At 34.8% G+C, this 72,089-nt stretch overlaps 5 protein-coding genes and 2 pseudogenes across 6 annotated transcripts; 1 reads left to right on the forward strand and 6 right to left on the reverse strand.

Annotated features, from left to right (window-relative positions):
* Window positions 1-5,135: 5,135 nt before the first annotated feature.
* LOC110577425 lies at window positions 5,136-6,087 on the reverse strand (annotated as a pseudogene).
* A 12,557-nt stretch (window positions 6,088-18,644) lies between these two features.
* Window positions 18,645-19,580, reverse strand: LOC110577483 (olfactory receptor 6C76-like). Its single transcript, XM_021686814.1, has one exon. The coding sequence runs from the start codon at window positions 19,578-19,580 to the stop codon at window positions 18,645-18,647; it is 936 nt and encodes a 311-aa protein (XP_021542489.1).
* A 14,020-nt stretch (window positions 19,581-33,600) lies between these two features.
* On the reverse strand, window positions 33,601-34,539 carry LOC110577482 (olfactory receptor 6C75). Its single transcript, XM_021686813.1, has one exon. It carries the CDS (start codon window positions 34,537-34,539, stop codon window positions 33,601-33,603), a length of 939 nt encoding a protein of 312 aa, XP_021542488.1.
* A 7,787-nt stretch (window positions 34,540-42,326) lies between these two features.
* On the forward strand, window positions 42,327-48,495 carry LOC110577424 (annotated as a pseudogene).
* A 2,715-nt stretch (window positions 48,496-51,210) lies between these two features.
* Window positions 51,211-52,149, reverse strand: LOC110577481 (olfactory receptor 6C3-like). Its single transcript, XM_021686812.1, has one exon. The coding sequence runs from the start codon at window positions 52,147-52,149 to the stop codon at window positions 51,211-51,213; it is 939 nt and encodes a 312-aa protein (XP_021542487.1).
* Window positions 52,150-57,703: 5,554 nt separating this feature from the next.
* On the reverse strand, window positions 57,704-58,644 carry LOC110577480 (olfactory receptor 6C1). Its single transcript, XM_021686811.2, is given in 2 exon segments — window positions 57,704-58,348; window positions 58,351-58,644. Coding segments are annotated over 2 exon segments (939 nt in total).
* A 9,112-nt stretch (window positions 58,645-67,756) lies between these two features.
* On the reverse strand, window positions 67,757-70,655 carry LOC110577479 (olfactory receptor 6C3). 2 transcript variants are annotated; one of them, XM_021686809.1, is made up of 2 exons: window positions 70,637-70,655; window positions 67,757-68,679 (listed from the first exon to the last, which is right to left on the reverse strand). In XM_021686809.1, the coding sequence occupies exons 1-2, from the start codon at window positions 70,653-70,655 to the stop codon at window positions 67,757-67,759; spliced, it is 942 nt and encodes a 313-aa protein (XP_021542484.1). The 2 variants fall into 2 exon arrangements, with proteins under 2 accessions (XP_021542484.1, XP_021542485.1); XM_021686810.1 differs by lacking the exon at window positions 70,637-70,655 and having other exon boundaries at window positions 67,757-68,692.
* Window positions 70,656-72,089: the final 1,434 nt, after the last annotated feature.

Here is a 72,089-nt window from a genome sequence, read left to right on the forward strand (position 1 = left end):
AGAAAAGTATGCCATGTTTCACATATTTCAGTTAACTGGTAAAAATTACCATTTAAAATACTTTTACATTTCAATTTATTGCACTCTTGAATATATATATATAAGGTAGTATATTATATATATTGAGATACAGAAACACACCAAAGGGTAATCACTGGTATATAATGAATAGAATAGAAGCTGAAACATCAGATAAATATAAACTGAGAATACTTACATATTATCAAAAGATTGATGGTTAGTGTGGAATATTGAATGCAAACTGATGTACTTAATTATGTTAAATCAAAAGACAAGTGGTAGGCTAATGCTTCATGGAAAAATACCTTTTTTCCCTGTCTTCCCACAAAGCTGTATATTTCCTCACAAAAACCTTGATGTTTCATCTCAAAATATTTAAAGGAATAATTTTCTCATGTTTTTCCCCACCATTGTCCCAAATCTGGAATCCTGAAATATCCCACCTGACATCTTACTAGCAAATCTTTAGATAAAAGTCATAAAAGAAAAACAGCCTAGAATTATTTTTTGATAAGTTATTCTGATATTTCACAGATGACCATTTCCATTTATTTTCCTGAGGAAAAAAGTAAACCTAGCACTTTTAATGTGTTTTGCTACAGAAATATTTGGAAAACATTCTTCGAGATAAATTCTTAATGACTTCTGGGAAAATAGTAATAGGGTACTGATGAATCATGCACAAGATCAACTTTGGTGAGTATATTTTAATTGGCTTATTATAGGACCTGTGTCCCAGGAGAAGTCTAAGGAAATTATCCAGCAGGATGATGACCAGGTATTTGGGGAAGGAGGGAACCTTCACAAAAAGCCCAACATTTTCTAATGTTCATATTCCTATGACCTGTTGTCATTGATAACAAAAATGTTATCATCTTTAACACTGTGGGGAATCAGTTTACAGTATGAAAGGCAAACTGGTAGAGACTATTGAGGAAAAAACACTTAGTTCCACTGCTTAAAAAATAATTTTAGAATTATTGAAGACTTTTGAGATATCATTCCAACTAAAATTTCCTTAGGGAATATTTCTTTTAGTTGAGCTAAATAAGTAGTTTACATATAGGGGCATCTGGGTGGCTCAGTTGGTTAAGGGTCCGACTCTTGATATCATTTCAGGTCTTGATCTCAGGGTCGTGAGTTTAAGCCCTTTGTTGGGGTCCATGCTGGGTGTGGAGCTTACTTAAAATAAAATAAAAATAAATAAATAACTAGTTTACATATAAAATTAGAAGCAACTCAAATTTCACATTTATGCTTCTATGTTATTTTCAACATGTTAGTATAAAACCCAAGATATATTTTATTATATAACGTGCACCAAAGCTATTCTTTGTTAATGAGCAAATTAGGCACAGTTCATTCCACTGTGAATAAATATAACACTAAAAAAAACTTCTTTGAAATAGTATCTTCTTGTTAAAACGTACTATGTAAACGAAAACTAGGATATTTAAATTACTTTTGTATAACCAATAATAGTACTTCACAGAGATTTAGTTAATAATTGAATTATTAGAGACTTTATTATTATTGTAGAGACAAGTATAATTTAAGAAAAATCACAACATGGATATTTTCAATTTAAAGGAGTTGTTTTCAGGTGATATATATAATTTTAAGCATTTTATACCTAATTAGGAAATCTTATTTTAAGCAATAGTTAACCATTTGATATTAGCATAAACATTTCCAGTGTCAATTTTAATGGCTGAATATGGTTTCAGTTTATGGATATGCCATGAGGAATCCTTCTTTGCTGAGCAATTAAAATTTTCCCAGGGGGCGCCTGGGTGGCTCATTCAATTGAGCGTTGGACTCTTGGCTTCCACTCAAGTCATAATCTCATGGGTCATGGGATTGAGCCCCGTGTCAGGCTCCATAGTCAGCAGGGAGTCTGCTTGAAGATTCTCTCCCTCTACCACTTCCCCTGCTCTCTCTCTCTCTCTCTCAAAATAAATAAATAAAATCTTTGAAAAATTTTTTTTACCAGTATAAGTAATATTAGAAGGCATAGACACACATATACAGTTCAGCGTGTTGTCCTATTACCTTTTGAGAGTTGTTTCCACAAGAGGAAACATTTAAAAATTTAAGAGAGTAGATCTCATGTTAAGTGTTCTTACCACAGTTTTGAAAAGGGGGCCCTTTTGCATTTTCCTCTGGGAAGCTCTACAAACAACTGTACTACAGGGGAGAGGGAGGAAGCACCAAAGTATTTGGAACCCAGGCTGCGCACCCTCAAGCAGCCCCAGGATTTATCTGGGAAACCTTGAGGTATAAGCAGCAGTAAGCAGGAGTGTCAGGGGCCTGAAGACTTTCAGCAAAAGTCATTTCTGGATGTCTGCCAAGGAGTGCATATCAGGGGATTGAGAACAAGGATGAGACCCAAGAGAAAGGATGTGTGTGATTAGTTTAGGATGAGGATTGGCTGTCAGAAAATATTTTATGGTGATAGGGAGAGGGATTTCTCAACTTGGGGGAATATACATACCAAGAATCTCCTTGCTGGGTTTGATATTGTATGTGCTCCCATAAAGTGCTCCTAGTTTTTGGCATGCATGCTTTGTTTGGAGAGCATAAATTAGTTTAGGAACCATGACCAGGAAAGGACAGGCAGGTAGGCAGCATGGTGTATGGAAAGTTAACCGAATTGGGATGTAGATCTCAATTTGTTTCAATCCACTGAGTCACCTTGGAGAATTCCCTTCCCTTTCTGGGTTTCACTTTTTTCATCTCACAAGTGAGAAAGTTTACTATATCAGGGGTACAAATAAATCTCATCCCATAGGTCAACTCTTATGGTATTGGCACCAAGTTGAGAAGCATTCTGAAGTCATATCCTCACTCTTTGAGAAATAATTATGCAACTTATTTGCAGTGATTTGCTGTAGCCATGGGAAAGGGAGGTTAGTGGCATGTCTCTTTCATTTGCTACCCTCGCAGAATACATCTGTAGTCCCCTCTACGTGGAAAATTCTATTATTCTAAACATTTTAATAGTTACTTGAGGTTGCTTGAGGTTAGAAAATTATTTTTAACCCTTCTCAATCATTTTATGTGATACCCCATACCAATCTTTTACAGAAATAGAGAACTACAGAATCTGTTTTTAGGTATCAAAACTAAAAACATGTATAAAGCACCGAGCCTAGTCATTCAATTTATTAAGGTTTTCAGTTCCTTCCACTGTGTGCTCTGGTAAGTAAACTTGGCCATACACTAATAAAGTACACACACACACACACACACACTTTACATGAATGGCTTATTCATCTAAGGTTCATGCACCTAACGATATTAATAAAATGTTGGGAATTTTTGAAAGCACAGCACTTAGAACTTTGTATGTTTTTTCAGCAATTCCCTCCATAGTTAAAATACATTTTCAGATTATCTGTTGCTTTATGAATATTTGCTAATTAATACTATATTCTACCAATTTAAAAATAGGAGGTTTTTTTTTATAATTGCTCATAGTACCATAAATGCATTAGTATCATATAAGTATACAGTTTTACTCTTTTGTCAATACTTGGAGTATTACAATCTTAAAATATTTATGTTTGTTTCACGTTTTTATATTAGAATTGCAGAAGATTTTTTTTAGTAATTTTAATTTGTATCAACCTTACAGTTTATTTTTATTAAGTTCCTTATCTTTATTTTCTTTGTTTTTCCACATATTGAATTTTTATTTTTTTTTATTTTTCAGGATCCTGAATTTCATGTAATTCCAATATTTTTTTCCTACTAATTAAATAACATGAGACTTAGAATGATTGTTCGAAAACAGCAAAGGCAAGTGTTTGTCTTTGAACTCCCCTTATTTATCAGAGTACCAATAAAATTGTTTTCTCTGATCTTTATGGCATGTTAAATAGGTGTGTACAAATCCTGGACTGATTTTCAGTAACTTCATGGACTGGTTTTTATGATTTCCCACCTCTGTTTTCTGATTATATGATATATCAAATAATTGATTAAGGTCACTGCATGTGGTGTAAAAACAGGCATTCCTAATATCTCAGTTTATAGCACTCATGGGAGAAATCACCCTCCCCATCAGCTGCAGCCTCTCAAAATTCCAGTTTGTTGTTTAACCGGAGCTGTATAATCTGAAAAGACATAGACAAATATTTCCGATGGAGCAGATTTGGTGGAAAAGTAACCTGACAGCTTGAAATAAATCATTTTCACAGTAGAAGATAACTGTTTATCAGCTATGTTTTCCCTATGCAGATTTTGAATATCTGATTCAATAGCATAAGGGAAGAAGAGTGGGCAGGAGACAGAGTTCATTGCTAGAAGTAATCATAAAGCACAGTTTTCTAATCCCTGAATTTAGGTTCCATTCCATCCATTAACTGTGGATTGCTGTGCATTGTATTTCTGATCATTTCTTTTCAAGTAGAATTTGGATTGGTTATCTAGATCTTGCTACTTTTGAAAGGGAAAAACAATGTCTATTTAGAGTCATATCTCATGGTCTCCCTATGTTTGACATGTGTGACACAGATGACTGTATGGACCTGGGAAAGCTACAGAAAAGACAAAAAGTAGAGAATATAGAAAAATACATTTGAATGAAGAAAAATGAAATAAAAAAGGGCTCTAAAATGACTGAAATCTTTGACCACTTGTTATTTATTTATTTATTCATTCATTCATTTATTCATTAACTAATTTATTTAGAGAGCCTATGTGCAATTGGGCGGGGGGGGAGGTAGGAAGAGCAGAGGGGGAGAGATAATGTTAAGTAGGCTCCACACCTGCGTGCAGCCTGATGCAGGGCTCGATTTCATGACCCTAAGATCATGACTTGAACTGAAATCAAAAGTCGATTTCTTAACCCCTGAGACACCCAGACGCCCATTGACCACTCTATTGAATTTGGATTCTCCTCTCCTTTCCTTGAAGTATTTCAGTTTTCTGCCCACAGCATTCGTCATTTACTAAAGTACTAAGAAATTTACTTTTCTATTATGTTGCTTGTTTAATGTGTGTGTCCCTTCACTAGAAATAAGTGCTGCAATGACAGGAACTTTTGTATCTGTGTGTATACCTACTACCCAGAACAACAATTTGTATTTATGTATGGTTTATTTGTGATTTTAGCTACAGAGTTCATAATTATTAGTGCTTGTTTGATAACATTTTTTTTTGGTGAAGTCCTTAAGGGCCTGTTTCACCTGCTGGTTCCTTAAAGTGTAAATAAAGGGATTCAGCATGGGAGCAACAGAGGTATTAAGTACTGCTACACCTTTGCTCAAAGCCACACCTTCTTTCGCGGATGTTTTTACATACATGAAAATGCAACTCCCACAAGAAATGGAAACTACAATGATATGGGAGGAACAAGTGGAAAAGGCCTTTTTCCTCTGCTGGGCAGAAGGATATTCAGAATTGTTCTAAGGATGAGTGTATAAGAGAGAATCACCAAGGCCAAAGTTACCGTGAGTGTGAATTCTGCTAACAAAAATGCCATGAGCTCTAGAAATGTGTTTGTGCAAGCAATGAATAGCATAGGAGAAGAGTCACAAGTAAAGTGGTCAATAACATTGGAGTCACAGAAATCCAGTTGGAGCCCCATCATCACAGGGGGAAAGATAATAAGGAACCCAGCCAGCCAGGAACAGATTACAAGCTAGTTGCAGACTTTGTTACTCATGATAGTTGTGTAATGTAGAGGTTTGCAGATAGCCACATAGCGATCATAGGACATTACAGCCAGAAGAAAAAACTGTTGATCCGAGAAGGATTAAAAAAAACACTTGTGTCATGCAAGCATTATAAGAAATGGTTGTGTCTCCTGTAGCAATGCTGATCAGAAATCTAGGAATACAGACTGTTGTGAATGAAATTTCTAAGAAAGAAATTCCTGAGGAAGAAATACATGGGAGTCTTCAAACGAACATTTGCTAGTGTTAACATGATGATGGTCATGTTTCCACTTACACTAAATAAGTAGGTGATCAACATAAAAAAGAATATCACAGTTTGTAACTCTGGGTCATCTGTAAGTCCCAGAAGAATGAATTCTCTAATTGATGTCTTATTTGGCATGACTAAACTGGATTCTGTAGCTCTGTAGATAAAAATAAGAGTGGAAGTCAGCTCTTGATAATTTCAAATATATTTGTAGTGCTCTTATTCTGCACAAAGAACAATAAAGCATGCATTATCAAGAAGTGAAAAAATAATTCATTAGAATTGCAAACTTATATCAGAATTTGTTTAGTAGAGAAAAATTAATCTGTTTTATTTTAAAAAACTTAGATTTTAATCTGTTTAGATAATTTCCAGCTATATATATGGCCCTCCTTCTGACCTGTCATCAGAAGGTCATTAGTAGGGGCACCTGGGTGGCTCAGTCGGTTAAGCATCTGCCTTCAGCTTGGGTCATGATCCCGGGGTCCTGAGATCAAGCCCCCATATTGGCTCCCTGCTCATCGGGAAGTCTGCTTCTCCCTCTCCCTCTGCTCCTGCTTGTGCACTCTCTCTCTCTGTCAAATAAATAAATAAAATCTTAAAAAAAAGAAAAAAAGGTTAGTAGTAGCCTAATGCTACATCTCATGGGTATCTTCACCTCACTTCATCTCATCATGTAAGCATTTTATTATTTCACCTCATCCAGAAAAGAAGGGTGAATATAATACAATAAGATATTTTGAGAGAGAGAGACCATACTCACATATTTTTAACAGTACATTGTTATAATTGTTTTATTTTATTTAGGTTATTGATGACTTACGGTGCCTAATTTGTAAATTAAACTTTATCATAGGTGTGTATCTATGTATGGGAAAAAACAGTCTATATAGGGTTCAGTATTATTCATAGTGTCAGGCATCCACTGGAGGTCTTGGAACATATCCCCCACAAATGGGGGGGTTCTGTGCTAGAAAGAGAGAAACCAGATTGGCAATAATGGAGTATACTATGAGGATAGTCTAATTTAATAACAGAATCAAAGTGTGAGGTATTAGGAATGTGCAGATGAGAATAACATGGGGTTATCCTGCAGCTGGTATGACTATAGGTGGTCATACAAGATTAGGTCTGACTAAAAAAAAATGCTACCTGACTTCTTCCTACACAAGTGTGATACATTTATGAGCTCAGCTGTGACAAATTTAGGAAGCTATAGGAAGAAAAAATAATGCAAAAATTAACAAAATACTTTTATGACACATTTCAAAGAGAGTAATTGTTAGAGTTCTATGATTTATAAAGATAAATTAATAATGTCGATTAAGAGGAAACATACTCATTTTATGATAGTCCTTGATGAATCCAAGTCATAGTTTAAATTTAGATATTTTTCTGATTATGTGTAATAAGAGAAGCACAATGTTTTGGATAGAAAAGTGTTCCTTCATTTTTATATTTTATAAACTTAATTCACATTTGTGCACTCACTATTTAAAATTTAAAGATTTTGTTCAGATTTCCTTTTGTTATAAACCATACATGTCTCAATAAAATACCCAATCTGTGAGGATGAGAAAAATCTAATGAGTATACTTTCAAAAATATTTTGTTTTGGAATTTAAATGTCATGTGTTTCATGATTTTTCTGATACTGCTTAGTGATATTGGTTTTCCAGGGAACTTTTCTCCAAAAGAAGCAAGACACATTTTATGTGTTTTTGAATATATACCATTATTGGAGAGTTTGTTTTTGAGGGAAACCTAACAGAAACCTCTCTGGAGACAGAAAAACTAATGCATCTAAAATGTAATTAATTTTGGCAATACTTTTTAATTGGGTTCCCTTGGGAGCCATTATATATTGGAGGAATATAGAATTCTACCTATAATATTAGACTTTGCATGAAGTAAAAGGAAATACTGATGAAAAAATTATCTCTTTCTTGATTATTTCTTAAATTATCCTTCTGATTATTATTTTAAAAGAAAAGATATTCTCATTGATGCTTTTGTAAATTTCAATGAAAAAACATGAATTATGAAGTCTAAACTTAATTGAGTCCTAGAAAAAAAACTCAACATAGGTGATTCTACAGTACAAACAAAGATGAAGTATTTTTTTTAGTACAGTTGAGGTTCTCTTTGGAGAAGGCCATGCATTTTTAGTTGGTGAATTAGCAGATTATTAGACTTCTTAAAATATATTTGATACTTGGATTCCAATGGAATAGATAAAATGTGGGACCCAATATTGGGTATTTTAGTTTAATTTTAAGTCATTAGCAAATGGATTCCAGGCTTTGATTAATGGTGTCATGGGAATGTCAGACCATGTGGTCTGTGCTCTACTCTGAAACAATAGTTGTTACTTTGCATAATAGGGAGCATTTGTAAAACTGGAAGTAATGATTATGGTAAACAGTGTCTCATATCAATAATGGTAAAGACAATATAAAACTTAAAAGGCTATCTTGAGATTTTATCTCACTTTTACGCCAATATCAACCAGGAGAACCCTGACCTTTGAGGAGTGGATATACTCAGTCATACTCAACTGAATTTGAATTTTTTTTTGCTTTCTTTTTTTTTTTTTTAATTGAGTTACATCTAAAAAAACAGGGCACAAAACTGAATGTCTTAAAAAAATCCACTTGGAAAGAATACTTTTGTCCATTATCTTAAAGTCTTCATGAATTATTCATACAAGAAAAACACAAAAACATAGGGAAAAAATCCTTGACATTGGTCTTGACAATGATTTTTTGAATATGACCCCAAAAGCATAAGCAACAAAACCAAACTAAACAAATGGGACTATATCAAATTAAAAAGCTTTTGCACAACAAAAGAAGCAATCATCAAAATGAAAAGGCAACCTGTGGAATAGGAGAAAATATTTGCAAACCATATATCTGATAAGGAGTTAATATCCAAAATAAATAAAGAACACCTACAACTCTATAGCAAACAAACAATCCAATTAAAAATAGGAGGAGGAACTGAATAGATATTTTTCAAAAGAACTACAAATAACCAACAGGTACATGAAAAGGTGCTCAACAGTACCAATCACAGGAAAATGCAAATAAAAACTGCAATGAGATAACTTCATATTTGTTAGAATAGCTATTTTCAAAAATACAAGAAATAACATGTGGTGGAGAGGATGTAGAGAAAAGGGAACACTTGTGTACTATTGGTAGGAATGTAAATTGGTACAGCCACTATGGAAAACCATATGGAGGGTCTTCAATAAACTAAAAATAGAGCTACCATATGATCCAGCAATTCTACTTTTTGGTATTTATCTGGAGAAAATAAAAACATTAACTTGAATAGACGTCTGCACTCCCATGTTTATTGCAGCACTATTTATAATAACCAAGACATAGTAACAACCTAAGTGTCCATGGATGGATGAATGGATAAAGAAAATGTGATATATACATGAAATGGAATATTACCCACTATAATAAAGAAATCTTGCCATTTGCAACAATATGAATGGACCTTGAGGACACCGTGCTAAGTAATATGTCAGACAGAGAAAGACAAATACAGTATGATCTCACTTATATGTGGGAATCTAAACTACAAAACAAAACAAAACAAACTCATAGATCTAGAGAGCAGATTGATGATTGCCAGTGACAAGGGATGGAAATGTGGGTAATGGGTGAAGGAGGTGAAAAAGTGCAAACTCCCGGTTATAAGATAAATACGTCCTGGGACTATAATGTATAGCATAGTGACTATGGTGGCTGAGCCACACAACCATTGTAGGGAATGGTTTTATCCTCTGTCACAGTGGTAACAAAGAATCTGAAATGCCAGACTTGAATTATACTTTTAGAAATGAGAAATTCTGAGAGAAGAAATACATTGAAGTTTGCAGAAGATCTGAAAGGGTGAGTGTAATAATGACCAGGTTCCCAGTCACACTTAGCACACTTAGCATGTAGGTAACAAGAAGAAATATGAGAAGTACAATTTGTCACTCTGGGTGATTTGTCACCTCAGGAAGAATAAACTGTTACTTCTGTGTAATTTCTTATTATTTTCCTTCTTTATTAATGTATTCTTTATTTTAGTTATAAATTAGGTGAAGAAATAAGAAAGCTATGACACCAGTAAACAAAATATACACACACTTAAAAAAAATCATTGTTTTTTCCTCTTAGAGAAAAATGATTTTATGGTATATAGAAACTAAATATTTTTTTAAACTATACTATTTATTACATCATATATGAATTCACTATTCCTACATTAATTCATCATATTCTCATATATTTCAGTATAAACCTCTTCTGAAAATTCAATATCTACCCTGAAAAGGAGAAATAATAATATACAATGGAATATTACTCAGCCACAAAAAAATGAAATCTTGCCATTTGTGACAACATGGATGGACCTAGGGGGTATTATGACAAGTGAATTAAATCAGACAAATGAGAAAGACAAATATCATATGTGTGGAAACTCATAAGTGAAATCTAACAACAACAACAACAACAACAACAAGTGAATAAATAAACAAAGAACAGAATCAGATCTATAAGTATGGAGAACAAACTGATGGTTGGCAGAGGGGACGGGGTGGAGAGTTGGGCTAAATGGCTGAAGGGGAGAAGGAGAGACAGGCTTTCAGTTATGGAAGGAATAAGTCATGGGAATAAAAAGCACAGCAGAAGGAATGCAGTTAATGATATTTTAATAGCGATGTAATGGGACAGATTGTAGCTACACTTGTGGTTAACATAGCATAATGTGTAAACTTGTCACATCACTAAGTCGTATAGGTGAAATTAATGTAACATTGTGTGTCAAATATACTCAAATAAAAAATTTGATAAATCAATTATCAAAACAAAAAATATAGAAATAAAAAATACTGGATATAATTTATCTGTAACACATTTAAAAATCTCTTTCTGACTTGTATGTCGTACCTATTTGACTTTTTCTTCTGTAGTAAACAAACAATACACCTTAGCACATGCTAACAGCTTCTTTCACAAACATAATTAGGGTCTTATAAAAATATTTTCCCTTAGGATAGTTCTATTCTCACACACCTCTGCTTTGAAGGATGTGAGTAATGTTAATTCTCTGGTGGAAACAAGTTTTCCAAACACTGTGAAAGGAAATTTTATCATCTATTATCTATATCTATCTATCTATCTATCTATCTATCTATCTATCATCATCATCTATCTATCTATCTATATCTATCTATCATCTATCATCTATCTATATCTATCATCTCTCTCTCTTTCTCTATCATCTATCGATCATCTATTGATCATCTATCTATCATCTATCATCTGTCTATCATCTATCTATCATCATCATCTATCATCTATCTATCATCTATCATCATCTATCTATCATCTATCTATTATGTCTTCTATCTATCATCTATCATCTATCTCTCTCTCTATCATCTATCATCTATCATCTATCATCTATCTATCTATCATCATCATCATCATCTATCATCTATCATCTATCATCATCTATCATCTATTATCTATCTGTCTTCTATCATCTATCATCTATCTCTCTCTATCATCTATCTATCATCTATCTATTATCCATCTATCATCTATCTATCATAATCTATCATCTATCTATCATCTATCATCTATCTATCTATCTATATCTATCATCATCTATCTATCATCTATCTATCGTCTATCATCTACCTATATATGTTATGGGAAAGAAATAATCCTAAGGAGAGAAATGCTCAAAATTTATTCAATAAAACACCAACAAGAAAATTCAAGAGACCATTATTCTATCCAAGTTTTTATTTAGATTCCAGTTAGTTAACATACAGTATAATATTAGTTTCAGGTGTAGAATTTAGTGATTCATCACTTACATATAACACCTGGTGCTCATCACCAGTGCCCTCCCTAATCCCCATCACCTATTTAACCCAACCTCCCACCCACCTCCCCTCCAGTAACCAACAGTTTGTTCTCTATAGTTAAGTCTGTTTCTTGGTTTGCCTCTCTTTCTCTCCCCACCATGTTCACTTGTTTTGTTTCTTAAATTCCACATGGGTGAAATCATATGGTGTCTTTCTCTGACTGAGTTATTTTGCAAAGCATAATACTCCCTAGCTCCATCCACATCATTGCAAATGGCAAGATTTCATTCTTTTTGTTGGCTGAGGAAAATTCCATTGTATATCTATACCACTCTTTATCCATTCATCAGTTGATAGAGATTTCGGCTCTCTCCATAATTTGGCTATTGTTGATAATGCTGCAGTAAACATTGAGGTGCATGTAATCTCTTTGAATTAATATTTTTGTATCCTTAAGTAACCATTATTCTAGATTTATGGAAAAGCTAGAAAAAAGAGTATACATCATATTTATAGATTTTTTCTATAATCTGACTTCTCTGTGCTAGTATATATTAAAAGTAATTATAACCCCAAAAGACAGAATAGTTTAGTAGCTAACACAATGTGGTTTTGAGTCCTGCCTCAGCTACCTGAAAACTGATTCTTTAAGATACGCGTGAGACAGTTTCACTGTTGGCTTCACAATAGAAGTATTCCTCAGGGGCTAACTTGATATAATTATACTTGACTCTATAAGATAGAGAATTATTGAATAGTGCCCTTCAAAATGATGTTAAAACCTGTGAGCTGGTCAGAAATAAAGTAACTATGATGTCCATGTAATTTAAATTCTTTCTCATCAATAAGGCATTAACAGACATATCTGAATTAGAGGAAGATGGTGTAGCCGTAGCATGTATCATTTTATGAGGTTGCTCATGGCTAGTAGGATGGTTTCTTGCATTTAGGAAGATGGGATTAGATATAGGATTTAAAAATATCTTCATTTTGCAATAATTTTAGATTTAGAAAACTTGCAAAAATATTACAAAGTTTGTTTATATATTTTGCTAAGCTTCCTCTAAGTGCAATATCTTATTCAACCATAGAATATTATCAAAACTAAGAAACTAGCTTTGGTACCATACAAATAATTAAAGGACAGACTTTATTTGGGTTCTCATAAATTTTTCTGTCCACGTTCTTTACTTGCTGAGGATCAAATCCTGAATCTTCATTGTATTAGAGATCATGTTCCTTAGTTTTCTCCAATGCGTGAAAGTTCCTAAGTCTTTCCCTGTTTTTCATGACCTTAATGTATTTGAAGAGTAGTGATCAGGTATTTTATAGAATGCCTCCGAATTTTGTTTGTCTACTGTTTTCTCATGATTATATCGAGGTTATACATTTTTGTGGAGAATGTCACAGAGGTGGTATGCCCTTTTCAGTGTATTGTATCAGGGAGTATATGATATCTACATCTTATTACTGATGTTAACTTTGTTAACTTGGTTAATGGGTGTCTTCCAGGTCTCTCCATCATAAAGTTCCCCTTTGAAATTATCAAGTATTTTGGTGGAGATACTTTGTATATATGTTGGTATAGTTGTAAATTGTGGCAGAGGCATAGCATTCTATAATCTTATGATTAAATCTCAGTCTTAGTAAGCCTGTGTTCCTAGGCCTTCATAAGTGTTTCTGGTAAAATCTTTTCCCTTGGAGTGTAGGCATTTGTGTGAAGAATATTCAGGGATTTTTTTCAGAATGGTTACTCTTCCCTGTCCTTGCCTGAGTCAAGAGAAGATCTTTCTTGGTTCTTCAGCTTGAGGAACTAGTGGGACTAGTGGAGGCAAAATCTGGTATTACAACAATCCTCAGCATCTTCTCATTCTCATGGTAAACACTCCGTGTCCAGGAATTTGCAAAAATTACTATTAGTGTTCCCACCTATATATAGTTCCTGTGACTTATGCTCTGTGAAATTAAATATCAACTAGGACTCTGGATTTTCCTGTGTCTCTAGATTTCAGGGTGCCATTTCTCTTCAATTTCACTTCTACCATGGGTTCAAGTAAAGTTATTGACCTGTATAAGGCAGAAGTGATGACTTTCAAACTCTAAAGGATGGAGCTAAAAGATGGAGCTGAAACAGGAAGTCAATAGGATTTTCTATAAAGGTGCTTATGTTGTCTGCCTAAATAAAATCAGTTTTGCTTCTTTTTAGTATGAATGCATTTTCCCTTTTTTTACTTTATTATATAAATTAGAATCTACCATACAATATATATATTTTAAAGATTTACTTACTTATTTTAGAGAGAGAGCATGGGGTGGAGGGGCAGAGGCAGAGAGTGAGAGAATCTCAAGGAGACCCCCGGCTGAGTGTGGAGCCTGATGCAAGGCTTGATCTCACAACCTTGAGATCATGACCTGAGCCAAAACCAAGAGTCTGATGCTTAACTGACTGAGCCACCCAGGCATGCTAGAATCTATTGTACGATATTAAGTAGATGTAGCAAGAGTGACCATCCTGGCCTTAGTCTTTTCCTTAGGATCAGATTGTTCAGACTTTCACAATGAAGTAAGTTGTTAGCTGTAGTTTAATTATTTTTTATTTTTTCTTTCTTTTTCTTTTTTTTTAAACTATATTTTGGATGTCCTTTGGTATTTGCCATTTATTAGATCTACTCACTGAGAGTTTTTTGTTTTTGTTTCTTTTACAGTGTCATATTAGTTTCAGGTGTACAATTTAGTGATCCAACACTTACATACAACACCCAGTGCTCATCACAAGTGCACTCTGAGAGTTTTTATTAGATATGCACGTTGTACATTTTTCTGCAACTATTAAGAAAAACTCCACTTGACCAAAACTAATAAAACTTTTTATATATTTCTAGATTTATTTGCCATTTATTTTAAATATTTGCAGCTTATTCATGAGTGAGATTTGTTACCATATTTTCCTAATAATGTCTATTTCCTGATTTTGCTCTCAGGATAATTCTATTCTCATAGGGTAAGTTGGAAAGTATTCCCTATTCTTCTTTTTTTTTTTTTTTTTTTAAGATTTTTATTTATTTTACAGAGAGAGACACAGCGAGAGAGGGAACACAAGCAGGGGGAGTGGGAGAGGGAGAAGCAGGCTTCCTGCCGAGCAGGGAGCCCGATGCGGGGCTTGATCCCAGGACCCTGGGGTCATGACCTGAGCCGAAGGCAGATTCTTAATGAGTGAGCCACCCAGGCGCCCCAGTATTCCCTATTCTAATATATTCTGGGACAGTTATGTACAATTGTTAGTATTGCTTCCTTAAATATTTTGTAGCAATCACTGGAATGTAGAATTTCCTTTGTGAGGTATTTCTTAATTATAAGTTCAATTTCTACACTAGAAATAGGCCTATCATCTATTCCTTTCTTGAATGGGATTTTATTGTTTCTTTTTTTTTTGAATGAGATTTTGTTGTTTTTCCATTTCATTACATTTTAAATTAATTGACATAAAGTTGTTCAAAAATCTCCATATTATTTGTTCAATAACTGTAGAATATCAGTCATATGACTTTGATCTTCTCTAATAATGGTAATTTGTATCTTCTCTGTATTTTTCCTCATCAATCTGGCTATAAATTTATCAATTTTGATATTTTCAAGAAATCAGATTTGGTTTTATTGGTATTTTCTTATTTTTCTGTTTTCTATTTTACTGATTTCCACATTGGTCTTCATTATTCCCTTTCATCTGGTTACTCTGAGTTAAATTTGCTTTACTATTTTGATAGTTGATTGAGGTGGAAGCTGAGGTCATTGATCTGAGGATTTGCTTCTTTTTTAATTTTAGAGTATCTTAAGTTTCTTTTTAAGTAATGCTTTAGCTGCATCCCACAAATTTTGTTATGTTGTAATTTTATGTTTATTTTGTTCACATGGCATTTTAATTTTTCTTTGGTTTCCTTTCAACCCAGGGATTATATATATGTTAGCTTCCAAATGTTAGTGGATTTTCCAGATATCTTTCCATAATTGATTTCTAATTACATAGTGCTCAGTAAACATATTAGGCATGACTTGAATGTTGTAAACTTATTGAGACTCTTTTGTCACTCAGGTTATGATCTAGTATGATAATGTTTTGTGTAATACTAGAAAGAATGAGTATTCTGTTGCTGTTGGATAGAATGTTCTGAAAATCTCAATTAGGTCAATTTGGTTGATAAGATTGTTCGAGTCTTCCACATCCTTACTGTTTTTTTTTTTTCAACCTTTTATATTAATTATTGAGTGCATTGAAACTTCTGACTATAATTGTGCATTTGAGTGCTGCAGTGTTAAATTCAACTGCATTTCTCAAATTGTGGTTGATATGCAAACAGATTAGTTATGGAGATGAGTTTGGTAAAAATCAGTGAACAATGAATCATGGAACACTACATCAAAAACTAATGATTGCTGTGAATTGTGCAAGACTGTTGAATCACAGATCTGTACCTCTGAAACAAATAATACATTATACGTTAAAAAAAAGAGAAGAAGAAGAAGATAGCAGGAGGGGAAGAATGAAGGGGGGAAATCAGAGCGGGAGATGAACCATGAGAGACTATGGACTCTGAAAAACAAACTGAGGGATCTAGAGGGGAGGGGGGTGGGGGGATGGGTTAGCCTGGTATGGGTATTAAAGAGGGCACGTTCTGCATGGAGCACTGGGTGTTATATGCAAACAATGAATCATGGAACACTACATCAAAAACTAGTGATGTAATGCATGATGGTTAACATAACATAATAAAAAAAAGAAAAAAAACTAATGATGTATAGTGATTAACATAACATAATAAAATAAAATTTAAAAAAATCAGTGAAATTATTCTGTGAAAATCAGTTTGGTACATAGAATTTCCAATTAAGTTTGTTGAATGTTTTATTATTATTTGTAAATTAGTAAAATTTATGTCTGTGTATTGTTTTCTGATAATTGGTTTTAAACAGTAGCACACTAGTTCTGTCTGCCCATGTACTTTGAAGCATCAGGACTTTATTGAACACCACACTGTTTGAGCTGTGCCTGCATCAATAGATGCAAAGCAAGTATTTAGATTTACATAGAATCTCCAAAGCACCAACTGGATAAAAGAAAATCTTTGTAAAAGCAAAGAAAGAAATAAGAACCTAATTCTGCAGTAGGTGGAAAATTCACATCTATGATGCCTAAGAAGAGTGTTCACTGTACTTCCCAATTCTAACTAAAGTTACTATCAAATTGACTAAAGCATTTTTTATAAGCAGATGTAGTAAATATTTTTGCTGAGACACAATTGTAAATATCACAGATGTTTTAGACATTCATGCTCTCAGAATTTAATTTTCACCTGTTTTTGATTATGTGTTACCCTGTTTCTGTAAACACTTATTAGAAGAACTCATTCTTTTTATGGTGAGAAAAGAAAACCAAAGCACTGAGAATTCAAATAAATATTAAGGAAAAATGTTCTGATGGTAAGTTAAATGATTTCATGTGTTCATGCATTGCTTGTGGGAGAAGACAGGAAAGAAGCAAATAGACAAATACTAAATTAAGTTTTATTCTTGTAAGTGTAAAGCAATGATTAAGAACTTGTTATAGGAAAGATTTATGTCAAGTTTTGGATAGTGCAAACATGCTTAAATCCACACCCTCCAATGTCCATAAAAATTCTGAAAGACATATTTTTCATATTTAAGATAATGAAACCATATGAACACTGGAAAACATTTTAGGGTACCATCAATGTGCCAGAAATTTTAAAAACTATCTGGGAGATAGAAAGCATGTGGTTTTAATTTCCAAAATAAAATAAATGAAATAAAAAAAGAGGAAATTGGATCATAGGAAACCAGGTTCTTTCCAGGGGAGCATCAGATAAGCTCCAGGCTCAGCATCAGCAAATGAAAAGAAAGTAATGGGCTACGGAATAATCATCAGTGTAGTTCACTCAAAATGTTTGTGGTGAAAATATTGGGATTTCACAGAAATGGCAATGCCATACTTGTAGTAACTTTGGAATTTAGTCCAAAAAAGACATTAAACAAGATAAGTTATAATATTAAAGGATAAAATTCACAATGAAGATATAATGTCTATGTCCCAAATAGCATAGATCAACATTTATGTATAAAAACCCTAGGAGATACAAGGACGAATAAAAGCACACTAGAGGTAGGAGACTTTACCTCACAGATGAAATTACTTTATTTTTTTTAATTTTTATTTTATTTTATTATTTTTTAAAGATTTTATTTATTTATTTGACAGAGAGAGACACAGCGAGAGAGGGAACACAAGCAGGGGGAATGGGAGAGAGAGAAGCAGGCTTCCCGCAGAGCAGAGAGCCTGATGTGGGGCTCGATCCCAGGACGCTGGGATCATGACCTGAGCCGAAGGCAGACGCTTAACGACTGAGCCACTCAGGTGCCCCTGAAATTACTTTAATACTCAATGCTTATGCACCGGGAGAAATAACTTTTTAGAATTGCTTAGAATTTTATCTAGCTTTTGATTAGTGTGTGAAGAGAAAGTTCTTTCAGTGATTGTTAAAACTAAATTCTGGCATTCTTGTTAAGTGTTCTCCTCATTTACATGACATCACATCACTCATGCTTAGAAAATTTCCAGAGCATATAAATGTAAAAAGATAGTTGAACTAAGTGAGGCCAAAATAGAATAAATGGAGACTAAGAGCTGAAGGAAAGGAAGTTGAGAATCATAGTGGCTGGAGAAATATAACAATGTTAACATTGTTTTAGACATAGGTTCCATTTAAAATTGAGGTTATGAATTTCTTTATGATTACAATTTATTTGAGAAGCATTTGTTGGCTAAGTTCTTAAAGGACTGCTTTACCTGCTGGTTCCTTAGGGAGTAAATAAAAGGATTTAGCATTGGGGCAACAGAGGTATTGAGCACAGCTATACCCTTGGTCAAAGCCACACCTTCTTTTGCTGAAGTTTTGACATACATGAAAATGCAACTTCCATAAGAAATAGAGACAACAATCATGTGTGAAGAACAAGTGGAAAAGGCCTTTTTCTTTTGCTCAGCAGAGGGGATTCTCAGAATTGTTTTAAGGATGAATACATAAGAAAGAACCACTAACATTAAGGTTACCATGAGCGTGAATACTGCCAGGAAGCATCCCATGAGCTCTAGGAATGCTGTGTCTGTGCAGGAGATCAGTAGCATAGGAGAAGAGTCACAAGTGAAGTGGTCAATGATGTTGGAGTCACAGAAATCCAGTTGAAGTCCCATGATCACAGGTGGAAAGATAATGAGAAATCCAGCCAGCCAAGAGCTAATTACAAGCTGGTTGCAGACTCTGCTGTTCATTATTGTTGTGTAATGCAATGGCTTACAGATAGCTACGTACCGATCATAAGACATAGCAGTCAAAAGAAAAAATTCTGTTGAACCAAGGAGTATGAAGAAAAACACCTGTGCAATGCAAGAATTATAGGAAAAGGTCATATCTCCTGTTATAATGCTGACCAGAAATCTAGGAATACAAACTGTTGTGAATGAGATTTCTAGAAAAGAGAAATTCCTAAGGAAGAAATACATGGGAGTTTTAAGGTGAGAATCTATCAGAGTGAGGGTAATAATTGTCAGGTTTCCAGTTATACTCAGTATATATGTGAAAAATAGAAATAGAAAAATCAAAATATTTAGTTCTGGGTCATTTGTTAATCCCAGAAGAATGAACTCTTTCACAGATGTTTGATTTTTCATTTCTTATTGTTGACTTCTTCCAGGTCTATAAATGCAGACAAGAAACAATGATTTTGTGAGTCCAGTATTATTTTTTTTATCACTTCTGCTGGTTTAAAAAATATATAAGACATATAATGGACCAATAAATTAGCCACCAAATTGTACTGAATTCTGAAAATATGTATGAGCCAGGACAAAGAAACTTATACCCAGTATCTTCCTTGTAGACCACTAGCCATTTAACATTGAGTGAGTCACTTGATAGGTCTGATAAACACATCTGTATATGAAAAATATACTTATCAAATGTGTTTTACTTTCTTTTAAAATTGATCATATGTGTATGAAAATTATAAAATGTAAGATATTATTTTATTTCTATTTAAATATTTTACTAATGACCACATGTTCTAATGAGTTTTCTTAAAATAAAACATTTGAAGTTTGCTTTTTAAAATAGTTTCTACAAATTTTCAAGATGTTTCATGTCAGTCTTGCCTAAATAGAGAATTAATAACTTAAAAAAAGAATCAGAGCTATAAAATCTGAAATTTATATAATCCTAAACAAACTAAGAATTAAAACTTTTCCTTTCTGAATCAAATAATAATCTATTACTTTTTGGAAGATATTCAAACAGACAAATTTAAGTGATTTAAGTTACAAATTGATTAGAAAATGGAAAAAAATATATAAGGTAAGAAATTTAAAAATATACTTACAGTTATATATAATCCTATGTGGTAACAATTTGACTTCTCAAATCCAAATGTTCTGTTGCCTTACTTTGAATGAGTGTCAGTGTTTGAGGCTTTACTTTACTTTTGGAGCATTTTATAGACTTCACAATTTGTTTCTGCTTTTAATTTCATTATGCAAGAACATATTTCTGTAGTGTGTAGGTGGAATTTGGCAGGATGATCCTGGTCACATGGAGAAAGATGAAACACACTGAAGAATAAGTTTAGGAGAAAGTTTATTCCAGAAGTTGGGGAGACCCTGATAGAAAGTTGACACAGCCCCAGTTGCTCATAGAAAGTGGCAGCAAAGTATCCAAGAGGTTCTGTAACTGGTGATCCAGGAAAGAGTTGGTGACACAGTGGAAACAGGTTTGTGGATTGTTCCATGTAGTCAATCCATGTTTAGTCTGAAAGGCTGAGACTCAAGTGGTCTTGCAAAAATTTTTCATTGGGTAACAGTATCTCGGGCACTAGCCCATTGTTTAGGAGTAAAGCTAGAAGTGTGGAGAGGGGAGGCCAGAAGCAAAACGGACTTCTGCCCTAAATTTTTACCCGGTAAGACGGCAGAACTAAAGACTGAACTCTCCTGGAATGTGGGTAAGACTCTCAAAATAAATAAAAAGTAAAAGAAAGAGAAAAATGTGGGATCGGGCAGTAGTTACAGCGAAATAGGCAAATAGAGGTGACAAAGTTGTGTATTTTGCTGGTTAATTAAGTGAAGTTCTTAGTTCAAAAGGAGGGGCTCAAGCCATGAGTGAGAATCCAGAAATAATAGCTATAGGAAAGAGGTGAGCTGCATAGGAATGAATAAAAATTTGTGAGAGAGAAAATCCTTGAAATGTAAGGAACCATTCCAAGTTGCACAATCAAAGAGCAGGCATTTAGTATTTCTCATTTTCCAAAATTTCCATAAAAATAACAGTATCCTAACCCTAGATGCTAGGAAGACCTACTAATATAACATTTTACCTGGCTCCCAGTAAATTTTGTAAGATAAAGATGGGTTGTAATTTTTTAAGAAAAAAACTTTTTCTTACCTTCCAGTGGGAAAGTTGGTTTTCTAACTATTGTTATCAAAACAAACAGACGGGTTTTTTTTTTCCCCCTCAAGATAGTCACAGGAGATTCTTGCAGGAAAACAATTAAAATGTCTCTAGAGAGAGATGTTCCTGAGGAGTATATTCTAAAGTTTAGTTGGATAATTTTAATTAGGTAGCCTTGGAAAATGATTTTTTAAAAAAATATTAAATGTCAGAGAGGTGTATAAGTGCAGAGGATAGCAGTGAGGAAAAAGCAGTCTTAGAATTTTCATATTGTCAATGTTATATTATTTTTACCTGAGATAAATATCTGCCGAGGCACTATAATCAAATTACATGTAAACTTGTGAAGCAGAAAACAGCAAGAAGAAAGGACACAAGGATATAAAGTGTGCTATTCAAATATTTTGTTAATAAAAATATGTTGACAATAAACAAATAAACAATCTATTGGGACTACACCAAAATAAAAACCTTTTTCCACAGTGAGGGAAACCATTAACAAAATGAAAAGGCAACTGAATGGGAGAAGATATTTACAAATGATATATCCAATAAGGAGTTAATATCCAAATATATAAAGAAATTATACAACTCAACATCAAAAAAACCAAATAACCTGAATAAAAACTGGGCAGAGAATCTGAATAAGCGATTTTCCCAAAGAAGATTTACAAATGGCCAACAGACACATGAAATGTGCTCAACATCATTAATCATCAGGAAAATACAAATCAAAACCACCATGAGATATCACCTTACAACTGTCAGAATGGCTAGAATCAACAAGGCAAGAAAAAATAAGTGTTGGTAAGAATGTGGAGGAAAAGAGAACCCTCTCATGCTTTTTGGTGGGAATGTAAATTGTGGCAGCCACTGTGGAAAAAAGCATGGAGGTTCCTCAAAGAATTAAAAATAAAAATACCATTTGATTCAGTAGCCTAACTACTGGGTGTTTACCCAAAGAAAAGAGAAACACTAATTCAGAAAGATATATGCATCTCTACACTTACTGCAGCATTATTCACAATAGCTAAGATATGGAAGCAACCCAGTGTCCACTGATAGATGAATGGGTAAAGAAGATGTGATATGTATACAATGGAATACTACTCAGCCAAAAAAAAAAAAAAAAAAAAGGAAAGAAAAAGAAAAAAATGAGATCTTGCCATCTGCAACAACATAGATGGACCTAGAGGGTATTTATGCTAAGTGAAATAAGTCAGAGAAAGACAAATACCACTTACATGTGCAATCTAAAAACAAAACAAAGGAATAAACAAATAAAAAAACAGACTTTTAACTACTGGGAACAAACTAGTGGTTGCCACGGGGGGAGATGGGTGGAGGATGGGTGAAATAGGTAAAGGGGATTAAGAGGCCCAAATTTCCAGTTATAAAATAAATGAGTCATGGAGATGAAAAGCACAGCATAGGGAATATAGTCAATAATGTTGTGATAATATATAGTATAGTACTTATTGTGGTGAACACTGAGTAATGTATAGAATTGTTGGTTCAATATGTTGTACACCTGAAACTAATGTAATATTGTATGTTAATTATGTTTCAATAAAAAAAATAAGTAAACCAATTCTTTGTGATGGAGAATTTAAAAAATCAGCATATAACTAAACAGAAAGTTATGAAATCCTCATATTTTAGAAGGCTCAATATTTTTAAGGTTTCAATATTTAACAAATGTATTGATAGATTCAACAAAATTCTAATCAATATATCACCAAGGTTCTTTTTTGAAAAAATTTTTTATTTAGAACAGTTTTAGAACTATGGAAAAAATGTGAAGGTAGAGTTACTATATGTCCCCAACATAGTTTCTCCTATTATTAACATGTTAATATGGTAGCTTCATTGCACTTAATGAACTGATGACACATTTATTGATACTTCTGACTTATATCCAATACTAATTTATTTTGTTGCTAAATTTTTCTAGCTTTGGCCATTGGGAAGCCTTTCAGTTGGCTACTCTTCCATTTGACATCCAACCATCATAGTGTGTTTTTTAAAAATCACTTCCTTATTTTCTGGTACTATAAGATGCTTCAGGATCATCTTATATATTCCTTACCAGAGCCCTCTAATCAGACATTCCTGCAATAATACCTGGTTACTTTTATTGGAGAATGGTATTAGAAACCAAGATCTGTGGCTCTAGGTGTGTTCATTGCTACCATGGTGTTATTGCTTCTAGACCCTACAACAGGACAGAGCCAGGAAATAAATGTGATCCTAATAATATATAAATACATAAGTATTACTATATGCAACCTTCCTCGCCTTCTTCTCTGTAACCACCCACTCCAAAAGTGAGAATCCTGGCCCCACTGACCACCATCCATTTACTTATTGTTGAAGTTTTATAGTAGGTCTATGATTCATTTTGAGTTAATTTTTGTGAAAGGTCTGTGTCTAGATTTATTTTTTGTATGGATGTCCAATTCTACATTTGTGGAAAAGATTTTCTTTGTTGAATTGCATTGCTCCTTTGTCAAAGATCAACTAACTGTATGTATGTTGTTCTACATATGGGATTTCTATTCTGTTTCATTGATCTTTATGTATACTCTATTGTCAATACCATGCTGTCTTCATTAAATCATCTTTATAGTGAGTGTATTGTATTTTACCTTCAATTATTTCTTCTTCAGTGTTCATCTTTACTTTGTGTAGGTAGAATAAGGTTTCTTTTTTATTTTATTGTATTATGTTATGTTAATCACCATACATTACATCATTGGTTTGTGATGTAGTGTTCCATGATTCATTGTTTGTGTATAACACCCAGTGATCCATTCAGTATGTGCCCTCTTTAATACCCATCACCAGGTTAACCCATCCCCCCACACCCCTCCTCGCTAGAATCCTCAGTTTGTTTCTCAGAGTCCATAGTCTCTCATGGTTCGTCTCCCCTTCCATTTCCCCCCCTTCATTTTTCCCTTCCTACTATCTTCTTTGTCTTCTTTTTTTAAACATATAATGTATTATTTGTTTCAGAGGTACAGGTCTGTGATTCATCAGTCTTACACAATTCACAGCACTCACCATAGCACATACCCTCCCCAATGTCTATCACCCAGCCACCCCAACCCTCCCACTCCCCACCACTCCAGCAACCCTCAGTTTGTTTCCTGAGATTAAGAATTCCTCATATTAGTGAGATCATATGATACTTGTCTTTCTCTGATTGACTTATTTCGCTTAGCATAATACCCTCTAGTTCCATCCATGTCGTTGCAAATGGCAAAATTTCATTTTTTTGATGGCTGCATAATATTCCATTGTTTATATATACCACATCTTCTTTATCCATTCATCTGTCGATGGACATCTTGGCTCTTTCCATAGTTTGGCTCTTGTGGACATTACTGCTATAAACACTGCGGTGCATGTACCCGTTCAGATCACTACATTTGTATCTTTGTGGCAAATACTCAGTAGTGCAATAGCTGGGTCGTAGGGTAGCTCTATTTTCAACTTTTTGAGGAACCTCCATACTGTTTTCCAGAGTGGCTGCACCAGCTTGCATTCCCACCAACAGCATAGGAGGGTTCCCCCTTTCTCCGCAACCTCACCAACATCTGCCATTTCCTGACTTGTTAATTTTAGCCATTCTGACTGGTGTGAGGTGATATCTCATTGAGGTTTTGATTTGGATTTCCCTGATGCCGAGTGATGTTGAGCACATTTTCATGTGTCTGTTGGCCATTTGGATGTCTTCTTTGGAAAAATGTCTGTTCATGTCTTCTGCCCATTTCTTGATTGGATCATTTGTTCTTTGGGTGTTGAGTTTGATAAGTTCTTTATAGATTTTGGATACTAGCCCTTTATCTGATATGTCATTTGCAAATATCTTCTCCCATTCTGTCGGTTGTCTTTTGGTGTTGTGGACTGTTTCTTTTGCTGTGCAAAAGCTTTTTATCTTGATGAAGTCCCAGTAGTTCATTTTTGCCCTTGCTTCCCTTGCCTTTGGCGATGTTTCTAGGAAGAAGTTGCTGTGGCTGAGGTCAAAGAGGTTGCTGCCTGTGTTCTCCTCAAGGATTTTGATGGACTCCTGTGTCACATTTAGGTCTTTCAACCATTTTGAGTCTATTTTTGTGTGTGGTGTAAGGAAATGGTCCAGTTTCATTCTTCTGCATGTGGCTATCCAATTTTCCCAACACCATTTGTTGAAGAGACTGTCTTCCTTCCATTGGACATTCTTTCCTGCTTTGTCAAATATTAATTGACCATATAGTTGAGGGACCATTTCTGGGCTCTCTATTCTGTTCCATTGATCTATGTCTCTCTTTTTGTGCCAGTACCATACTATCTTGATGATAACAGCTTTGTAATAGAGCTTGAAGTCTGGAATTGTGATGCCGCCAGCTTTGCTTTTCTTTTTCAAGATTCCTTTGGCTATTCGGGGTCTTTTCTGGTTCCATACAAATTTCAGGATTATTTGTTCCATTTCTTTGAAAAAAGTGGGTGCTACTTTGATAGGGATTGCATTGAGTGTGTAGATTGCACTAGGTACAATCGACATCTTCACAATATTTGTTCTTCCAATCCATGAGCATGGAATGTTTTTCCATTTCTTTGTGTCTTCCTCAATTTCTTTCATGAGTATTTTATAGTTTTCTGAGTACAGATCCTTTGCCTCTTTGGTTAGATTTATTCCTAGGTATCTTATGGTTTTGGGTGCAATTGTAAATGGGATCGACTCCTTAATTTCTCTTTCTTCTGTCTTGTTGTTGGTGTATAGGAATGCCACTGATTTCTGTGCACTGATTTTATATCCTGCCACTTTACTGAATTCCTGTATGAGTTCTAGCAGTTTTGGGATGGAGTCTTTTGGGTTTTCCACATAAAGTATCATGTCCTCTGCAAAGAGTGAGAGTTTGACTTCTTCTTAGCTGATTCAGATGCCTTTTATTTCTTTTTGTTGTCTGATTGCTGTGCCTGGACTTCTAATACTGTGTTGAAAAGCAGTGGTGATAGTGAACATCCCTGCCGTGTTCCTGACCTTAGGGGGAAAGCTCTCAGTTTTTCCCCATTGAGAATGATATTCGCTGTGGGTTTTTCATAGATGGCTTTTATGATATTGAGGTATGTACCCTCTATGCCTATACTCTGAAGAGTTTTGATCAAGAAAGGATGCTGTACTTTGTCAAAAGCTTTTTCTGCATCTATTGAGAGGATCCTATGGTTCTTGTTCTTTCTTTTATTAATGTATTGTATCACGTTGATTGATTTGCGGCTGTTGAACCAACCTTGCAGCCCAGGGATAAATCCCACTTGGTCATGGTGAATAATCCTCTTAATGTACTGTTGGATCCTCTTGGCTAGTATTTTGGTGAGAATTTTTGCATTCATGTTCATCAGGGATATTGGTCTGTAATTCTCCTTTTTGATGGGGTCTTTGGTTTTGGGATCAAGGTAATGGTGGTCTCATAAAACAAGTTTGGAGGTTTTCCTTCCATTTCTATTTTTTGGAACAGTTTCAGAAGAATAAGTATTAATTCTTCTTGAAATGTTTGGTAGAATTCCCCTGGGAAGCTGTCCGGCCCTGGGCTTTTGTTTTTTGGGAGATTTTTGATGACTGCTTCAATTTCCTTAGTGGTTATAGGTCTGTTCAGGTTTTCTATTTCTTCCTGGTTCGGTTTTGGTAGTGGATACATCTCTAGGAATGCATCCATTTCTTACAGATTATCTAATTTGCTGGCATATAGTTGCTCATAATATGTTCTTATAATTGTTTGTATTTCTTTGGTGTTGGTTGTGATCTCTCCTCTTCCATTCATGATTTTATTTATTTGGGTCCTTTCTCTTTTCTTTTTGATAAGTCTGGCCAGGGGTTTATCAATCTTGTTAATTCTTTCAAAGAACCAGCTCATAGTTTCATTGATCTGTTCTACTGTTCTTTTGGTTTCTATTTCATTGATTTCTGCTCTGATCTTTATTATTTCTCTTCTCCTGCTGGGTTTAGGCTTTATTTGCTGTTCTTTCTCCAGCTCCTTTTGGTGTAGGGTTAGTTTGTGTATTTGAGACCCTTTTTGTTTCTTGAGAAAAGCTTGCTATTTACTTTACTAAAAGTATTGCTATATACTTTCCTCTTAGGACTGCCTTCGCTGCATCCTAAAGACTTTGAACAGTTGTGTTTTCATTTTCATTGGTTTCCATGAAGTTTTAAAATTCTTCTTTAATTTCCTGGTTAACCCATTCATTCTTTAGTAGGATGCACTTTAGCCTCCATGTATTTGAGTTCTTTCTGACTTTCCTCTTGTGATTGAGTTCTAGTTTCAAAGCACTGTGGTCTGAAAATAGGCAGGGAATGATCCCAATCTTTTGGTACTGGTTTGAGACCTGATTTGTGACCTAGGATGTGATCTATTCTGGAGAATGTTCCATGGGCAGTAGAGAAGAATGTGTATTCCGTTGCTTTGGGATGGAATGTTCTGAATATATCTGTGAAGTCCATTTGGTCCAGTGTGTCACTTAAAGTCTATTTCCTTGTTGATCTTTTGCTTAGATGATCTGTCCATTGCAGTGAGTGGGGTGTTAAAGTCCCCCACTATTATTGGTATTGCTGCAAATGTGTTTCTTTGCTTTTGTTATTAATTGGCTTATATAATTGGCTGCTCCCATGTGAGGGGCATAGATATTTACAGTTGTTAGATCTTCTTGTTGGATAGACCCTTTAAGTAGGATATAGTGTCCTTCCTCATGTCTAATTATAGTCTTTGGTTTAAAATCTAATTTGTCTGATATAAGGATTGCCACCCCAGCTTTCTTTTGGTGTCCATTAGCATGGTAAATGGTTTTCCACCCCCTCACTTTCAATCTGGGGGTGTCTTTGGGTCTAAAATGAGTCTCTTGCTGACAGCATATCGATGGGTCTTGTTTTTTTATCCAATCCGATAACCTGTGTCTTTTGATTGGGGCATTTAGCCCATTTACATTCAGGGTAACTATTGAAAGATATGAATTTAGTGCCATTGTATTGCCTGTAAGGTGACTGTTACTGTATATTGTCTGTGTTCCTTTCTGGTCTATGTTGCTTTTAGGCTCTCTCTTTGCTTAGAGGACCCCTTTCAAGATTTCTTGTAAGGCTGGTTTCGTGTTTGCAAATTCTTTTAGTTTTTGTTTGTCCTGGAAGCTTTTTATCTCTCCTTCTATTTTCAGTGACAACCTAGCTTGATATAGTATCCTTGGCTGCAAATTTTTCTCATTTAGTGCTCTGAATATATCATGCCAGTTCTTTCTGGCCTGCCAGGTCTCTGTGGATAGGTCTGTTGTCAATCTAATGTTTCTACCATTGTAGGTTAGAGATCTCTTGTCCTGAGCTCCTTTCAGGATTTTCTCTTTGTCTCTGAGACTCATAAGTTTTATTATTAGATGTCCGGCTGTTGACCTATTTTTATTGATTTTGAGGGGGGTTCTCTGTGCCTCCTGGAGTTTGATGCCTGTTTCCTTCCCCAAATTAGGGAAGTTCTCTGCTATAATTTGCTCCATTATACCTTCTGCCCCTCTCTCTTTCTCCTTCTTCTCGGGTCCCAATTATTCTAATATTGTTTCATCTTATGGTATCACTTATCTTTTGAATTCTGCCCTTGTGATCCAGTAGTTGCTTATCTCTCTTTTTCTCAGCTTCTTTATTTTCCATCATTTGGTCTTCTATATCACTAATTCTCTCTTCTGCCTCATTTATCCTAGCAGTTAGCACCTCCATTTTTTATTGCACCTCATTAATAGTCTTTTTGATTTCAACTTGGTTAGATTTTAGTTCTTTTATTTCTCCAGAAAGGGTTTCTCTAATATATTCCATGCTTTTTTAAAGCCCAGGTAGTATCTTTAAAATTGTCATTCTGAACTCTAGTTCTGACCTCTTACTAATGTCCATATTGATTAGGTCCCTGGCAGTCGGTACTCCCTCTTGTTCTTTTTTTTGAGGTGATTTTTTCCTTGTCATTTTGTCCAGAGAAGAATAGATGAATGAGAGAACAAAATGCTAACGGGGTAACAATGTCCCCAGAAAAATATACACTAAACAAATCAGAAGAGACCTGAAACTGGGGGAAAAGAAAGGGAAAGAAAGAAAAAAGAAAAAAGAAAAATAAAATGATAAAAACAAACAAACAAACAAACAAATACCAGAATATGATCAAATATGATCAGGCTGGTGCATAGATCAGTGCCACACACTAGATTTTGGGTGTATTTTGGTCTGTTAGAAGAAAGTGCCTCCCAAAATTTAAAGAAAGAAAAACTTATATATGTTCAGAAGTAAGGGTAAATACGATGAAGGGATGGAATATGAGTGTAAAGATGAAAATTATAAAAGATTTTACAAAAGGAATTGATAAGAAGTTGGTTGAAAAAAGAAAGAGGATTTAAAAAAAAAAGGGAGAGAATGTGATCAAGCAGGATACTAGAACAAAACCATACACTAGAGATTTAGGGTATATTTTGGTCTGTTATAAGAAAGTGTATCCCAAAATTTTAAAGACAGAACAACTTATATATATCTATACCAAAAATAAGGTTAACTACTATGAAGGGATAGAATATGACTCTAAAATGAAAAATAAAAAAGATTTTTTAGGGCGCCTGGGTGGCTCAGTTGGTTAAGCGACTGCCTTCGGCTCAGGTCATGATCCTGGAGTCCCGGGATCGAGTCCCGCATCGGGCTCCCTGCTCGGCAGGGAGTCTGCTTCTCCCTCTGACCCTCCCCCCTCTCATGTGCTGTCTCTCTCATTCTCTCTGTCTCAAATAAATAAATAAAATCTTTTAAAATAAAAAAAAAAGATTTTTTAGAAAAGGGATTGATAAGATGTTGGTTTAAAAAGGGAAAAAAAATGAAAAAGAAAGTAAAAAAAAATAATTAACTTTGAAAGACTAAAGAATCATGGGAAAAAAGCCATGAATTCTATGTGCAGTATTCCCCTAGCGATGGAGTTCTGCCGTTCTCATTGATCGGTAAACTTGGTCTTGGATGGCTGTTCTTACTGATCTTCTGGGGGAGGGGCCCTTTGCTGTGGTTCCCAAATGTCTTTGCCAGAGGTGGAATTGCCCCACCCTTGCTGGTCCAGGCCAAGTAATCTGCTTGGGTTTGCTCTTGGGAGCTTTTGTTTCCTGCAAGCTTTCCCTACACCTTTGGAGGATGAGAGTGAAAATGGCGGCCTCCCAATCTCCAACCCCGGAGGAGCTGAGAACTCAGGGTTCCACTCCTCAGTGAGCCCCCAGAGAAAAGCAGTCAATCACTCCCGTCTCCTGGCTGCACTCTGTGCTCACCCGGCCTGTGACTGAGCATTTCTATCTCTGGCACATGACCCCGTGTGGAGTCTCCAAACCCAGCAGATCCCTGCGGTGTGCTCCCACACTGCTCCTCCTGGGGGAGGAAGGGGTGTCTCCCTGGATCTGCCGCTTGTTGGGTCCCTGCTGGTTGAGCAGTGGCCTGACTGTGCTGCGGTTCACGGTTTATGGCAACCCCGAGCTGAGAGCCCACTCCTCAGCTCTGTCTCTGCAGCCGGCTTCCCTGCTCTGATACCTGGGAGCTCTGCTGCACTCAGGTGCCCCCAGTCTTTCTGTCACCCCAAAGGTCCTGAGACCACACTGTCCCAGCGAGGGTTCCACCCCCTGCTTAACCACTGGAGCGACATCTGTCAGCGGAGCGGGCTTCTAAAAGTTCCAATTTTGTGTTCCGCTGCTCTATTACTTACCAGTAGTGGCTGACGGAGGCCTCTTCCCCCGCCGTCTATCTTCCCGAATATCACCTCGGATTCACTTCTCTGCATGTCCTACCTTCCAGAAAGTTGTCTCTTTTCTGTTCAGAGAGTTGTTGCTATTCTTTTCTTCGATCTCCTGTTGAGTTTGTAGGTGTTCAGAATGGTTTGATCCCTATCCAGCTGAATTCCTGGGATAAGATGAAATCCAGGTCTCCTACTCCTCCACCATTTTGCTCCTCCCCTGCTATTTGATTTTTAAAAGAATTATGGCACAGGTGTGCTCTGTGTGGTCATTACATACATGTAATTTTCCCTATTGTTAAAGGAAAAGCATTTTAGAAATATTAGTGTGAACAATAATATGAATTTAAATACTTTTGAAAGCCTCCAAAAACATGACCTCCAACATATATCTGATATATTTCTCACCAACCATCACATTTGCAATAAAAATTTCATTATCACAATAGTTTACAATAGTATTTCAACTTATACTTACTAACAAGGTGAATATTAGAAACCACATCTTCAGAGAAGTTTCTGTCAATCAAGAAAATCAACCTTCCCTTATGCCTTATTTTCCTTCCTTTCTCTCTTTACCTCTCTCTCTGTCTACCTATATACCTATCTATTATATATGCCATATATATAGTATATATTCATTTACTTAACATTTTTTTGGTATACCCTCCTAATTTTTACTTTTGCATTTCTGCTTACTTGTTACATTCTTACAAAAGCAAACTTATATAATTTCATTTCTTTACAAATTGCCCAATTAAGAATTTAAATTGCTGGGTGCCTGGGTGGCTCAGTTGGTTAAGCAACTGCCTTTGGCTCAGGTCATGATCCTGGAGTCCTGGGATCAAGTCCTGCATTGGGCTCCCTGCTCAGCGGGGAGTCTGTTTCTCCCTCTGACCCTCCCCCCTCTCATGCTGTCTCTATCTCATTCTCTCTCTCAAATAAATAAATAAAATCTTTAAAAAAAAGAATTTAAATTGAATAAATTGTCATTTAATTTTCATTTTGTGGTAGTATTATGTTAAATCTGTTTACAAAAATGTAACTCATTCCACGAAAGGACAAAGGTAAGAAGGAGTGCTCATGGACACTCTTGTCTGTCTATGAGAAATAAGAAAAGGTTTTCTATTTTGGACTTACAAACTATGTAGAACTCTTTACATTAACCTATGTGTCAGGCCAAGCTGGAAATCAAGAAACCGAAGTCAAATCCACTTACCTGGTATTGAGTTAGATTCATAACTACTGTCGCAAGACCACCAATTTTCTTAGGGATACGTCGGCATCAAGGGGCTCATTAACTATAGGAACCAGGCTTGGGCACATTTTTTACATTCTCAGATACCTGCAAGAGTCGTTTTCTTGGATTTGGGTGCGGGAGGTAGAACCTGCTGTGAAAGAGGCACTGGAAAGATAAAGACTGTATGTAGATTTGCTAATAAAGGAAAACTGAGGCATAAGATACTCATGTATCATCATTTCCAAGATACTCTCTGGAGTCTGCCTCTTACACCATTCTAGATTCCAAATTTGTTGTTTTCATGTCAGTAGGAAAGACCATCTTAGAATTAGTTGAAAGAGTCTGAATATAAATATGAAATCTATCAAGATAGTTTAATTTACTTTTATAGACCATTATCATCCCTCTCAAATATGCTTATCAGAAATAGGGAAATCTTCAGTTAACCTAATTTTTTTAGAACATATTATCAATGGAAGAAAAAGGTAAATTTCATCTTTTCTCTTGCTTGAAACTATTTTTTCTAAGAAACCTAATACAAAATGGATACAACCTCATTCAAATGGCAAAGATAAGTCTGACATCAGATTTTGTCTTAAATTTCTATTTAATTTTTCAACATTTTAATTACATTTTATTGATGAATTCATGGAGACATTTTAATAATGATTTTAATTTTAAATATGTTTTCTTGGAACGCCTGTGTGGCTCAGTCGGTTAAGGGTCTGCCTTCAGCTCAGGTCATGATTCCAGGGTCCTGGGATAGAGTCCCGCATTGGGCTCCTTGCTCAGCGGGGAGCCTGCTTCTCCCTCTGCCTGCCACTCCCCCTGCTTGTGTTCTCTCTCTCTGACAAATAAATAAATAAAATCTGTAAACATATTTTCTTGGTGACACAGAAGAAGAAATTTGAGCAATATTAATTGATACATATTTTTATTTCACATAAAATACATTCCATATTTGCATGTGGTTTTTAGTAGCTTCTTACAGTATAACAACCTGCATCTTTTCTATGAATGTATAAGCTGCTTTGCTTTGATGTGAGAAACAGTGGAGATCATTGACATCTGAGATTTAGTTACACAGGATAAGACTGTTTCCTATATAGAAAACCAGTTAGGGCCTGGTTTTTAGGCTAATAAGGAAAAGAGGCATTGATGATATATATATGTCTATCTGAAAGAATGAATTGGGGTATTTGAAGAATTTACATAAAGAGTTCTTCATTCAACTTTGTTTTTAGGGGTTTACTTTTTTCATAATCACATTCATTTATTTGAAGAAAAGGCCATTCTCTGGACCATGTTTTTGAAGGCTTGCTTCACCTGCTGGTTTCTTAGTGTATATATGAAAGGATTCAAGAGAGGAGCCACTGAGGTATTGAGCACAGCTACTCCTTTGTTTAAAGTCACCCTTTCCCTTGCAGAAGGCTTAATGTACATGAAAATGCAGCTGCCATAAGAGAGGGAGACCACTACCATGTGGGAGGAACAAGTGGAAAAGGCTTTTTTCCTTCGACTCAGGGAAGAAATTCTCAGAATTGTCTGGATGATGTATGTGTAAGAGAGAATAACTAGTGTTAAGGTGACCGTAAGTGTTACCACTGCTAAGAAAAATGCCATGAGTTCTAGGAAGCAAGTGTTTGTGCAAGAAAGCTGTAGAACTGGAGAAGAGTCACAGATAAAATGATCGATTATATTGGAGGCACAGAAATCCAACTGCAGCAGCAGGATTATTGGTGGAAAGATGACCAGGAATCCTGCAAGCCATGAGCTAAAGACAAGAAGGATGCAGTCTCTGCTGCTCATGATGGTCATGTAATGTAAAGGTTTGCAGATGGCCACGTAGCGGTCATAGGACATGGCAGCCAGAAGGTAAAATTCTGTCACCCCCAAGAAGATGAAGAAAAATAGCTGAGTCACACAACCGTTGTAGGTAATGGTTCTGTCCCTCGTCATGATAGTGACAAGGAATCTGGGAATGCAGACAGACGTGAATGATATTTCTAGGAATGAGAAGTTTCGAAGGAAGAAATACATTGGAGTCTGCAGGTGGGGATCTGAAAGGGTGAGGGTGATAATAATCAGGTTCCCAGTCACACTGAGCATGTAGGTAACAAGAAGAAATATGAAAAGTACAACCTGCCACTGTGGGTCATTTGTTAATCCAGGAAGAATAAACTCTCTTACTGCTGTGTGATTTCTCATTATTTTCCTTCTTTGTTTTAGCTGAAAAATAGATGAAAAAATAAGAAAGTTATGACACCAGAAAGAAAAACACACACACACACATAGACAAACTTTAAAAAAATATCATTGCTGCCTTATGTTTTTAGAGAAAAATGATTTTGTGGTATGTAGAAACAAAATACTTATTAAAGCTGACATTTATTATGTAATATATTAATTATTCCTATATTTCTTTCATTGTATTCTCACATATCTCAGTATAAATCCCTGTCTTCTAAATGTTTTGATATGTTCCTGAAAACAAGAAAAAAAAGAGATTAAAACCTCTGAGATGAAAATCTAAAACTCCAAGCTTACTCCCAGCATATTGCAAAATTTTGAAGGTATTTTTTTGTTGCTTTCTTCTTCATATATTTTTTAACATTTCTATTTTGAATAAACATTTCTGTTTCCTTCTCCCATTCAACCTTTTACAATCTACAGAGACCATTTGCCCATCTGGTAGAGTAATGTGTACCTGATAATAGTATGCAGACATATTTATTTATTTATTTAATTCCAATGTCTCTTCCATAATTTTAATTTTAATTACAAATGTCATAATGGTCTTTTCTAAGATTGTGAATACATTTTTCTTGGGGCACCTGAGTGACCCAGTAGTTGAGTGTCTGACTCTTGGTTTTGGCTCAGGTCGTGGTCTCAGGGTTGTGAAGAATGCTCAGTGAGGTGTCTGTTTAAGACTCTCTTCCTCTCCCTCTGACCTTCCGCTCCCCCATGCTCTCTCTCTCTCTAAAATAAATAAACAAATCTTTTTATATATATATATATTCTTCTTAAATATATTTGTATTTACTATCTACCTATCATGAGTCTGCTCTCTGATACATAAAGCAATACTTTTTCTTGAGTCCTAATTTTATTTTTGTAAACTGTAAGTGTTCTTACTTAGTTCTAAAATGATTTAGCACTTTTCCTTAATATTGCCTATTCTTTTCTTGAGGGAGACAAAAGGAATAGTTCAACATTCAAGGTAAGCTTTTGGGAGGCAAAGAGTATTTCTTATTACTCTTCTTTTTAATTTTTGGCTTTAATGCAACTCTTGATGCTTTATAGGATTTGTTTAATTTTTTTCCTGTTTGAAGTTCTTACTTTCCATAAAAACTTTAGAAATGCTGTCCTCTAAGATCATTTTAAGAAATGCTTAACTGTCCAGACAGCCTGGCTAAGCCTGTAATGTCTCACTTGTTTTCTACATCTTTCAGAGGTTTCAGAGCTTTCAAAAGGAATAATATTTACTCATAATTAGCTAATTAACTTAATATATTAATGAACTTACTAATTCTTTACCTACAAAATTGCTGGAAGGGAATTATTCCTACTTTCCATCATCTGTTCTCTTTGTGGTCATAAGATATGCATTTTTTTTTGGCTTCTGCCTTTATATGATGGATACTAACCTTCACTCTCTGAAATTCACATTGGGCAAAATTGAAGCATAAAGTAGATCTGCTCAGTGTTAAGACACATGAAATAAATTATTTTAAGTCTTACGCAAAAATGATTACATGGTCCTAATATTGACTATATTAAAAATAATTATTAAAAGATATTTAGATAAGAACACAAAACCATCATGCGGTCCTAACAATCACAAATATTTATGTTATAATGAACAAAAATGTTGCATGAAACTCTTACTAAATTGTAGCAGTTTAAAAAATGTCTTCATTTATATATTTCATATAAATTGTGTGGCTTAATTTTATTCACATATAGTATTGTGCATAATTGAGGTTACTTGCATGAAGCATAAATTTACTCTATTAAAGCAAAATTATATTCCTGAGACTATTAAAGACATACTTACTTTTATGGTATATATGACTGGCTTAGACAATGTCATTTCTAATGACTTCTTTAATTTGTTTAAACACAAGTGCTTTGAGATTTTTCAAAAGTCTTTGCAATCTTTCTTCTCTGCCATCTTATATTTGTAACCAAATACTCAAAATATTGATAATAAAGAATAATTCCAGGAGCTCCTCTACAATTTTTCATAAAGGGCATACATCAACCCAAATTTCTCTAAGGATCTGAAGTCCCAAGATATCCTACCTATTCCTACTTGATATTTGAAATGAAATGTTATAGTTGAAATGAAGGCAAATATACTATCTTCCCAAGTTTGGTGGGCAAGATGATATGATCGTAGTAATGTTATTCAGGCTAGCCATAATATTGTCTGCTCCATTCACAATGGACTCAGGGGGATTAGTTGAATGAATAAACAAAATGTACCATGGAGATTGGTGTTCTCAAGACACCAGCATTAAACTGTAGTCCAAATTAGTATACCATTTAGAATAGAATGTTTTGGTGATAGTGACCTGAAATCAGAGCAGAAAAATACATGTGAGGGTTTAAATTTTTATAATAATCCATAACTTTACAAGGAGAAGAAACTTAATGGAGTATGAGATTAGCAATTTCTCAATGGCAATAGATTTAAGTTGTGAACAGTGGGTTTTTTTCCAATCTTAGGGAAAATATTAAGAATTCACTGTGATGATTTAGATTGGGACTGAGGTCTCTGTCATTCTGTACCATAAGAAATGTCAGGCTTGTCTTTAAGGTTTTATATCTTTCCACTGAATGATGACATAGAAAACTTGACCACGATTAGAATCATTACCATTTATTCATTCAATAATTATTTTTTAGATGCTTATTATGTGTTGGGCTCAAGCCTAGGTTCTGAGCACACAGATGCTAATGAGAGCTGTGTGCCTAATTTTCACTTCTTACAGCAAAGGGTGACAATTCTACGTTATTTTAGATATCTCAGATTCCTTTTCTCATGTCCAATACAAGCAATATTTCCCTCATCCCATGCATCATCTTATTCCTCCCTGTATTGATCCGGAAATACATCTATAATATACCATTTACATTCATCATTTGAGACCTATATTTAGTTGCTATTTAATCCCAGAGTTCCATAAATCATATAAATAGTTTAAATTCAGTGGAAATTGGGATTATTTGATGATCTTAAAATGCGAGGCACTTTCTGAAGAAAGATTTTAAGATATTGTTGTTTTTTTTGAGATATGAAGTTATTCAAGATATATGACTAAGGAATACTGAGTGCACACTGAAGAAGGTGACTGTTAAAGCAGGGCAGCTATTTTAAACTCAAAGTATATTAACCTATTCATGATAAAAGTCAAGAACTTGAATAATGTGCCATAAATATGCTCATGTTTCATTACAAACATTGTTGCAATAATATTTATATGATGTTTATGTGTGGGCCAAAATATTATTTAAAATTATACATTATGGGGAAACTGTTATTACATCCAGAGACCTGGAAAATTGCTTTAATGTATATGACCTCATCTTCATTTGATTATGTAGGGGTGGAAAGAGAACTTCCTCCTACTCTTTTAGATTCTTGGCTGAGACCACGCGGTAATAAAAGACAGATTGACAGGAGAAAAATAAACAGAAGTTTAATAGCTGTATACCTCCTGTACACATGGGAGAGATCCAGGAAAACTGAGTAACACCCCAAAATGGCCCAAGGCCACCACCTTAAATAATATCTTCAGCTAAAGCCAAAGGAAGATGTTGTAGGGTGAGATAGCTAGTTATAGGAAGTTATCAGACAAAGCACAGTGGATGAGGGTATGGTTGTTATGCAGATTTGAGTCCCCGCCTTCTCCTTTAAGAGTTTCTGAAATTTGATCATCCTCCACTTCCCAGTACAGAGAATGAGACACCCTTACAAATGGAGCTTCCTTATATAAATTGTCTAAAAAAAGGAACTTCTCAGTTTTCAGAGCTTTTCCTTTGTTATTTTTAAAGAATAACCAGCTCAAAATAACCCTATGCCAAAAAGGCATATTTTGGGGTGTTATTCTGCTCCTCTTCAGTTACCTCTGCAAAGACCCTATTTCCAAATAAGGTCATATCTATAGATTCCAGGTAGACATGAATTTTGAAGGGCACTATGCACTTTGCATAGTGCAAAGCAGTACAGTACCCAGATACTTCTTTTTTTTTTTAAGATTTTATTTTTTTATTTCAGAGAAAGGGAGAGTACAAGCTGGGGGTAGGGGCACAGGGAGAGAGGGAAGTAGGCTCCCCGCTGAGCAAGGATCCCAGTGCAGGGCTCAATCCCATGACCCTGAGATCACGACCTGAGCTGAAGGCAGAGGCTTAGCCAACTGAGCCACCCAGGTGCCCCCAAACAGATACTTCTAATAACAATTTTAAACAATAACATATCTCCAGTGAGCATAGCAACTTATTTACTTTCAAACTTTTTAGCAGAATCTGCTTTTATATAATTATTTTCAATAATAGATTATAGGAACATGTGTAAAGATTGACAGAATATAAGTAATAAATCTGTTAAATTAAGAATAACCATATAAATAAAGAAATAATCTTTTATGCATTAAAGAAAAATCCATCAAATATTGAACATTGTGTTAAACCTATGATACACCATATCAGTTTACTCGTGTTAAGACTTGTTTGTATTTTAGCTTAAATTCACACCTGAGACCATATTTTTCCCCCCAGTGATTGAAGTGGTACTATTCATCAGTTAGTTATCCAGTATGCACAGTTAAAAAAATATGACTATCTAGTATTTGCTTTCATTTTATAAAGTTGAGAAAATGAAATAAGAAAATGAATAAATGAAAATGAATAAAATGAATATATATAAAATTATAAATAAGCAAAAGACAGATGAAAAAAGGTGAGTCAGATTTATAGATGGCATATTAATAAACTCCTTTCTGCTTGTGTGGCTCACCTAGTTCATTTTATCTTCTGTTGTAAACAAAGCAATGCTTCTTAGCACATCCTAAGGGTTTCTCCATAAATCAGAAAAAAAAGGATATCTTAAATGATATTTTCCTAATTTTACATTATATAGTGATCTTGCTACAGAATTATTATTGTGGTTTTGTTACTTGAAACTGGGTTTACTTCTTGGTGGATGTTGAGCCAAAAAAAACACAAGCAAGTTAAAGAATATGAAAGAAAGGGCTTTACTTGCAATCAGTAAAGGGAACACCTGGGGTATTTCCTAAAGCAGTGACTCCTTCAACAACAAACTGGGGAATTTTTAAACTAAGGGTGTATACATATTTATCCAGGGGCTTGCACAATGGGAAATTCAGCATGGAATTGGGGCAAAAGTCATCTTAAAGTGACTTTGTTGACTGAAATCCCAAGGGCTGGCAATGGTCAGCATCGTTGTTTCTCTGGCTTTAGTTGGTCTGGTATCTGAGTGCTCAAAGGGGTTTAAATCCTGCAAAGATAACTCAAGAATATGCATCAGGTCAATCTTTGAAAATCATGAAAAACATGAGCCAACAGCACTAGCTCTGTAGAGTTTAACATTTCCTAACAATGGGTAACATGACCATAAATTTCTTTGGCTGTCAGCCTTCCAACAATACTGTCATTATGTCTTTTTTTTTTTTTAATCTATTTCATCTCATGAATCTACAAATGTACCTGCTTTCCATCTTTTCCATAGCTCCATCATGCAGTAAAGATGCTACTTTAGCACTTTCAGGAGAGGCCTCACAAACAGAGCAACAGACTTTTTCTTCCTTTTTCTTAATGTACTATGTTGTTGATTTGTTAATATCAAGCCAACAGCCTATAACTCATGCGTGGCCCAAACTTGCCCAACAGGTATTTTCTCTATAAGTCACATCACAGCATTCCTGCTCTCAGGACACTTAGTGCTTTAGTACTGTGCTTGGGGGGCCATTAGAAGCAGTGAAATTACTAATTAAAACAAAAAAATGCGGCATTATATAGGCCATGAAAAGGACTTTGATTAAGGTATGAGAGCTGAAACAAGCAGGCAGAGCATCACCTTGTTCAACTCAAACTCTTTGCGGCTCTGCCCATGTCCTGGACTGGCTGCAAAAGTGCCCCCTGGATTGATTTTGGGGTTAAAAATACATGCTAGAGAGTAGGCAAATGTGCAAATAAGGACTCCATGAATAATGAAAAATAACTTTATATAAAATGAACATTAGTTCACACTTTCAATTTCAGTCCTCCAGTCCAGAGTTCATTTTTGTAAAATGGTGAGATTGATTTGTCACAGAATGTGTTCCTTTTGAGTTCCACCAACATCCTGGATGATTATTTGTAATTTGCATTTAGAAAACTCACATACTATGGGTTGTTTACTGTTATATGGGTGTTTATATTGCATGGAGTCTTGTGTCCACCCCATAGAAATACATAGTAAGGGTACATCATCTCATAAAACCCCTTATGTTGCCCCTTGCTTGTCAACCCTTTGTGTCTCTCAACCCTGGCAACGACTGATGTATTTTCTGTCCTGATATATTTGCCATTCCAGAACATCACACAAATAGAACCATATAATGTGCAACTTTTGGATTGGGATTCTTTCACTTAGTAAAATGAAGTTATGTTTCACCCATGTTGATTGGTAAATGAGTATGTGGTTCCTGTCTAGTCCAAGTGGTGTTCCTTTAGGTGCCTACACCACAGTTAATGTATTCATTCACATACTGAAGAACATGTGGGTGGTCTCCAATTTATGATGATAATGAATAAAGATGTTTTGTGTGGAGAGATTTCACTTCACTTGAGTAAAATAATTAGAAGAGGGATAGATTTTCAAAAAATGATATGTTTTACATAAGTGACTACTAAACTGCTTTCTAAAGTGGCTGCAGCATTTTGTATCACATTAGCAATTTGTGAAAGTTTCTGTAGTTTTGCCTCAAGTACTTGATATTGTCTTTTAAAAAAATTATTTTATTCATTCTGATAGATATATAACAGTATCCCATTGGGGTTTTATTCATTCATTCATTCATTCATTCATTCACTCATTCATTTATTTATTTTAGTCATCTCTACACCCAATGTGGGGATCAAACTTAGACCCTGTGATCAAAAGTCCCATGCTGTACAAACTGAGCCAGGCAGGTGTCCATTGGGTTTTTAATTAATTTTTCTGATGACCAGTGATATTAAGCATCCTTGACTATGCTTACTTGACATTTGTATATTAACTTTGATAACATTTGTGTTCAGGTATTTATCCAACGTTTAAATTTTGTTTTCTTATTGTATTTTGGGACTTCTTTATATACTCTCAATACATATCCTTTATCTATTACATATTCTGCATACATATATATATATTTTTTTCTTCGGTCAGCACTATTGCCTATCGGTATGGTGACCTAAACCTCATTTCTGAGAAATCAAAATGTTTGCCTGCATGAATGCTTGCTGTATCTCTCACGTATGTTCCATTTTAATTTACCACTTAAATGGTGATGCTAGTCAGATCCCTGGGGATACTTGGCACCTAGACATTTTCCACAAACCCCAGTTACTGGGTTAATACTTATATTTCTCATGAGTGATCAAAATTTATCATCATAGCTATTTTGTGTTTGTCATTTCTGGATGATACAGGACCTAGTAAGATTTATCAGTGTCGCCGCCTCACTTCTTTTACTTTCGAATGGGTTCCATTTCAGAACCAACTTTATTTAGGTCATTGTGACTCAGGATAAAATAATTAGTACCCTGCAGATGGTATTGTGGGAAGAAGGCTTGTGGGAAGCAAAGGCAAATACGTATTCAGAAAAAGTTTTTCTTCCAGTGCGTACAAATTGTAGCCCCCTCAATGAAGAAAGGGATGTAAACTTATCAATTTTCTGTCAGGTAGCTGGTTGTTTCCTCTAGCATATGAGCAATATCAAAAGCGCAACATGATCTTGGGTACTAGCAAGTTTGACATCCAGGTAACTTATACATAAATTTAATCATTGCCTTCATGGCCATATTTTTCATTAACTTAGTAATCAAATATTGAAGTAAATGGTTCAGGAAAAGTGAATGGCTTTCATAAAATGGATCATCTTATCCTCTTGATTATTATAAATTTCTTTTTCAGATGAATATTTGTTGAACTGTCACATGTCACACAAACACCTAAATATTCTGGTTCCATTATGAGAGTCTCATTCAAGTACCAATTTCTTAACTCTCTTTGTTATTGATACTCCAATATTTCTTTCTAAGCCTCTTGCTACCCAACATATCATTAACTAATGTTCATGAAACAGTATAAAATCTTACATCTGACTAGCTGTAAGCTTCTTGGAAACGATTCTACTGGAAAAAACATTCTATCCTAACTATGATTTAGGGCCATTCCTGAATGGGACTCAGTAGATTATTTATTGCAATTATATTATATGATGCAGAATTATCTGTCAACCAAGTTCAGTTTTTTTCTTCCTCTGATAACTAGCCATTGTAAATTGACCATGAATTTCATTGCATGTATGTTGTGAACCTGCAGGGTCTTTCTTAAATTGTAACAGAACACTTTCTACTTCACAGAAGATGCTTTCTGGAAATTCATTCAAATCTGCATTGGATGAAAGTTCATGATTAATCATGATAATTCAAGTCAGGCTTTCATAATAAGACATTATGATTATTGTGGTTGCTGCTGTTGTTGTTATTGAATAAGAATTACATCAGTGGGCTGGCCATTTATTTCTGTCCTAGACTTTCATGATGAATCTCCTATAGCAAGGTCAATTTTTGTCAATTATCATTTTTATTACCAATCTAGACATGCTTGGATGTTGTATAATAACTTGCTTTCATCATTTGAAGACTTAAGGGAGACATTAGTGGGGATGCTCAATGGATCTTTCATTAACAGTACCTCCCACTTTAGTCATTATCCCCACTTCCATTTTTCCTTGTTTTTTTTAAAAGATCTTATTTATTTTAGAGAGGAAGAGAGAGAGAGCACGAGCAGGGGAGGGGTAGAGGGAGAGGAAAAGAATCCTCAAGCAGATTCCCCGCTGAGTGTAGAGCTTGACAGGGGGCTTGATCTCACAACCCTGAGATCATGACCAGAGCTGAAATCAAGATTCAAATGCTCAACTGACTGAGCCACCCAGGTGTTCCTTTCCTCAGTTTTTTAAAAAAGAAAAAGTCATTGTATTTGTTTCAACTCTTGGTGTCTTAGGGAATAAAGTTTGGAGGCCAATGAATAGCTTAAACATGCTGAATGTTTTCCAAACTATCTATATCATCAGTCTATTGTTTGTAAACTTTATATTAAGGAATTTATGGTATTTCAACTTCTTTGTTATAAGTTAACTTGGAATCATCAGTTCAGTAATCACCTGAGAATCCATTGGAACGTCTATCTATTCAAGGTGGCTTAGCAAACCCAGAATTTCTTTTTTTTTTTTAAAATTTTTATTTTATTTATTTGTTTTTTATTATTTTTATTTATTTATTTTTTATTATGTTATGTTAATCAGCATACATTACATCATTAGTTTTTGATGTAGTGTTCCCTGATTCATTGTTTGCATATAACACCCAGTGCTCCATGCAGTACATGCCCTCTTTAATACCCATCACCAAGCTAACCCATCCCCCCATGCTCCTCCCCTCTAGAACCCTCAGTTTGTTTCTCAGAGTCCACAGTCTCTCATGGTTCGTCTCCCCCTCTGATTTCCCCCTCTTCATTTTCCCCTTCCTGCTATCTTCTTCTTCTTCTTCTTTTTTTTTTAACATATAATGTATTATTTCAAACCCAGAATTTCTGAGAGATGCACTCAATTCAATAAATTCAGTATAATGTAAAATTGTTTCTTCTCTCTTGGACGTGTGCCATAAGAATCCATCCAAACATAGGTTCCCATATTTATGTTAAGATAAATTATCAAAAACAGGTAAAATTTTTCAATGTAATCCTGCCTTTTCCTGAGTTTGTACTTGCTTACCATCTCCTGGTAAGGCTAGATTCTGATACAGAATACAGGTCAGGAAATAGTCTAGGAATGGTGACTGTACAAATAAGGAAAAATTTAAAGCTAATTCCTTCATACATGGTAACTATAGAGGTTCTAAATGATACATGGTCAGTTTCATGAATCAGAGCAAGATAAAGATGGTTCCTTCTGTTGACAAGGGAGTCTACGTGGTGCTTTCACATTCAGGTATTCTGAGTCTTCTGAATCTACAGAGATGCCTCCATTCTTATGATCAGTTTCCATTTTTTCCCAATCAGTGTCCTAGCATTCACATAAGACATGTGAAGAGGTTGTGAATTAAATCAGCTTGATAATTAAGGAACCTGTAGGATAAGGATCTAATATTGGCTATTTCATCTCTTCAGTTATGACATAATTGAAACTTTAAAGTTACATTTTCTTTTTTTAAGCTGTCTAAAGCATTTGGAAGCAGCCAGCTCCTACATAAGCCTTGTATTCATTGTTCAGTTTTATTCAGCCTTGCTTTTAGTAGGCATTTAATTCTAGATGAACTCTGCCTTATAAATGTGTCCATGTAGACTACCAGTGTTTCATTGTCTAATGGAATCGTTGCTGATTTCAGACCAAACCAGGTTAATGAATTGGTTCCAGATTCTTACTCCTTTGAGAGTCTGTTACCGGGATATGCTCTACATATCAACTGCAGTTGCAGAGAGCAGGATTTATGGTAGCTAATAAAAAAAAATCTATTTAGTATTAAGTAATTGTTGGTTTAAGGAATCATCAAGAGAGCTGAAGGGAGATTTTTTTTTAAAGATTTTATTTATTTATTTGTCTGAGAGAGAAAGAGAGAGTGCTCAAGCAGGGGAAGCAGCAGGCAGAGGGGGAAGCAGGTTCCCCACTGAGCAAGGAGCATGATGCGGGACTTGATCCCAGGACCATGGGATAATGACCTGAGCCAAAAGCAGATGTTTAACTGACTGAGCCACCCAGGCATCCCTGAAGGCAGATTTTAGGATGAGCTTCCTGGAATGATCTCAAAGCTGCTTCACAAAATTAAATCCCCATAGAACTCCTCCTCAGGAATCTAGTGCTGTTGCTACAAAATTTAGGGTCATTTGAATCTGCTATGATATATACCAGCAATAAAGATGCTTAACTATAACAGTGTTTAAAGTTTGTATCTTTTAATTGAATGTATCTGAGTGGCAGAACTGAAACTACGTTTAGAATCCTAGCTTCAAGGACAACTGAAAATGTAGCCTGCGAAGCCCTTGCATATAGATAGACATATTTGATGGAACTTGGAAGATGCAAAATGTGTAAGTTCATAATAAAACACCAGTAATGATATGCAAAAGAAGTCTAAATTACTCACATCAATAAATCAAATGAACATTATTGTCATCCCCAATTTACAGATGGAGTACCACATAATGTACTCTACAAGGACAGTTGTCCTATAGACACTGTTGTGGTGCATAAAGCCAAATTATTTTTGAGTAAATTGCATGTGGCTGGCTGTATGATATTTAATTAAAAATGACATTATTTAAGATAATAGTAATAGTTTTAATTTATTAAGCCCTGGAAGGTACCAGGCAGGTGCCAGGCATGTTTGTTAGCCTTGTCTAAATAATATTTACAAATACCCTCTGAGGAAATTCCTATTATTGTCCTTAATTTTTATGTCAGGAAGTGACTCATTGAGAGTTTAGCTAATTTTTCCAAGGTTGCACAAATGGGGATTTAGTAGAGTGAACGATGGAGTATATGAGCTGCTACAGAGACCTGAAGGGATCCGTGTCAAGAAAGCCATTAATATGTGTTAAGTAAATAATACTGTTGAGCACCATTATGATTTTTTACTATTGTCTATATGAAAACATCTCTAGGTAAGAAAACATTAAAAGTGTGATACCCATGGGAGTCTAATCGTAGGGTTCCATCTGGTACCTTACTGATTAAAAGATAGAATTTTGCCCTATATGTGTCCACAGTGGAGATCCTGGGAGGTAGACCCAAAAAGAAAAGAGAGTTTCTGTCTGTTGAGTAAGGAGTTTGAGAGGTGCTGCTATTGTTGAAGGGAGGGGGGGGGGGTATAGCGATTTCTGTCCATGGTTCTGAAAAACAAAGCGTCCTAGAAAACCCAGTCATAGAAAATTATTCGAACGAGATATCAGAGCAGAGCAATGATAATTTCAAGGCAGGAGATATTAATAGTTTAGATAGGAATAGGCTTTTTGAGACCTCCATCCTTTTGTTGATTAATTTAACAAATATTTTTGTAAATGACTGCACTATAATAAGCCCTTTGGTAGACAATAATGAACAAAGTATTCCCTTTGCTAGCAAAATGCTCATAATCTGTTAATATAGTCAAGAAAGATGACATTCCAGTATATTGTGATAACTTCTAATCACATTGATAAGCATACTGTACCATGAGGCTCATGTGATCCTATATGACTGTAAATTATAGCAATACACATCCAATTAGATAGATGGAGCTAAAAAGGGCAATGTGAGTTTGAGGACTTTAGCATTGGAGATCTACTATCAGAGACAGAGGTAGGGCCTGATGAACACCAAAGAGCTCTGTTTAAGAATACAAAGGCTTACTGTGACTCAAATCAGAAATGACTAAATATTATCTATCAGTGAGAGAATCAATTGTCAATCCCATATTCTATGGTTATGGCTGCGGTTATTGTTGCTGTGGATAACTCAGTGCTCAATCCAGAAATGACAGAGACTCTTGCCAATGAGAGATGATATTATCATACAGCTATATGTTATATCTGAGATGACCAGTGGAAGAGTTTGGGATTCTGAGTTTCTTTAGTGAAAGTAATTTTCTGCATTTAAGTTTGGGATTTAAGTTTAATTCCAAAGGAATAGTTGTCTTCTGAATTTTTAATTTTCTGAGATATGTTATTTTGGAGAGAAATCCCCATAAGCCAAGCCTGGCATTTTAGATGGGCTTATTTCATACTCTTGTGAAAAAAGTACTTTTTTTGAAAGAAATAACATCCTATTCTGAAATGCTAAGATTTCCTTATATATGCTTATATTGCAGCATTTCTCAACTCTCCCAGTAATTGGTACAGTGGCTTCTTTGGGGGGGCATAGTTTTGATCTGAATCACTGTTCCAATGTATATTGGCCATATATACATTATTTGTTTCCTATGAATATCTGTCTCATTCTTTAAAAGGAGGAGAAAAGCATACCCACTTAAACGGATTGTTAATATCTTAGGGGCATAAGTAAAATGTTTAACACATGCACAAAACACACACACACACAAAATCACACCAAAAAAAATGTTTAACACAGTTTAAATCATATAATATTGCTCTTTTATCTGGTTATTGAGGCATTGCTCTTTTATCTGGTTATTGAGCATGAGGCACCATGAGCAGCAAAATCTTCAAGTGACACCCTGTCCTGGTAGTGTGGGAGGTCCTGATCGGGAACCAGTGCCAGTGTCAGAAGTTTTTGGAGACGGTGGAGCTGCAGATCAGCTTGAAGAACTATGACCCTTAGAAGAACAAATGCTTCTCAGGCACCATCAGGCTTAAGTCCACTCCCTGCCCCAAGTTTTGGGGGACAAGCAGCACTGTGATGAGGCCAAGATTGTGGATATTCCCACAATCAACTCAACAAGAGTTGAGTTGTTGAGAAACTCAACTGAAGAAACTCAGTTCCTGAAGAAACTCAACAAGAATAAAAAATTAGTCAAGAAGCTGGCCAAGAAGTGTCATGCCTTTTTGGCTTCAGAATCTCTGATCAAGCAGATCCCATAAGTTTTGGGTCCAGGCCTGAATAAGCCTGGCAAGTTCCTTTCCATGCTGACCCACAATGAGGACATGGGGGCCAAAGTGGATGAAGTGAAATCCACGATCCAATTGCAAATGAAGAAGGTGCTATGTCTGGCAGTGGCCGTTGGCCAGATGAAGGTTAAGACACTTAATATATATGTGATAATTAAAAAGATGATGAGCTTGTGTACAACATCCTCTTAGCTGTCAATTTCCAGATGGTGTTGTTCAAGGAGAATTGGCAGGAGGAGGTCTGGGCTTTATATATCAAAAGCCTTGTGGGCAAGCCCCAGCACCTGTATTAAGGCACACCTTGATAAAACCTAAGGCTACCATTAAAAAAATATATAATATTCACATGAGGAACATGAATATTGGTTTTATAGCATAATTTTTCTGTGCATAATAAATTGAATCAATAAAATTAGCTTTTCATGGAAAGCATAAAAGAGAAGTAATGGCTACTTGTTTTCCGTTTCTATCCACAGGTTTCACCATTCACTTCTCTCACTTTTTTTATTTTTTATTTAAAGATTTTATTTATTTATTTGACAGAGAGAGAGATAGCGAGAGCAGGAACACAAGCAGGGGGAGTGGGAGAGGGAGAAGCAGGCTTCCTGCCGGACAGGGAGCCCGATGTGGGACTCGATCCCAGGACCCTGGGATGATGACCTGAGCTGAAGGCAGACGCTTAACGACTGAGCCACTCAGGCGCACACTTCTCTCACTTTTACAACTGTGTTATTTGCAATCATTAATCTCTTTGCCCAGAATATCCATTTAATTATATTTCTTCTTTTTACGTGGGATTCTTACTGCATTACTGCAAATGTTGTGAGCAATCCCAGATTTTATATTCATATGGCCCTGGGTATATGTTTTTATAAAAGATTAATTCTATATCTAAATGACTACCTTTTTAATCTGTTGCTTGAAATCTTATAAGGTGGAGATGGTCTATTCTATTATTCAAATGGCTAGCACATGCCTGCAATGTAGATGCTTTGAAAGTCTTTTTAGAAATAACATTTGAATGATTTTCACTATAAAAATTAGGAAGAAATTATATTTGTGAGTTTCCTATTCTGCTTCTAGTAAGCAGTTAATATCCACATATAGGTATTAAGTATTGTTATTGGCTTTTCTTTTAGTTTGCCTTGTTAGTGCATGGATTTAATTTGACAAATATATCTCAGAGTTCCCTAATGTAAAGTGATAAATGCCTGAGAAATCTAGATTGTGGTCATTGATATAAATTCTTTCAAATAGATCTGAGAGAGTAATAGATATGGAGTGGGAACAGGTTAAACTGAGTGTAAGATGAATGCATGATTCACAATGCAGTTTGAGGGTAAAGGGAGTCTTGCTGGAGAGTCTTGGAGAATATCATAATCCTATGCCCAAAAACCCTTTTTACTGAAGAAATAATGTAACTTTTTTTTAAACATATATGATAATGACCAAGAAATAAAATAAAAGTGAAAACTAAGATGACAGCCAAAGCAGACAAGGTTTGTCTTATGCATGTGACTTTAGGGTTTAAAAGAACCAATTTTAGCAATTATTGTGAAACTGACCATAACTGTGCTAAGAGAAAAGGCAGGAAAACTGACATTTTCTTTGACAATGGTAACATTATACCGGGCCAATAGGCTACTCATGCCTAATTCATTGCACTTATCAAATTAAATTTTAATTACATGTTGTTTTTCTCCTCACTAGAATCTGAGATAATTTAGAGCAAGAATCCTCCTTTTTCATCAGTATAACCCCAAAGCCTGCCATAAGTAAGAAAAGCCTAAATGAGTTCATTACACATTAGAAAGTCCTTTAATGTAACAGTTCTAATATTGAACATGAGCTTTTATTCATAAATTGTTACAAATATAAGTCAGTGTGAAGATGAAAGTAACCCAACTAGTCTGGGTTTTGAGGTTAAAGGAAAGTGATTAAAATCCCAGTTCTGAAAGCTGCAATCTCTGTACATTGAACTTTCAACCTCAGTTTCACTGTGTTCATTCACCTATAAATTAGAAGTAATAATGTTCACTTTCTAAGAGGTTTTGTAAAATAAATACTGCATGTGATTTGCTTAATACAAAGTAGAGTGTGTGGAATATTATCAATAGATGTTATTTCTCTTTCATATTTCCTAAAACCCTAAAGTCAGTTCCAGATGCCACAAATTTAAAGCTCAGTTCTCCAGAAAGGTGAACTTCCACTGGTTTATCATAGTTTTATCCATTTGATATATTTTACATTGTCTGTTCTCTATTTTTTAATTTTTGGAGGTATTTTATCTACCTAAAGAAAAATACCTCTGACGAAGAGAGATTAGTAATTAATAGCACCCCATAAAAAATAGCACCCCATAAAGTTGCTGGCAGGATTAAATGAGTCAATACAAAGAAAACAATAGATCTAGAATGTAGGAATTGCTGAAAAATTTTATGTTATCTTCTACCCCCTTCTACCTTCTTTCTCTTCCTCCTCATTAGCATCATAATTATTATGAATAGTATAAATATTTTTAATATGTATGAGTTTCTAATCTTTTAATATATTTAAGTAGATATTTGTATTTTATTCCCAGTCCTCTGGTGATTGTGATTATTTAATTTCATGGAAATGACAAATAGAATCAAAATTTTCTAATAACATTCATTTCTATTACTGGGCAAGAATGAAAAGTTCAGAAATCCGCACCTATCCTGACACTCTTTCCATCAAACTAAATGCCCAGTGTCTCTTCAAAGGCAAACCACTACCATTCAAAATCATAATCATTAACCCAATTGTATTACTTCATCCAAATACATTTGAATAAAACACTTGAATTTACAGAAAATTCTGAAACAATATTCAGTTGATCAAATTTATTGAGTTCAATGATTGGGAAACTTTAATATGGGAATGGAAAGAAAGGGGAAAATATAACTCTAGTAAAGGAAAGGGAGGTTTAAGAAAGTGTGAATAATAGTATTTACAAGAACTTCATTCTTTTAATGCTACTCATACTTTCATTTACTGGAGAAAAATATAAGCTTTTGGATGGTATTCTTAAAGGCTTGCTTTACTTGCTGGTTCCTCAGGGTATATATAAATGGATTCATCATAGGAGCAACAGAAGTATTTAAAATAGCCACTCCTTTGGTCAATGATGCCTTTTCTTTTGCAGACGGGTTGGCATACATGAATATGCAGCTTCCGTAAGAGATGGAAATGACAATCATGTGTGAGGAACATGTAGAAAATGCTTTTTTTCTCTGACTGGCAGAGGGCAGTTTCAGAATTGTTCTAATGATGAACATGTAGGACAGAATTATTAATGCCAAAGTGAAAAGCAGAATCACTATTGCAGAGTAAAAACCAATCACTTCTAGGAGCCATGTGTCTGAGCAAGATAATTGCAAGAGGGGAAAATAGTCACAAGTAAAGTGATCAATGACATTGGAGCCACAGTAATCTAACTGGAGAAAAAGAATAACTGGTGGGAAGATATTTAAGAATCCTGCCAGCCAAGCACAAAAGACAAGTAAAATGCAGACTCTTTTGTTCATGATGGTTGTATAGTGCAAGGGTTTACAGATGGCCACGTAGCGGTCATAGGACATGGCAGTTAGAAGATAAAATTCAGTTATTCCCATGAAGATTAAGAAAAACAACTGAGCTGTACAATTATTGTATGAAATCGTTTTGTCTCTGGTGATAATTGTGACCAGAAATCTAGGAATACCGACAGTTGTAAAAGATATTTCTAATACAGAGAAGTTCCTGAGGAAGAAATACATAGGGGTCTGCAGATGGGAGTCAACCAAGGTGAGAGTGATGATGGTCAAATTACCAATGACACTTAATATATATGTGATAATTAAAAAGAGAAAAATCAGAATCTGAAGCTCTGGGTCATCTGATAGCCCTAGAAGAATGAATTCTGTGGGTACTGTGTGGTTTTTCATTGCCGATCCTTTCTTCCCCCCCTTTAGAATGGAAAATGTATGCTCCCCTATAGGACATAAAAAAGGTAAAACAGGATTGAGGTTAGGGTATAGAATCTTAAAAATATCCATGGTGATGAATAATCTATGAAATCCAAAAACGAATGTTTTCTTTCAGCAACTCTGTCCAATTTCTACTGGGCCTCACATTCAAGTAATACATATTATTTGAAATTAAATCTTGATTTCTTTTTGTTGAAAATACACTGTCGTGGGCCATGGATAAAAAAAATCTTGCGCTGACTTTAAGCAGAAGCTATTTATTCTAATTTTTTAAAATAAGATTCTAATTACTCTTTAAAATATTTAGCTCCTTTTATAAAAAACATGAAAATATTCTAGTTGATATTTTTCTTTTCCTCAGTATTATAAAAAGTAGTCTGGATTATGGATAATCTAAACAGAGCGTTTGAAATCTCGCAGGGGTTATTTAGGCCTACCTCCACAATTTATATTTTGAGGCCCACATAGTTTAGGAAACTTTCACAAGATTAAACAATTAGTCAGCACAGTAATCATCTTGGTGTAGAACGTGCATGTTTATCCATGGGAATGTTTTGTTGGCATTCTCTCATAAATTACTTTCTCAAGGTTTGGTTGATGCTATCACCCTCTTATCATATATATATATATATATATTTGCTTTACTAATAAAAAGGCAGAAGGACAAAGAGGTAACCTATTACTAAATTAAATAATTGTCTAGAAATAGTTTAATTCATACAATGCGTAATCCTTTTCTTTTCTTTTTTTTACAATACAGCTATGGAAAATGAAAAAGTAGATGGTCAAAATAATATTAACTGGGAAGCAGATATTCTTTCTAATAGGGAATTTTCAAAATAACTCTGTTTTATAACAGAACACAATTTCAAATTAGAAAAAAAATGAACAATCCAAGATTGATTTCTGTGTTCCTGCTTTAGGATTTCATTAATAGTCTCTTGGTAGAAAGTAATTATTTAATTTTTAGTATTGAAAGAGTTGTAAATCCTTAAACATATATACAAACACGATTTCTTAAAACATTTGAGTAAAATGAAGATATGTATATTGAAGAATAAAAAATTTACTTACTTCCTGATTCTTCTTGATGATTTAGTCTCAAATTTTATCATCTGATTTGCTTAAACATTTACACAATTTCAGAGCTGGTAAATCGAGTTAACAAAATATTTGGTTTCTATTGTTCTTTCAAAACAAGTGTGTTGATTTAACTTTTTCATGGTTCTTAGGAAGTATAATTCTCTTTGACTCTCAATGCCCTTCATTCCTGATACTACAAAATGCTGACAACATTTTATTATAATACAACTCATTCTTGCTTTTCATCTCTCACTCAAACTCCATGTACAAATTCAGCTACACCTGGGTTGACTAGTACTCTTCCATTTGCCTTTTTTCATATAATACAAAACACTTATTTATTAAATCATTTTTCTTTCCATTCATGCAATCATTTAAAATCAGTATTTTCTAATTCTTTGATTATACATCTATAAAATGTAAGTAGTATTTTCCTTAGGTTCAGGGACTGCTATATTTTCCTGCAAACGCTGCTTTGAAAGATAGAAAATACGGAATGTTCTTCTCTACCTACGCCATAGAAATGGAACTGGACTTATTTTATCTGTGTCTTTTTGTGGCCCAGGGGAATTCATTAAGTAAATAGAGTGCCAAGGAGAAGAATCATTTAAGATACAGGTGAATCATTTTTATAAATATTGATTAAAAAGTATATGTAAAGCAAAATGATTGAAGTAAATAGGCAAATATAGAAACAACGTGATACTGAGTGTGTGAATGCTTGATTTAGAATTTAACTCTTCTCCTTAATACCCATTACCCAAAATTTCACCACGACCCAAGCAAAATGTACCTACGAAAAAATCCAAAGTGGTTGAAAGCTACCACAGATACACCATCAAAGCCAAGATAATCAAAAACATAAAAAAGAGAGATAAAAGAGAAAAAAAAAGAATTTCACTCTTCTATGATTGTACAAGGAATTCACATTTTTCTCCCAGAAACTGGACTTGCCTTCAGTAGAATTAGTATGCTTATATCCTTTGAATTTTGGCAACTTAGAGAAGAATTCTTTACCAGAATGAAATGGTGGAAAACACTGCTATGGATTTCTAGTATGACTTGATTGTCTTCTGAAATGGACAATCTATTAAAGACTGATGAGAAGGTTTATACCTACATTGGCCCTTTGAATTTAGGGAAACCCTTCTGATAGTCCCTCCCTAATGTGGCTTTTATTGCCTTTTGACTATTTTCTTCACTATGTTATTTACTTGCATTAAACAGTTGTTTATATTTGTGCATATGACATCTTCTCATATTGAGAATATTTATGAATCAATAAAATAAATAAATAAAAATCAATAAATAAATACCAACCTGGCATTGGATATTTTGAATTTGTTTATTTCCACATTTCCTTCAATGAGAGATGTCATTTTTATTACTAGAAGAATAGTATGGTATAGAAATATATAAGAATGCCATATGTACACGTATATGTAATATAATTTTATATTTAACAATTTATCTTTATTTTCTTCACAGTTATAAATGTGGACATAAAACATGCATGCATTTAATGCCAGCAGTATAGATTATTATTATTTTTTTTAGTGCAGATTGTTTATGATTGAACTAAATCACTAACTCACACATAGGAAAATACATAAACACTGAGATGTATTGAATTTATAACTGATACACATTGAAATAGGCATTGAAAATACTTATTCAAGATATTTCAGTAGAGATAGTGAAACTCATTTTCTACTTATGAAAATTCGTTTCCTTTGCCTTCAGTTTTGTATCCAAATAGTGAATGTTTTCATATTTTATTCAGAGCTTTTATTGATTACCAGGCACTGACCATAAAATTATCTCATTTTTTCAAACAAGCAGACAATACAAAACCCTCTGAGGTCAGTGCTATTATTATTCAGGTAAAGAAAGAGTCTGAAGCAGAAAGAAGTTAAAGTGTCTGGTGTCCACCACTTGTGTATTTGTGAGCAACGCAATCTTTAGTGACTTACAGGAAAAGGAAATGAATTTCTATCTCACAAAGCACTGCACTTCATGAAATATCCTATTAGACATGTTTCTTCTTCATATCTTTTCTCAAATTCCTAGATGCTGGATTGTCTCTCTCTTTCCTCCTTGAGCACTCTCTCACTCTCTTTCTACCTTTACTGTTTTATTCCTAGTTCCAAATTGCTCTCTAGCTTTTCTTTAGGCCTCCTAATAATTTACTTTTAATGAACACTGATTACACTTGTTACCTTCCTATCCACAAGCTAGTAGGACACCTGCTTTTTAATAACGTGTCAATTACCTCCATGTATTCTGAGGTTGATGAGTGACTATGTTTTAGGTCCATGAAACATTGTTCAAGCTACCAGGTTTCCCTCTCCTCAGAGAGTGGAGGATGGATTTTAATTACAAATAATGGTTTGCTGTAACATGTTCAAAATCAAAAAATAAAAGTTGTTAAATCAAATGGTTAAGGGATCCAAATGTTTTAAGACTTTCTCTAAGACCTGAACTGGCATCAGATTACCGAATAATTCCAGTATGTATTACTAATTATTTTCAGTGATATATTATCATCTTTTATAAGTAAGCCCCTCCACAAGATGTCTGGTTGGCTTCCCATTAACTGACTACCATCATTCAACTGAGCTATTTTTCTCTTAGTTGAATTTTTAATCTCAGAAGTGTATTGACTGACAGATGATGTTGGACCTCATATTTTATGAGGTGTAACCCAAATAGTTATAAGAATTTTTTTGTGTGAAAAAAAAATAAGGGTTTGCGTCATGGGAATTCTTACCATTAGAAAGCTCCATATGCAAACCTTAGCAAGAAGTGTCCTCATTAACTTCACGAAAATCAGTACACATCAAATAAATTGATTTTTACATAGTTGTCAAAGGCCTAATGTAAAATAAAAGAGGAAAATGAACACCAAATGCCTTAGAAAATATTCAATTAGTTGTTTCTTTGTCATACAAAATGTCTAGTTATGATAAAATGCACATTTTATTTGAACACTGGTTTAAAAGCTAACTCAGTGTTATGTACCTTATTATATGTGTTTAAGTTGGGTAAAATATTTAGTCAGTGCTCTGATTGCTAGGACACTGGAACCATTCTAAATTATTCAAACATATTTATTTATTCAAAAAATATTTATCGAATACCCAGTACATGGCAGATGCAGGTTCTAAATGAGGAGGAGAGTGACTTCTGGTCAATGTCTAACAACTGCCTCTCAGGGGGTGGAGGTGAGGGCTGCTCTGTAGAGTTGATCTTGTTCTAAGATGTGAAGTCCCTCCCATGGCAGGTTGCAAGCTATAGGTGTGGGCTTTCTGAACGCAGAATTGAGAAGACACAAGCACAGCTGGCTCTTGGGAAGCGTATAGGCAGGCCCTGCACCCTGCTGCTGGGACCACAGCATTTGTCTGCAGAGGAGACAGAGATCCCTGCTCTCCTGGGGTAAGGGATGCTAGAGAATACAGACAATGAGCAATAAGCATGATTGATTTGTAAGCTATAAGGTCTTTTATAAATTAATAACTATTTTGTAAAGGAAGAGAAAACTGAAAAACCTTGGAAGTGTGGAGCTACTATAATTTCATGTAGTGTCATCGGGGGAGGCCTTACTGAGGTGACATGTGCTTATCTGGGAGAGGAGTGTGTCTGGTTTAAGAACCACCTAGTGTAAATGCACTAAAGCCTTAGCAGGAAAATCATGTTATTTGCAAAGAAAGACTTATTTGTTTCTTCCTTTCCAATGCTCCTAAATGTAGTTGTGTTTGTTCTACTAGTGCCCTGGATAGAACCTCCAGTATAGTACTGAATAAACGCAATGATAGCGAGCTTGTAACTGATTTTTGTTAAAATGATTTTTCAATGAACAAAGTGTATTATGAAACAAATGAGGTTTTGCATCATTTGCACTGAAATGAATTGTATGTGTAAGCTATTATATCAAAATTGCCGGAAGAAGTAAGAGAGTGTTATAACTCTTAGCCATGACTATATTTATGGTCTTTGTATAGTAAATTAAAAATGTTAAACATGACTTAATATTTTCTGAATTTCTAGAAAGTGTGTTTCCTGATGAAGTCATAAAACAGTTTCTCTCTTATGCTTTTGTTCTTTTTCTGTCTCTTAATTTTATAAGAATCATTGTGGAAAAATGGGAATTTAAAAATATTTAAAAGAAGGAAATGAGGTCAGTCTCATAGTTACAGAGTGGAAAGACTAGCTAAAGGAAGGGAAATGCATGAGAAAGGGATTGGAATTTAAATGGAAAAAAATATATATATATTCAAATATCCTCAGTATACTGCTGGCAATAGAAATATAAGCAATGAAATAAAACTCTAGTGAGACTATGTGGATATTCATAGACTTTCGAGGGGCCCTGGTTTTTGTTTACTTGTTCTTCATTATGCCTCTAATTTATGACAACACTTTTATTTTTTCATTTGCTTGAGAAAAATACAATCTTCCTTGCCCTGTCCATGAAGGCTCGCTTGACTTGCTGGTTCCTTAGGCTGTAAATAAAGGGGTTCAGCATGGGGGCTACTGAGGTGTTTAGCACAGCAACTCCCTTGCTCAGAGACACTCTGTCTTTTGCTGCTGGATTAATGTACATGAAAATGCAGCTGCCATAGGAGATGGAGATGACAATCATGTGGGATGAACAGGTGGAAAAGGCCTTTGTCCTCCGACTAGCAGACGGAATCCTCAAAATTGTTCTGATGATATATATGTAGGACAGGATTATTAATGCCAAAGTGAACATTAAAGTAAACACAGCACAGGAAAAGCCCACTATCTCTAGGAATTTTGTGTCTGAGCAAGAAAGTTGCAGCAGGGGAAAATAATCACACGTGAAATGGTCTATAACATTGGACTTACAGTAATCAAGCTGTATGAACAGCATGAGTAATGGGAATATGATTAAGAATGAAGCCAACCAAGTAGCAAGGACAAGGAGTATGCAGACTCCGGGATTCATGATGGTCATGTAATGCAGAGGTTTGCAGATGGCAATGTAACGGTCATAGGACATGGTGGCGAGAAGGCAAAATTCAGTGACTCCCAACAGAATGAAAAAAAAAAAAACTGAGCCATGCAGTCATTAAAGGAAATGATTTTATCTCCTGTAATCAGGGTGCCCAGGAACTTGGGTATGCTGACAGTTGTGAATGAAACCTCTAGCAAGGAGAAGTTTCTGAGGAAGAAATACATGGGAGTCTGGAGGTGGGAATCCAGCAGGGTAAGGGTGATAATGGTCAGATTCCCAGTGATGCTGAGCATGTAGGTGATGAGCAGAAAAACAAAGATCACCCCCTGAAGCTGTGGGTCATCTGATAATCCTAGGAGGATAAACTCTGTTATTTCTGTGTGGTTTTTCATTTTTTTCTTCTCGTATAATCTAGAGGGGGAGAAAAAAGCAGATTGTAGAACAGAGGATTATCCATAGATCGTTCTGGAATTTGTCTCTGGAAATAAACATATTATGCCCTACTGATTTAATTTAGTAGATCTTTAAGACAACTGAATAAAAGTAGGTAACATGTTTTAAAGTAAGTTTTTACCGTATACTGCACTCTATGGTTTACAGAGAATGTTTCTCCATAAAATCCCTGTTTCACAGATTGGAAACTGAATCTAAAAAGAGTTTTAAGGGCGCCTGGTGGCTCAGTTGGTTAAGCAACTGCCTTCGGCTCAGGTCATGATCCTGGAGTCCCCGGATCAAGTCCCGCATCGGGCTCCCTGCTCGGCGGGGAGCCTGCTTCTCCCTCTGACCCTCCCCCCTCTCATGTACTCTCTCTCATTCTCTCTGTCTCAAATAAATAAATAAAATCTTTAAAAAAAAAAAGAGTTTTAAAAATCTTATCCAAATCATATACCCCAAATGAGAAGAACAGAGGTTTTAATTAGTTTTTTTTTTTTTTGCATGTTTGATAACTGGAATAGAAATGCTGCCTGTTGATACAAATGTACTTCTTTCAAGGGTTCCCTTCTTAATGGGAAATTACTTGTCCTTTTTCCAACCACAATAAGTGTTTCATTTCCTCATTTCATCACCTAATTTCCTGTATTATTACTCACTGTACTAATGTAATATAGAAAAGGGAGATAAGTCAGGAAAAAGGTCACTCAAATGGAGATGTCTGCAAAATTTGAAATTCACTGAAATTAAATCTTTAACAATAAGACAGATTTCTGTGTTTTCACTCTGGCTCACATTCTCCTTTCAACCACCTATTCCTGATCTCAAGCCACAGACAATGAATTCATTGACAATGTCCTCAGATACTACAGAATATAGAATATGAAAAGCCAGAGCAGAAATTTAGTAGGTTGGATCTACATATTTCATGGGATAAAGAAGCAAAATTGTATGAATGTCTAAAATAAACATTGTCTTCTACAGAACAGTTTTTCCTTCAAAGTTTTTTCCATCTAGGGGCGCTTGGGTGGCTCAGTCCTTAGGCGTCTGCCTTCGGCTCAGGTCATGATCCCAGGGTCCTGGGATCGAGCCCCGTATCGGGCTCCCTGCTTGGTGAGCCCGCTTCTCCCTCTCCCTCTGCCTGCCACTCCCCCTGCTTGTACTCGCTCTCTGTCGGTCAAATAAATAAATAAAATCTTAAAAAAATTTTTTTCCATCTAAATGTTAGTGTATTCTCTCTATATATGTATTCTACTTTCTAGCCCATATTATGTTTTTATGTTTTTCCTTTTATTTACATCAGCATTCATTTATAGAAGCTCTATTTTGTCAACACCCTGGAGTAATCAATGAATCAGTACATGAAATCCCTTTATTTTCTCTTCCTGAATAATAATAATAAAATAATAATAACAACAACAACAATAACAGTAATGCATTTTAGAGTGAAGCTAAAAGTTTCCTCAATAAATTGAACCAGTCCATTATCTAATCCCTTATTCTGTGCATTCTCATTAAATAGTAAAATTTTCAATTCAGAGTCATGGGAGAAGTTTTGCAATAGGATATTTAGTTTCAAGATGTAGAATTGTTGATTATTGGTATATAATGACATAATCCTGTGAAATTTCTTGGTCTTTTTTTTCCCTTATATGCCTGAGTTCTCTTGTCAGTCACTTCACTGCTTAGCAAAAAATATTGCTGTTGATTATTTAAGGCAAATTCCAATTGAGATGGATAGCGCCAATGTTACCGGGAAAGCATGTGAGAGTCACAAGAAAAATACATTTCTTTTGCTATTTCTCAGGGACTGGAGGAAACAGGCTGAAGAGCACTTACAAGAGAAACAGACATCACAATGACATATTTTGTAAACAAACTTATGGCAATTCAAGTGTATGATGGATATTTCAATCATAAAAGTCATTGTTCTCAATGAACAATCCTCTGTAATTAACAGCTGTGTATAGACTCTGGTCTCTCAACTATTTCTGTGATGTTTTTGCTAGAGAAATGAAACATATACCTGAGACTTGAAGATGTAATTTTAGGCTTTCCTTCCTAACTACTCATCCATGTTTCTTTTTCCCAGTCACATATAAGTTATGGTCACAAGTTTAGTATGCCCTCTGCTCCTTCTTGTTTCAGTGAATTCTAACCCGTCCTGGATAGTTTATTTTTATTTATTTATTTATTTATTAAATTTTATTATGTTATGTTAATCACCATACATTACATCATTAGTTTTATTTTATTGTTGAATTACCTGTGTGGCTCATTGAAAGTGAAATTTAATCTATTTAATGAACAAATACTTGCTAGTGTGTTAAATGAAATAACTGATATGTGAATGAAATAATAAGCACCAACCAATTATTTATTTAAATAAATGACTTTTGGGACAGTTCTGCCATTTCATATGAATTTTAAGGATGGCCTTGTTGAGAAAAGAACAGTATCATCCCCTAAATTATCCAATTTAAAAATGCAACAATTTAAAAAGACCTATTTAGGATTAAGAAATTGCTTTTCCTTATTTTTTCAATAATTGCAGCAGTGGTAAGAAGCTCCCTAAATTTCACAATATAATTGGAAACTAACTTGATTATTCTGCATTCTCTATGTGTGCCGAAATCTCTCTTCTTAAGTTAAAAGTCCTAAAAAAGTTGTGAACACATATATCCTCAAGGTGATTTGCACCCACACCATCAGTACACAGTCTTCTAATCTACCTTTTTCTCTTATTGACACTCTTTTTCTTGGTGTTAGGTCTATATGCCAGGCTAATTTGTCAGAGAAGAGAGCTAATTTGTCAGAGTAAACCATAGAGAAAATTGTGGTTTACTCTGATATCTTGATTAATTATTTGGTTTATATCAAGTAGTAATTTTTTTGTGGAATGATTCATTCCATTTTTTTTAAAGATTTTATTTATTTATTGGAGAGAGAGAATGCGATAGAGCATGAGAAGGGGGAGGGTCAGAGGGAGAAGCAGACTCCCCGCTGAGCAGGGAGCCTGATGCGGGACTTGTTCCCGGGACTCCGGGATCATGACCTGAGCCGAAGGCAGTCGCCCAACCAACTGAGCCACCCAGGCGCCCGATTCATTCCATTTTTGATGAAAAAATGTTTAGTGACATTTAATCTCATGTAAGAACTTCATGGTGACTGAATGCAAAAAATCTCCTAAGAACCAATGTAGATTTTTTTTTTCAGATTATTACTTTAGCAATGCCTTAGAGTATTACCCAAATTAATTTGGAATGCAGTTTACCTGAATCTTCTGAAAAAAAGAAATGACTTTGCTTTTTGATCTAATGGAAAGGGGAAGTTTGAATCCCAAGTCAGATCAGGGCGCCAACCATTATGAGTAGGAATAATGAAGGAAAAACAGTAATCACCTAAATCACTTTGCAAACTGTCGGTTTTCATAGAGATGTTGTACTTATATCCTGATTATCTCAGTTTGTTAACTAAGTATCTACATTTGCAAATAATTTTCAACTTAAAAAAAGGAAAGGAATTCTTATAAAATGTATGGCATCAGAACTTAATTTATAATGTGTGGTATTATTGGGGTAACTTGTGGGCTTTGCATTCAAAGAGAAGTAGATTAAAAATGCAATTTAGGGGGGAGCCTGGGTGGCTCAATCGTTAGGCGTCTGCCCTCGGCTCAGGTCATGATCTCAGGGTCCTGGGATCCAGTCCTCCGTCGGGCTCCCTGCTCAGCGGGAAGCCTGCTTCTCCTTCTTCCACTCCCCCTGCTTCTGTTCCCTCTCTCGCTGTCTCTCTCTCTCTGTGTCAAATAAATAAATTAAAAATCTTTAAAAAAATAAAAATGCAATTTAGGGGCAGCTGGGTGGCACAGTCGGTTGAATCTGACTCTTGGTTTTGGCTCAGGGAGTGATCTCAGGGATGTGAGATTGAACCCTGCCTTGGACTCTGCACTCAGCATGGAGTCTGTCTGAGATTCTCTCCCTCTCCCTCTAAAATATGTAAGTAAATCTTTTTTTAAAAACTGCAATTTAGCCGCACTATAGTATTGTGAGTTTGGACAAATTTCTTAATCTCTCTGACTTTTAGGTTTTATTTTTTTGTATTTTTTTTTTGAAATGAGAATAATATATCATAGAATTAGGGCTAATTTAATTACAAGTAAAATATAATACAAAATACTATAGCATGTATTCCTAGATATCAGTTATTATTATCTTATTACTAAAAATAAAATCAATGATCACATTTGAGGAATACAGCCCCATTGCAAAAATCACAAAAACCATTTTCGTGCTCACTCATTTAAGAGACAGTAATAATGCTGATGATCTTATCTCATTTACTCTTTTTGATAACCCTATGTTAATTTGAAGAAACCGATAATGAGAGAGGTTAAATGACATAAACAAGATCAGACAGCTACTAAATGTTAGACCTGAAATACTAGTTTCTTTCTGCCAGGAAATGGAGCATGGGCTACTTAGTTAACCTATACTCAGTGGTTCCAATCTTAAAACTTACAATCTTCAGTTAAAACTCAGAGAAAATATTTTTTGAAAATTAATAAAGGAATAAATTATTGTGACAAACAGGAAATGTAACACGTTCATTTTTCATAACACTAGATACATATAGAAAGAAATAGAAACCTCAAATTATTCTACATGACCTGATGAAAAGTTGAGTTAAGCATTAATGAATTAGTGCTAAGAAAAGGAAATTTATCATTGGTTTCAGTTTTATAATCTTACCTCTATTTGTCATACAAATGTACTGCATCAGCTGGTTGAAATGATACAAAAAGCACATTGACAACTATTTCATTTTTAGGTTAAGAGATTCAGTATTCCTAAAAATCACTCTCAATACATTTGGAATTACTTTATTTCTATAATTAATATTCTATTCCAAATTTTCATTGCAGCTATGGGAGCAAAAATAGTGAAGAGAAGTTAGATTTGGAGTTACTTTGGGCCTTTCTGGACAAAGATTCTATATGGATTTTCCCCTGCATAAGGCACATATTTTATTTACCATATATGCCCATGTCTCACAGCAAATACTCCAGTGAATCAAATGTGCCAAGAAAGGCCTTGAGGAAAGTACACTAAGGATTATAAAAATGTTATCAACATTTGCACCAATATTGGAACAAGAAACTTTTGGAATAATGCTCAAAGAGATAGAAAGGGCATAAGAAGTAAGCCAGAAGCATATGGAATATCTTGCATATGACCTAAATGAGAAAATAACTAATGTGCAAGGCTTTTGGGAGAGGTTTCCTGAATTTCCTAAGTTAGGATTTCTCTCAAGAATAGATGCCCCTACTTCTTTTCTTGCTGAGTAAAATACTAGGACAATTTAATCTTATATGAAAACATTACATTTTTATTATGTACTAAAATGTCTCCATAAAAGTGGCTCTCCAAGCTGGTAGGTATCAAATACATTATTCAAAAACACTGAATATAGAACAATAAAAAGAATGGGATAGAGTTCACTGCTCAGTGATTTCCCATTGAAAGGCATGAAAAACTATGGATTAAATATTCATTGAACTATTCAATCTTTTCCAAGAATCACTTGAAATCATTCTCCCATCATAGTAATGGTGCTAATTCTTGAGAAACATCCACTACCCAGAAGGTCCCTTTCCATTTGAAAGATGTGCTGGGTTTAACCCCATAATTAGTGGAAGCATAAAATCTAGGAACTTGGTAGGATTTTACAGTTCTGATTTCTTTCTGTCTCATTTTAGAAATGACAAAAAAAGAAGTCTGTTGACTCATTCACTAATTTTTTTTCCTTCAACAAATATCTTTCGAGGACCTGCTATCTTTAAATAGTATGCAAAGACTGGATAAAATGGAATCAAAATAGATATGATTCCCACTGTAATGCAGTTACCAAAGATCAAGGGCAAGCCAATGAGAGAAAAGGACTTGAACAATGTCACATAATAATGGGCAAAGTTGTGAGACACCTGAGTGGCTCAGTTGTTAGTGTCTGACCCTTAATTTCAGCTCAGGTCATGATCTCAGGGTCCTAAGATTGATTCCTACCTCAGGGTCTGAGCTCAGCGCAGAGTTGGCTTGGGATTCTTTCTCCCTCTTCTCTGACCTTCCCCATGCTCATGCTTTCTCTCTCTCTCCCTCTCTAAATAAATCAATAAAATCTTTAAAACAAATAACAGATGTTGTTCTGAAATCTATAAATAAAGAAACCTGTCTTTCAGTTCAGAACTTTGATACTACACCAAGCTATTTTTAATGAGGAAACTTACTCCATTATACTAAGTAATATATATACTGATCTCATTATTTTAGTCATTTTTTGAATATGAATTAATACAAAAGTTTACTTTCAACATTTTATAATTTTTCTGTTGAGTGAAATGTTCACCAAAAGTCCAAAAATAGTGACTTTTATCTTTTAAATACTCTAAATTATTCTGATTCAACCACAGTATTTAATAAATTATGTGATCAAAGTAATTTGAGGGTTATGATCTAATTGTTCATATCACAACTAATCAGTATAAGCAGCATATCTATAAAAAGAGCTATTTTAACAGATATCTTTAATTTGCTTGATACAGATCAAAATTCATGCAAAGAACATATAGAAATGTGAGATTAAACAGAAAAATAATGTGTTCTAAGACATATGACACCTTCAGTTTGCAGTTCTTCATATAAGAAGTCGCAAGTCACCACTTGGGTCTAACAATAAGAAAAAAGATGAACAGCCTGAAAAATCAACTGTTTTAGGTCCTTAGAGCAGGCAAATCACTGCCCTCAAGATTGAAAATCAGACAGATAAACCCAAGAAGTGAAGGTTTCAGGGAGCAGAGGCTCATGAGCAGAAACTGCCATAGGGTCCAGTGCTAGAGTAGGAAAACCTGAAGTATAACTGACTATTTGTAGAGGCTCAGTGAGGAAACTCAGAATTAAAAGCTCTGGGGGGACCAAGATATATGAGACCTCCACCATATTGTGAGATTTACTTCCAAGAGCTCAACCAGATTCAGATGGGCAATGTCAGAAAAATCACCTCGTGCTTCAGGGGAAGAGGAAAGGGACCATTTTGAAATCCATGAGAGTGCTGTGTTCTTAAGACAGCCAGCCCTCACAGAAATATAGCTGACCAGAGCCTAATCTGCTGGGACACTACAGAGCTTAACTGACCCCGGACAAGGCAATACCCAGCTCCACTATCCTCTAGCCTTCCATGTGGGAGAAGGGAAATACCCAACTCCAGCCCACTCTAACCTTCCTTCTACTTAAGTGGGGAGAAAAAGCTGAGAAACATACATGAAGTTCACAGCCCAGAGGCCTCTGCTCACTAAGAGACTGAGCCTTAACCATAGGACTATAGAATGCTTCCCTCTCCCTATGCCTGACCATCACATTTCTAAAGGTCTACTTGCTCTGGTTTTTTTTACCCAGTGCATCCTGTCTGGGTGTCAAGAAAACAGTACAAGCAAAACAAAGGCAAAACATTTTTTTTGAAGAGGCAGAGAATGATTTAGAACCAGACATGGCAGAGGTGTTAGAATGATAAGACTGGAAATTTGAAACAACTGTGATTAATATGATAAGGGCTCTAGTGGATTAAGTAGATGGAATGCAAGAACAGAAGGGAAAGATAAGCACAGTTACAATCCAAAAAAACCCAAGCAAACAAACAAAAAACCAAACACCACCATCACCAACAACAAAAACAATCCTGGAGGAAATAAAGAATTCTTTGGACAAACAGAAATTAAATGTATGTGTTGTCAGTATCAAGGCTTGAAAGAATTGTTAAAAGAATGCTTTAAAAAGAAGGAAAATAATGTAGTTCACAAAGTCAGATCTACATAAAGTAAGGAAGAGCATTGCAGAAAGAATAGTGCAGGTAAAATTAAAAAAAAATTGTTAACTTAGGGCACTTGACATATTCTAGGTGATTGTGGGCTGCTGAGAACAAAAAGGATCTGGATGGCAAGATGTTACTTCAAGACCTGAGTTAACACAGAAAGAAACAGAGCGAGCAAGAGATTACAAACTCCATCAAAATAAGAAAATGGGCAAAATTTTCTAATTGGGAATATCCCCATGGAAGTCTGAGAAGACACATCCTTGGAAAAGGTTTGAGAGACCCCCAGAATTTTGTGGACTGAAGTTGGACTGAAGGGTGATGGTCTTCCTCTGCACAAACCCAGGTTACAAGACTGTGAGAGATGGTTGTTTTTTCAAATGCATACGTATCAACACAAAGGTACAAGGAACATGAAGAAACAGAGAAAAATGGTCCAATCAAAAATACAAAGTTGTCATTAGCAGACTCTAGAGAAATATAGGCACATCTGACAAATTATTCAAATTAACTGTCATAAGATGCTCAATGAATTAGGAAAGTGGCATGTGTTTTAGTTTTATTGTTTTTGTTTCAAATCTTTAATAAGTATAAATATTTTTAAAAAAAATGATAATGTGGAAATTCTATAAATCGTACTACTCAATATCATGACCACTATTTACCTCATAATATGCACTAAATTTCACAAATTATAAAGCTCTACATTTAAAGTGCAAATTGCAACTACTTATTATTTCTAAGAACTGAATTTAATATAATTCCTATATTAATATAGGAAGTGTAGATTTTTTAAATGTTAAGAGATCACCAATGAACACCTTGAAAATACACAAGAAGTCACACACTAATTTTCAAACTACATTTGAAGTATGATGTGGTATTATATGTACCTTTTAAGGAATTTATTAACAAAATTAAAACTATTTTCCACATTGTGCTATAAAGTATGTCTTATAGAAATACATTTCATTCCCACAAAATTTTGTAGGAGAAATAAAGTTTACCACATTTTAAAATAAGTCCATTAACAATGCATTGGAGAAACTTGGGTATAGAAGTGGAAGAAGTGAGCTGGGAAAATATTTAATTAACTATAATGTGGCATATAAGAGTCTATAGGAAGAAGCATACCGATACAGATATTTAGGAATTTCAGAATTTTACCTAGTTACTCTTTACAGTGTCCTTCATCCCCCCCTCAGAAGAAATATTTTATTTACTTGAAGAAAATACTACTTTATGGACCACATCTTTGAAGGCTTGTTTTACTTGCTGGTTTCTCAGAGTGTAAATGAAGGGGTTGAGCATGGGGGCAACAGAGGTATTGAGAATAGCTACTCCTTTTGCCAATGATGCCCTTTCTTTTGCAGAGGGATTAGCATACATAAATATACAGCTTCCATAAGAAATGGAAATGACAATCATATGAGAGGAACATGTGGAGAAAGCCTTTTTTCTCTGACAGGCAGATGGGATTCTCAAAATCGCTCTGATAATATACATATAAGATAAAATCACCAATGCCAAAGTGAGTAGCAAAGCAACCAAAGCAAAGTAAAAGCCAATTACTTCTAGGAGCCATGTATCTGAACACGACAGTTGTAGAAGGGGAAAAGAGTCACATGCAAAGTGATCGATGACATTGGAAGCACAGTAATCCAGCTGGAGCAGAAGCATAAGGGGTGGGAAAATGGTCAGGAACCCACGCAGCCACGCACAGAGCACAAGCAGGGTGCAGAGCTTCCTGTTCATGATGGTGGTGTAATGAAGGGGCTTGCAGATGGCAACATAACGGTCATAAGACATGGCAGTTAGAATGTAAAATTCTGTCACCCCCAGGAAAATAAGGAAAAAGAGTTGGGCTGCACAGTTGTTATAGGCAATAGTCTTATCCCTGGTGATAATTGCCCCCAGAAATCTAGGAATACACACAGTTGTAAATGAGATTTCTAAGAAAGAGAAGTTTTGGAGGAAGAAATACATTGGTGTCTGTAGATGAGGGTCCACCAAGGTTAGGATGATGATCGTCAGGTTTCCAGTGACACTTAATAAGTATGTGATAAATAAGAAGAGGAAAATCACAATCTGAAGATCAGGATCATCAGAAAGGCCTAGCAGGACAAACTTTGTGATCGCTGTGTGGTTCATTTCTCTCTCTCCTTTTCTTCTTTTAAAGGTGTTTAGGTGGCGAGAGAATTAAAGGGAGGACATGAAAGGTGTGATTCATGATGATCAATATCACCATCATTGATACAATTCTAAAATATATTCTCTAGTCCATGCTGATCTTATTTTCCTTTAATCCTCTTGTTTGCATTTGGTTGTAGTACATATTTGTGAGCTTTGCTTTATTTACCAGTTTTCTTATTTGAAATGTAGCAGGAAAAGTTTGTTAATCTTCATACAATAACTCACATTACTGAGAAATGATAAAGTCAATACTTCTTGCTCTGTCCAACTTATGTAAATCATTACATAATGTTTGAAAAATTTAAAAAATGTGCCTTTTTCTTTCTTTTGTTAAGTATTTACTAGTTATACCACCACCTAAAAACAGAAATGAATGCTTTTAATTCCATCACAAGGTAAAAGTGAAAGACAGCTAAAGTAACAACTCTTATACATCTTATGACATAAGAAATCAATTAATGATTTTCTTAGCAAATAAATTACTATTTATTAATTTTATTTTATACATTAATATTTTGGGGTGTAGTTTTAAAATAGTATGAGAATGTTATATACATATTATATAGTAGTATATTACATACATATTTACTGTATGAGAGAGTTAATAGCCTTATTATTTTTTTAATAGAGAACATATTCACTTACTCGCTTACTGTTTTTTCTTGTAATTCCATCAAAATCATTAATGTTTGATATCTCCTGTGACTTGCTAGAAATGTACATACAAAAATATTTTTATTTTTGAGCTTAAAGGGACATGCATCTTTTTTTTAATTTTACACTGAAGCACAAATTGGGAAAGTAGCTACTTGCCTCAGATATTAGCAGCTGGGTCACCCAGATTGTTGTCCAGTGCATTTTCCATTTGAACATTCTTCTTTCTGAGCTATTAGCTTTATGAAAAAAAAAATTGGTTCTCCTGTAATTCTGCCTCACACTTATCTTTTATATGAGAATAGTGATCCATAAGGACATTTCAGAAACATACAAGAAAATGTCGTCTATTTGTACTAACATATTCAGGTAATTCCCAGCTGTGCTGGATATCCTGTGCTGTAGATTTTGATTGTTAAATTTATGACAGTTACCTTGTTTATATTTTAAACAGTCAAATTTGTGCTGTGAAGAATAGAATGCAAATCATCGCTTCTCTACCAGGCTCCAGCAAAGTTCACTCTAATCAAATTCGATTTGATTAGTTCAGGAAATAAAAATGAAATGCCAGAAAACTTAAAAAATGTGGAAATAATATGATAGTCCTATTCAATAATGTTGATCTAAAAATTTAAGAAAGCACTATTTAGAGAGAGGATTGAGAGGGATATAACATCATTGGGGTATGAGTGCAGATTCTTAAAATAGAATGGCTTTCCTCTGCTTGGGCTTATAGCTGAAATTTTCCAAGTCTACTTGTTTTGACGTCAAAAGAAAGTTGTTCATTGATCTCCTGGGAACAAGGCCAAGTCCAGGCCCGATCTATGCTATATTATAGACCATGAGGGATTTCTGGAAGCCATCCTTGCATTTCTCAGTAGCCTTTAACTCTTCTCTATAGTGAATCTCCCTTGAGAATGGTTGTGTTCATCTTTGTATCCCACAGAGGACCTAAAATGTTGACTTCTACAAGATGATTACTTCCATTAATCATAATTCCTTAATATTTTATGAGTAATAAAAAACTATTGTGAAACATACTTTCTTATAAAAATAAACTCACAATCTAATTTATATTTAATCATCTGGAAATATAAATTTTTCTAAATATATCCTTTTTGTTATTTACCCTTAAGCTTTGTTGGTGTTGAAGCATTGAGAAGCAAGGTTATTTCATAATTCTGAGTTAAATAATAACTATTACAAAGCACATATTGTGGTCACATTTTAAAAAAAATACCAACACACACGTTAATTTAACCCTCATTACAATAGCAATATTTAATTGCATTGTCAATTTGCCCATCTTATTTTTCAACTTGACCTTTATATTTATTTGTCATATCTTTAATGTTCTAATGAGAAATATCACCAAATACTAATATTTTGTTTATTTGAAATTCTGGATAGTGAATTATTATTATTTTTTAATGTAATTCTTTATGTTTCCCAAATATTTTGATAATAAAAATTATATTACATGTAATCAGTTAAAATAAGGCTTTTTGTTATGTAATTTGTTATATAATTATATAAACTAATAATACATATTATATCATAACTAGTTAATATTAAATAAGTGTTATATATCTAAATAAAATAACAAGATATACATTTAACATAAAAAATACAATTGTCACTTTGTGTAATCAGATAATGACATAGTTACCAATACAGAAGTAAATCACAATTGGAATGCAAGATTTTTTGGAAATTACTTACTGGAAGAGGGGAATTAGAATAGAGTGGGGAGAAAAATGGAAGAAACTCAAATTTATGACAGTATATACTGTGTTTATTTAACCTAGTAAAGGAACACTAAGTAGAGGAACATTTTGATTGATGTGGCTCTATATTATAGGGAGTGATACCCTTGTCCACTTCATTTATATATTTTTCAGCTTTATTGAGATATAATTGACATATAACATTGTGTAAATTTGAAGAGATATAACATCATCGGGGTATGAGTGCAGATTAATTTTATACACTTGTGTATTGTGAAATGATTACCATGATAGGGTTAGTTAACACATCTATCACTTATATATTTACCCTTTCTTTTTTGTAGTGAGAACATTTAAGATTTACCCTCTCAGCAATTTTAAGTATATAATATGGTAGTCTTGTAGATCAGTTTCGTTGCAAGAATGAAATGGTATCATGTTTTTACCATAAAAGCCCAATTAATAGGCAATAAGAAACTCTCTTATATTCATGAAGGGCACATGTGCAGTAATGCTCACTTGACTGCATGCTCATTCCCATGATTTCCTGTAATTGTTGTTTAGATTCAGGGCTTAATCCCCGTTTATGTTTGGGAACTTTTTTTGCAAAAATTTAAGTTTGGGAATTTTTTTGCAACTTTCAATAGGAGATACATGTTTAGTTGTCTTCCATTTTTATTCTTCACTACCATTGTTGATCAATGGCTGGATCCTTTAATTCATTACGTGCTGCAAAATGGCTATGTTCTTAATCTGTCATTTACCATTTGCTTATTCATTGTTACAGTTTATACGAAAAAGCGCAGATGAACACCTACTTTATTTTTATTCAGTAGTCAGAGTTGGTTCTCTAGTATATTTTTGTTGGTATCTTTAGGAATACATAGCTCTATAAATTATATATTTGTTGTAGGTCACATTAGTGATTGACATAAATATTTCAAAAGAGATTGAAATTGGCATCACTCTCTCTT

The sequence above is a fragment of the Neomonachus schauinslandi genome, chromosome 5 (assembly GCF_002201575.2).
Source record: "Neomonachus schauinslandi chromosome 5, ASM220157v2, whole genome shotgun sequence".
NCBI lineage: Eukaryota > Metazoa > Chordata > Mammalia > Carnivora > Phocidae > Neomonachus > Neomonachus schauinslandi.

Coding starts and splice junctions, on each gene's coding strand:
- LOC110577482 (XM_021686813.1), bottom strand. CDS start 34,539: ATGAGAAATCACACAGCAGTAAGAGAGTTTATTCTTCCTGGATTAACA.
- LOC110577483 (XM_021686814.1), bottom strand. CDS start 19,580: ATGAAAAATCAAACATCTGTGAAAGAGTTCATTCTTCTGGGATTAACA.
- LOC110577481 (XM_021686812.1), bottom strand. CDS start 52,149: ATGAAAAACCACACAGTACCCACAGAATTCATTCTTCTAGGGCTATCA.